At 39.3% G+C, this 72,089-nt stretch overlaps 2 non-coding genes across 2 annotated transcripts; one reads left to right on the top strand and one right to left on the bottom strand.

Annotated features, from left to right (window-relative positions):
• Positions 1-47,610: 47,610 nt before the first annotated feature.
• On the bottom strand, positions 47,611-47,682 carry TRNAS-GCU. Its single transcript has one exon. It is a non-coding gene; the product is annotated as a tRNA-Ser (tRNA).
• Positions 47,683-62,558: 14,876 nt separating this feature from the next.
• On the top strand, positions 62,559-62,630 carry TRNAN-AUU. Its single transcript has one exon. It is a non-coding gene; the product is annotated as a tRNA-Asn (tRNA).
• Positions 62,631-72,089: the final 9,459 nt, after the last annotated feature.

The following is a 72,089-nucleotide window of genomic DNA, read 5'->3' as shown; positions in this document are numbered from 1 at the left end:
ATTAATTTCCTTCCAATATTTTTGTGAGTAAAGCATTTACATTTGATCAAAACATTTCAACAGGAGGTGACGGAAAGAAGGTGATGATATTTTCAGATTCGTGGATGAATGTAATTCAGATCTCAAATTGAGACGTTTTCTTTAAAAATTCGAGCATCATATTTTCCATTTCTAAATTTCGAGCAATTCTTGTGGTAGAATTGCATCCGAGCCATTCAATCAAGCCTTGATCATGTTAGATTGTGGAGTGACTCAATTTAGAACAAGGTTCCAAATCTTGCTTCTAGATATTCGATCGTAAGAGATAATCTAATTCTAGCCTTATCTCTTGGTTGATCCAAATTTCGTATAAGGAGGTGTTAATTACTTTGATTTAAGGGTTCTTGCTAAAACAAAAGCTTGGATCGTTGGGCTGAGGGTTAGAGTTGCCTTATCACTTAGCTTTTAGAGTTGCTTTATTCCTGATTTACTGCCTAGCCCTGAAACTAAGGAATAGCGCTCCACTCTGACTTCTCAATAAGGCCTGCCTAAGCAACCCCATAGATCGACTTAAAGTCAATACATCACTCCGGACGTGTGACACATGCGAATGAGTGAACTCAGACTGTCTTCTTCGGTTTCGGCTTATTCCCTGTTGGAAGACATTATTAGGTAAGTGCCTAATCCACATCTCTATCTCTCCTGAAGCGATACTCAGTCTTACTGCCTTCTGGTGAAGAAAAAGTCGACTATTGAGGGATTGGGAATAGATATTGAAGATAAGGCTTTCAGCCGAAGGTCAACTCCTAGATGTTTTAGATCTTTTAGGTTACAGTTCTTCAAATCATAGATCCTCAGCTACTACTAAATCTCAATAGTTTGAGTTTGCAGCTTCTCCAGCTCACACATTTGATCTTAGCAAACTAAGCGTTAGGCCTTTATGAGAGGTCAGAATGTAGATCATCCAACAGCTACTTACTCATTAATACTAGTAGAAAAAGTGGTTTTATTCACTATATCAGGTCAGACGTCTCACTCAATCTCGAAGAAGAAATCGGGGAGAAAGGTCAATACTTATCCCCGACTTTAAGCCTCTTCTCAATCATCTCAGGTCGGGGGACGTGTAAGAAAAATAGAACTAACTATGAAAAAGGGATCTCTGTCTGCTTCTCCATCACAGTACGGACGTGTAACTAAATCATACTACTAGCTCGCTTTCATAGGACGGGAAGTTCGAGCAAAATTAGACTTCTCCCCTCGTAGTGCTCCTCAATCAAATGCATTAAGGGCTAATGAGCTCAGCGGCCATTAGTACTTCTTTGCTTTCTAAGTGATTTAAGAGGAATCTCTCGTAATTGCGTCAAAGACTGTTATTTCGTCATTAGTATCATCTGAAATTCTGTTTTTGGCCTACTTTTGATGATGAAGGAAGAGAAATTGGATAATATAGACCGCCCGAATTGCATCATCATCAGTGTGAATTAATTTAGTTAAGGACTACAGCTCAATTACAACTTAGTCCGAATGATAAGATTCTGTAGTATCTTCCTTAGGAATCTCTTTAAAACAAATAAGCTAGTCCCAGAAGTCTGACTCATGCCTTCTAATTCTCAGCACGGGCTCTTGTATAAGAAAAACAAGATTCTAACTTATTCCAGTTAGATGCTTAAGAATTCTAGCTTTGTAGCTGCTCGTTAACTGCACCCTAGATGACTTGATAGACCATATACCATAGTGGTTGGTTAGATACATACCTAATGACTACCCTATTGACTTAGCCTCAAGGTCTAACTTAAGCCTATGTCTCCCTTGCTGCTCTTTCTCCTGTCGTGGTGATTTCTGGTTCGCCTTCTCTTATAACTACTTGCTGTATAAGACTTCCTTGGCTCCTTTAACATTTAACCGATGAAGGAATTTGATGAGATAAGAATTTTGATGCTAGCTTAGCTTATAACTCAAAAGTGAGAATCCGCAGCTTTAAACTGATTTGTTGCCATATCAGATTAAGGAGGGGAAGATTAAGTTAATTACAGGCTGATTTTCTTAGATTTGATTATTAGAGCATGGGAAGAGATTCTATGGGATTTAGTCAGAAGTAGCTTGAAGCTAACCCTAGTTCCATTTCCGCCTGGACTGCAACTCATTTAGAAAGGCGTACACACAAAGCCTTTCTATTTCTAAGTTCTAAGTACGAAATGAATGCACCAAAATAGAACTCTTAATTTACTGTTTTCGGAACAGAATACTCCACTTCCGGACAGGGACATTGACGAAGAAAGATTTGTCTTTGATGTATAAGTTTAGGCCATAAATCATACAATCGAAGAAGTAAATACTGCTGAGACAAAGAAAGCCCAGTAACAGAGTCTAAATCTCCTACCCTCAGTCAATAATTTTATCTTTGGTTAAGTCAAGGGGGTAGCGGCTCTAGTGAAAGAAAGACTAGAAGTCACTCCAGGAACATAGTAGTAGAAAAGTCTAAACCAATTAGATTTTCTTATAATTAGAATCTTTTCGCTGAGGCAATCTAAGTAAAGACCGGCAAGAATACAAACAACCAATCAGATTTTCCATTAAATGCAGTCAACATTTTGACTTTCTTCATTTTAATTCAACAATTAATTTGAATAATTAATTTCAAATTAAAGTAACATTAAATGATTAATTAAACTATTTAATTAATATTTAATATTAATTCAAATGCCAATCCCAATCAATTCTGACACATAATTGATTAAGATATTTAAATCTTATTTAAATATCTCAAATTCTCTCTTTTTGTTTCATTCGTAAATAAAACAAAAATGCAGTAAATATATCGTATATATGTAGCGCATATTCCTTAATTTGAATTCGAACACTTCGAACTCACTCGTTACACTATTCTATGGTTTAGTCCGATATGAGCTAGCAGAGGGACCTAATGGACCTATAGATCATGGGCTCCAACGATCCAAGATTAACTGGTTAAACTCATTAACCTTGTTAATCAACATTCGTTAACTACTAGACACTCCACTATAGCCTAGTAGTTGCACTCCCCTCACTATAGATATATTTCTGTCCATTTGATATAACCATGATTAATAAGTCGATCCTTCACACGTTGTTTGTAACTAGAGCTGGGTCAATTAGCTGTTTTACCTCTGAAGTTACTTCTTGTTCCTTATGTCCCACTGATCCTCTTATGAACAATTGGTTTGTGGTCCAACAAGTAAACCAAATCCCTCTCAGGCCATTGAGTGGGTGGGGCCCCTTGTTCAAGACCTAGAGTCAGTACTTAAGGGAACTATCTCTCTTCTATCCCTAAAAGTGGGTAGGAGCGAATTCCATCTTGCACCCCACATCCCCAGCTATTCACCCAGTCTTACCCCTGAAATGGGAGGCCTATTGAGTCGGCGAACTCGAGCCACTCTCACCCATGCAAATCTAAGGATAATTCCGAATGAACAGGAGTTCATGGTTAGCTCAGGATTAAGATCGAGTTACCTAGGTCATCGAATGAAAAGAAAATCAGTCTCAACAGTAAACGACATTATAAAGAGAGAGTGATTTTTTTCATGGTCCGATCTTATGCAATACTCATTGCATAGGACGCCCCCACTCACATGTCTTCACATGTACAATTTAGTGATCGCATTGTTTATATCATATACAAAAGTGGGCCGCATCCATAGTGTCCCCAGAATAAGGTACTCAGCCTTATCCTTATACTATAGATCATTTTGACTATATACATGAACTTGATCCACTTTTATGTCTCTACATATAGTTCAAGTAATCATACTATAGCCAGAGTGTTCTTAGTTTATTGGATTTAGATTAATGATCGTAAAATTCACTTTATTCAATAACAATCTTTACTGAATAAACAATAATAATAACTTTATTGAAAATAGAATATGTTTTTGTTTACAAACTATGAGTTTTAGGACATAAAACCCAACAAGGTGAAGTAGAGAAGCCTATTTACCGAGTTCAATCAGTAGGAGTGGATCTTGAGGGGAATATCGGTTCAGGAGTTCCATCAGGTCAGGGAATATCAGAAAAGGGGAAGGTATAGTTTGAGGATAATGAAGGAAGCAGAGGGGAAGGGGCAGGCAGGTTCATGAACCAATCCTTCTTTCCCGAGTTTATTTACTGTTTAGGGAGAATGAGTAAAAGAGTGAGTTCAATCAAAGAGCTATTGAATATATATGCTTTACCGTGTGTTGGAATAAATAGGTGAAAGAATAAGAAGGAGAGAAGCTAAGCTGCTTTACCTTGCCGAGTTCAATCAGTCAAAGGTTTGAGGTTCAGTCTCATTAATAAGGTAAGGAGTGTTTCCTTCCCGTTCAGGTTAATTATGGAATGTTGAGTCTTGACTGACAGTTTTGTCTAATGAATCTTGAGTCGAGACTTCCAACACTTTCAGGCAGGGGAAGAGAAAGAATTAATCTTTAGTATTTTTTTTTTTTTTTTTCCAGTTCAAGAATAAATAGGAAAAGGAGAATGATGAATAAAAGGATCATGATGAATAAGGAGTTCAGACTTGAAACACTTTCAGGTTCAGATCAAGAGTGAATCTTCCTGTTCTGTCTCATGAATAAAAGGAGTGAAAGCAAGCCAGCCAGTTCTAGTTTTGTCTCATTCTTCTTTCGTTTCGTCTTGACTTTCTTACAGGAAAGTAAAAGAGTGTTTGAAAGGATCAGAGAAAGAATAGTTCAACCCGAGTTCAAGAGTGAAAGAAGGAAGGGACTAATACAAAGCTAGAAGTAAGACCGAAGAAGAGAAGCCGAGGTGATTGAGTGAAGGAGGAGTTCAGTTCATAAACTCTAACTCTAATTCATCTTTCCTTTCTCCTTTTTCTTTTACCTTGTTCAATTTGGTGAAGGAAAGAACAGATGAGAGACTGGCGCCAAATCATATGTCCTATTCAAGAGAGAAGCCGAGGTTCAAGATCAAGATCAGTGAAAGAATAAAGAGGAGCAAAAACGAGGTTCAGGTTTTCGATTGAGTCTTGACTTTCTTTTTCTTCTTCAATCCATTCATTTTGTAAAGGTGAAACATTGAATGAATTTACGATACTGTAAAGTGAAGGTGAAGGAGAGAAGCTGATAGTTTACGAGGTGAGAAAGAAGAAAGAAATAGGTGTTCTGGAGCTTGACCTTTCATCCAGCCTATCCATTTCCCTTGTGAAAGAAATTAGTCTCATTCATCTTGAGTATTCATCTTTGACAGTTCAGGGAGAGGCAATTCAATCCTCAGCCTATTTACCCAGTGTTTAAGTTCAATCTGTCGAATTAATAAGGAGTCTTTGTTTACTCTTCATTCAAGGGAGAGGTTCGATAGTGAAGGAGTTTACTTTACCTCGTGAATGAAAGAAAGGTTCCAGTTAAGGAGCCAAGACGAAGACTAAGTGAAAGAAAGAAAAGGTTTAAGCTTGAGGAGCGAAGCAACTTTACTGTTCAATCCAGTTCAGGTTCAAGAGAAAGAGAAGAAAAAAAATAAATAGGTGAAGTAGAGAAGGTAATATCGGTTCAGCGGAATGAGTAAGTAGGGAGAGGAGTTTACCTCGTGAAAGAAGGTTCAGGATCATTCATCCTTCGTACAGGAGAGAAAGAAAGAAGAGGAGAATGAGACCCATAAGCTCAGAAGGTAAGAGAGTGAGACAAGGGGGTTTTTCTATCTTAGGTTACAGTGAAGGAGAAGATCAAGAAAAGAAAGAAAAGAGACCGTAAAGTGTAAAGTCCAGTGTTTGAAGGGAGAGGAGCGCAGACGAAGACATAGTGTTTGAAGGTAATTAAGCAAAGAGAAGAGACCTCGTTCAAGAATCAATAGGTGATTGAGCTTTACCTTGTGAAAAAATAGTATAGTTTAGGAAGGCGTGAAGCAGAGGTTCTGGTTTCTTCTTCTTTTCTTACTGTTCCTGGTTCAGTAGTTCGGGTTTAAGATCTGGAGCGAAGCAACTTTACAGTGAAAGAAGGTGAATGAGTGAATAGGAAGAGAATACAGAATAAGGAGAAAGATCAGAAATAGGTTCAGGTCAGGTAATAAGGGTTCAGCAGTTTACAGTCTTTGAAGGTGACAGAGCAAAAGAAGCCACTACTTTAACAGTTCCATCTATCTGGTGAGTAAAGCAAAGAGAAAGAGTTCAATCAATCAAACACCTATTCTATATTCTATTTACCGAGTTCAAGAAGTCCAATTCATCCCCCTGATTAATTAACTCAACTGCAAAGAAAGGTTTAGTAGTTTAGGAGAAAGAGAAGAGAAAGAAAGGATTTTCTCTCTAAAAATAGGGAGAAGATAAGATTGATTTCTTTATGGTCTTTACACTAGAAGGAGAATGAGAAAGAATCTTGAGGATTGACTTCTTCATTACCTTGTGTTTGAAAGAAAGAATAGTAGGGGACAACAAGTGATTGAGTTCCATTCGTAAACTCTCTTTCGGCCTTAGTTACTATGTTTGAATAACTTACCTTAACAATAACAGCAGGTAATGTAATAGAGGTTCATGAGTTCAGTTTCTTCTTCCTTTGTTTATTAGCAACAGAATGAATAGGTTAATATCAGTCAGGAGTTTACCAAGTTGTAGAGAAAAAAGAGAATAGGTCTTTCATTTGAGAATTAATAGAAAGAAAAAGAATTGAATATGAATCAGGGGCAGGTTCGTCACTTTACCTTGTTCTCAATCCGTCTCATCCTTACTTTAGTCTGTCGCCCCCTTTATTCAAAGACTGTAAACAAAGAAAGATAGTCAGGCAAGGAATGAATCTTCACCTTATTCTTTATCATACAGCCAAACAGCCAATTTACTTAGTTCAAGAGTTCAATACGGGACAAGTTAGTGAGTTAAGAAGTTGCCCGAGTCTTTGGTTAAAGAATCCTATCAATAGGAAAAAGAAAAGAGAACACAAGTCAAAGAGTTAAATCAAGTTACGGGGGAGAAAGAATATATATATATGCTTTACCTTCCTTACCTTGTGAAAGAATAACTCACGACACAATCACTTCCTTCTAACTAACTATCTAACTAAGAAAGAATAACAAGAATTAAGGGGAAAGAAAGATCAATTAAAGACAATCAGGGAAAGAACAGAGAATATACCGTAAAAAAGTATTGGTATTGGTTCAGGGGTAGGAGCAAAGATTAGTAAAAGAATAAATAGGGAAAGGAGTGAAACAGCTCGACCGGTAGAGAGAGGAGTGAAGGATCAACAATAGGTTACGGCGAAGTGTGAAGAAGAATGCTTGTTTCGGCTTTTTCTTAGTGCTTGCTTTACCTTGTGTTTGAAAGAATAAAGAGGTGTAGGAGTTCATTCAGGATTAGAGAAAGAAGCCGAGGTTGTTCTAGTTCCGGCAGAGAAAGAAAGTTCAACCCCCAGTAAGTAAAGGAAGCAAACAAACTTACAGAGCTCTACCTCCTTCTTTAATAAATAGGTAAGGAATTAAGGTAAGGAGAATGAATCTATCTTTCGTTAAGTCTCATGAATCTTCTATTGCTTTCTCTTCCTTTACTTTGAATAACAAGGTTCAGTAGCTAGCTTTCTCTTTAGTCTTGACTTGTTTACGAGGAGGTGGAATAAATGGGTTCTGGGTTGAGGTTCAGTCGCTTCTCTTTTCTTGACTCTCCAATAAAGGCAGATATTCTTCTTCTTTCTCTTAAGTCTTTCAAAGCTAAAGCTGCTAACTCCTTGATTCTAGAATGAACATCGTAAACTCTCATTCATCAATAGTCTTTCCTCTACTGCTAATTAATATCCCCCTTGATAGGTTCAATCGGGTTCAGGTTCGGCTTCTTCTAGCTCTACCTACTTCAATCTGGTCAGGGAATAGAATAATCAAAATAAATATAAGGGCTAAAGGTTAGTTAAGGTTGAGTCTTTCTTATTAGTTTACTTACTGTGTAAATAGAGGAATCGTCCTGTTTTCCTCGTTCAATCCAATAATCTTTCTTGAGTCTTTCTTTGTTGTTCAATATACTATCAGGTAATAAAGAAATAGAATAGACAGAGTATTTAAGGTTATTACGGCAAGTTAAGGTTATTACGGCAAGTATTAAAGTTATTACGGCAAATAATGGAATAAAGCTTATTTTGGATTGAATTAAGTAGTAGCGAAGGTAATTTAGGTGAGGGAGTTCAACCCTTGCTGTAGAGGGGCATGTAGGAGAATATCAAGAATAAGTAGGTAGTCTTTCTTTACTTACCTTTTCAATCAGGTTCGAGAGGGAGTAAGTAGCTCGACTGGAAAGAAAGATTAATCAAACTTTCCCTTTAGTGTCTCCACTGTAAAGGAATAAGAATAAGCAAAAGATAGATTACGGAGTGAACTAACTAAGGAGAAAGCAGAGAAGCGAAGACACACACTTCTAGTGGTTCCAGGTCAGGTTCAGTAGTTCAGTCGAATGAATAGGAGTTAGTAGTGAAAGGAGAAAGAGAAGTGAAGGAAAGATAAGGGGAAGGTAAGGTACAGTTATGGAGGTAGCTAAGCCACTTTAAAGAATAGGAACAAACAAGAGAAGAAATCTTTAGTCTCCCTCTTCAAACCTTAAAGAACAGGAACATGAGAATTCATCCTTGGTCATTCATCTCCCTTCAATCAAACAAAGACAGTAAAGGTTCGGTTCAGCTTCATTCATTCATTCATTTACTTACCCCGAGTAACATCAACAAGTAATAGAGGGCTCAGTAGCGAAAAGGTGACGCTTTCTTCTTTACAATGACAGTAAACTCTCTTTAGTCTTGACTTTCAGTATCAGTAGTTTACCTACTTCCCGCCGTAACCTAATCAGTAGTTTAGTTTACGTAATTCCCGCCGTACCTATTCTATCTATACTAATTACCTAGCGAGCAAAGGAGTTCTATTCCGTATTACCTAGCGAGTAAAGGAGAATGAAATTAATGGTTTGTCCACCTGCCCCTCTTTCTTCTTCTCTTGCTTTATGGAATGAATAAGTAGTTGGTTCTTTCTTTCTTTCTTCTCCCTATTATACTAGCTAGAACTGAAGGGATAATGCATCTTGTCTTGTGTCTTTACTACTTGTTCAATAAGGGAAAGGAATAGGGTTTACGGATAAAGAGTTCAATCAGTTCATCTTTCTTTAATCTACCTTCTTGACTTTTAGTCTCTACTGCAAAGAAAGCATAGGGGAAAAGGATTGAATATGCAAGTAGTTAAGGAGACTGGAAGAAAGGATAACTGCTTCTAACCCGCTTTCCTTTTTCAAAGTCAGTAAACTCTCGATAGTCTTTACTTGTTGGTCAATATACTTTCATCAGGTAATACCAACCAACAGAGAATAGACATAGGGTTATTACGGCAAGCAATAGAATAAAGATTTCATTCACAGATTGAATGAGAAGTGAGAAGTAGCTCAGGTAGTTCAAGGTGAGGGAGTTACATTTGGTTGTTCAGTAGTTAAGTAAGGATCAAGAATAAGTAGTCGTTACTTACCTTTTCAATTCGAATTAATTTTTCTACCCTGTAAAGGAATAAGAAGAAGATAAAGGATATGTTATACAAAGTTCAGTAACTAACTAAGAAGAATGCAGAGAAACAAAGACACTCGTTCTAGAGGTTGTTCCGTACGAGACAGGTTCAGAAGAAGTAGCTAAAAGGAGAAAGCAGAAATAGGAGTTTAGTCTTTACTTGTTTACGAGGAGGTGGAATAAATGGGTTATGGGTTTTGGTTCAGTCTTTCAAAGCTAAGCTGATAATCTAACTAATTAATTTAATATCCCTTCTAAACTAACACTGCAAATGATAGGTTCAGGCTTTCTTTCCTCTCCTTATTATACTTATAGAACAACTGTAAGAAGGGATATTGCATCTTGTGTCTTTACTGTTCAGGGACCGGGAATAGGGTTTACGGATAAAGAGTGAAATCAGTTTATTGATAGTCTATCTTCTTTACTTTAAGTCTCCACTGGAAAGAAAGCATAGCAGAAAAGGATTGAATATGCGACAAGGTAAGGTGAATGGAAGAGAAAGGATAGCCACTTCTAACCTGCTTTCTTCTTTCAAAGACTATAAACTCTCTTTATAGTTAGTGTTCATTCATTTCTATACCTATCTTTTGCTTATTCTTATTCCTAGTAGAGACTAAAAGGTAAAGGTCAAGGTCAAGATTAATCATACTTGAAAGGAAAGCTACTTACTCTCTCTCCTGATTGAAAAAGAGAAGGTAAAGAAAAGAAAGACTACTTGATCTGCTGCTCCTCCTTACCCTTTCCTCTGTAGCTTTTCTTCTCCACTCTCTAACTACTAACTAAAGGGTGTAACTACAACAAACAAATAGGGATTGAACTAACTCCTTCATGGGGATTGATTACCCCCGCTACTTCACTCATTCAAGCCGAGAAGAAAGCATTTACTTTACCTAATCTACTTCACTCATTCAAGCCAAAGGTTCTATATTCCATTGTTGTATCCTTAAATTCTATTCCATTGCAGTAATCTTATACTGACTTTGTCTATTCTATTGTATCTACCCGAGAGTATATTGTGAGTTACCTCCTTTCTATTAACCTATTGAGAGTATATTGTATTGTTGTTACCTTTATAGTATGTTGTTACCTTTCTAGTGTTGTTACCTTTCTAGTATATTGAACAAGAAAGCAAAGGCTGACTAAATAAAGCTTTTACCTTTTAAACCTGTAAAGACTAACTAACAAATTAGAGAGTGAGTTTCTAGTCTTTGTTTGAATAAAATAAAATTGGTTAGAAGCTATCCTTTCTTCTCTGCATCATTAATTAACTCGCATATTTAATAATACTTGCTATACTTTCTTTACAGTCTTTGTAAAGTAGACTAAGAATGAAAGAGATTGAACTCTGTAAATGTAATAGATGTTTCTTTCCTAACTTAACTACTACTAAACCACAACAAGTAAAGACTAAAGCAAGAGAAGAAGAAGGAAAGAGGCAGGCAGGGTAAAGACTTATCAAGCAACTACTTATTCATTCATTCCGTAAAGCTGCAAGAGAAGAAGAGGGAGGCAGAGTAAAGACCTATTAATTCATTCCCCGAGTTCTTTCCTCGTCGTTAGGGAATATTGAATATTCAAGAATAGTTTACGGACGTAGGGAATAGGTAAACTACTGATACTGATACTGAAAAGGCAAGACTAAAGAAAACGAAAGCTAGCCAGAGAGTGTTTACGTACGGTCTTTGAATAACTAGTCTAGTCAAAGTAAGTAACTGCCTTTCTGCATTAAGAGTAACCGATACTATAGTGTTTCAAGACTAAAGAGAAAGGCTTAACCAAGACAAGATGCGTGAACTCACTCTTTCCCCTGTCTCCTTTCTGATTGACTTTATACTCTCTTTGTCACTGTTAAAGTCTTATGGGCGTGTTCAAGTATTCTTTTTCACTATGTAAAGGTATTTTGAAGCATTCAATCAAGTTCACTCCTATACCTGTGTTCTTTTCATTCTCCTTAACTAACTAACTACTCTCTTTTTGGTACTCTCTCTGACTGACCTCCTTGTTGGTAAAAGGTAAGTTAAAGGTTGTATATCGAATGCAACGACTTCTTGACTTTGCTTCTGCTTGAAAGACTGATGAAGAGTTTACGAACTTCACGAACTTGAACTTAACTCGTTCTATCTTTCCCTTCTTTAGCACTCTTTCTTTCACAAGTAAGGACTTTCATATTCACTCACATTATCCTTCAAGCCTTCTTTCATCTATTCTATTGGTAGTAAAGATGCAACTAATGAATATGCTCTCCCTGTAAAGACTGAAACTCAAGAAGATATTAGGAAGTCAATACTCAACCTCTATTAGCTTTACCTCGCCAACAAGGATTTAGCTATTCGAAAACAAGAGAAAATGGTTTTTAGGTCTCTTGTACCATATTTCTGTTCTTCTTCAATTCGTCATGTCTACAGCAGGGTCTCGTTGGTTCTTTCACTTTAGTAGGAAGTCAAGGTAAGCTGATTCTGCTATCCTTTCACAAGTCAAGACTCTAGTCCTATTTCTGCTCTTAACGACTTCTTTACCAGGCCCTGTACGGAACCTCCTCTCGAACAAGTGTCTTCGCTCCTCTACTTGTTGCTTAGTTACTTACTTCACTCTGTATAACCTATACTTTGTCTGATTCTTATTCCTTTACTATAGTATAAAAAGATTAATCATAATTGAAAAGGTAAGTAACGACTACTTATTCTTTATCCTTTCCTACTGAACCAGATGTAACTCTCTCACACCTTCCTTAATAATTACCTGGTGCGCTACTTCTTATTCAATCTGCGCTTTATTAGATTGCTTGTTGTAATAACCCTATACTCTGTCTATTCTCTATGGTATTACCTGAATGAGTGAGAGTATATTGACCAAGAAGTAAAGACACAAGAAGAAGGATTAATTCAATTACGACTCTTAACCCTTTAACTATGAAGATTGAACAAGACTCGAAACAAAGACACTCCTTCTAGTGGTTCCAAGTCAAGTAAAAGAGTGAAGAAAAATTCCGCAATCAAGGAGTAGAGAGTCTTTACACTTGTTCAAGGATAGTAGAATGAATCAAATCAGCTTAGCTTTACTTCCTCTCTTCAGTATCCTAGCCCTTGAAAGAACCAATGAGAGCTCACTGTAGAGCCTCCAGATTGAATAAGAACACAAATACAGGTAAACCAAAAGATAGCTTTCTTCTTGTTGTTCTAGAATAGCTAAAGCCTCGGTGGAGAGGTTCCACTAATAGAGAGTAGTAGCTTGACCCCCTTCTTCACTTACAGTTCAATCAGGGACAAAGGAAAGAGGTGGTGAGTCTAATGATTCAGTCTTAGTTTACGCGCTTACTCTTCAATCAAGAAAGCAGAAGCAAAGAAAGAAGCCCCATATCCATCCTTTTCTTTACCCTTTACCTACAAGGAGTTCAGTCAGAGAAAGTACTTCAGTCTAGAAAAAGTAGTTAGTTAGTTAGTTAAGGAGAATGATTGAATGAATGAAGAACATAGGTTACGAAGTGAACAACTTGAATTGAATGCTTGATCTTACAATGAGTAGAAGAAAAAAGCTAAGGTAAGGCGTGAAGCAAACAGACAAGAAAAGAAGAGTCAAATAACAGCAGAATACTTTAACAGTGAAAAGAAGACTTTGACAGTGACAAACAAAGAGTATAAAGTCAATCATCAAAGGCAGGGGAAAGAAAGAGTGAACGCTCAGTCAATCAATCAGTAGGAGAGGAGCTTGAAGGAGAGTCTTGAATGAAACACTATAGCTTATTAATGCAGGCAGTTAGATTAGTTATTCAAAGACAATAAACTAACTCTCTTTAGTCTTGACTTTTAGAAAGTCTCAGTATCTGTAGTTTACACCTCCTTCTTCCCTACGTCCGAAAACCATTCTTTCTATTAGATATATTACCTAACAAGTAAAGAAATGAGGGAATGAAATGAATTAATGGTTCTTTAGTACGCCCGCCTCCTTCTCAATTTTCTTCTTCTCTTGCTTGAGGATTGAATGAATGAATAAGTAGTTGGTTGGTTCACAGTCTTTACTCTACTTCCTAAAACTATTCTTTAACTGGAAAGAACATACAGGAGAATGAATCTTCTCTTGCTGCAGTCTTTAGCTTGTTGGTTCAGTAGTTCAGTTCGTAAACAAACACCTATTACAGAGTTCAATCCGTTTCTTAGTCTCCCTTCAAACAAAGACTGTAAAGAAAGAAGTGCATAGGGCAAGTATTGAATATGCGAGTTAATTAATAAAGAGAATGTAAAGAAGACAAGAGAAGAATGGATAGCTTCTAACCCCCTTTTCTTTTAAAGACTAGAGGCCAATAAACGAACTCTCTTCTGGCTTTATTACTTGTTCTTTAGGTTTAAGGTGAAGCTTTAGTCAGTCTTTCTTTGCTTTGTTGTTGTTCAATATACTAACTAAAAAGGTAACATCAATATACTAAAAAGGTAACCAAACTCTATACTAACAAAGAAAGGTAACTAACAATATACTCTAAAGGAAGGTAATATTGGATAGACAGAGTATTAAGGTTACAACAATGGAATGGAATAGAATAGAACTTTCGGATTGAACGAGTGAAGTGAAGTAGGTTAGGTAAGAAAGAGCTTTCCTCCGGATTGAATGAAGTAACTTAGCTCGGGTAATACCAGTGAGGGAGCTAGTTCAACCCCTATTGTAGTTACCCTTCTTGTAATTGGAGAGGAGAAGGCAGGAAGAGATTGGAGAGGAGAGGGCAGGAAGAGCAGTAGATCAAGTGTAGTCTTCACCCCTTCTTCAATCAGGAGAGAGAGTAAGTAGCTTCTTGGCAAGCAAGTCTGATTAGATTAATCTTTGCTTACCTTTTAGTCTCCATTGGAAAGGAATTCAGAATAAGCAAAAAATAGGTTACGGACGGAGTGAACGAACGAACGAACTAGCTAGGAATCAATCGATCGGAGCGAAGACACTTCTTCCTTCTTCTAGTGGTTATAGGGCAGCATGTGAAAGAAAAGTTAATAGTTTTCCAGGTCACAAGTGAAAGAGTTTCTAGTTTTCCATCCAGGTCAAGTGAAAGAGAGTTAAAGAGAATTAAAAGAGTTTAGGATAATTACAAAGAGAGTTAAGGAGTAGATTACTTGTTCCAAGGATAGCGGAATCAGTGTAAGTAGAAATACCCGATGAGAGCTCGCTATGGAGCCTTACTTAGGATTGCAGAAGAACACAAATACGGGGTAAGTTAAGTTAAGTTAGTCTGAAGACTGCTTTCTCTTGTTCTAGAATAGCTAAAGCCCCGTTCACGAGGTTCCACTAATGGAGACTAGTTCATGAGCTTGACCCTCATCTTCATCTTACACTATTCAAGAAGGGACAGACAAAGGAAAGAGGCGTTGAGTCTATAATGAGTCAGTCAGATACCAATAAGTAGGGAGAGTAGTTAGTTACGTTAAGCGAAGAGAGTAGTTATTTACGTTAAGTTCTACGAAGAAAGAGGTTACGGCTAGAGAGAGAGGAAAGACGGTGAAGCAAAGAGTTAAGGAGACAAAAGCTAAGCTAAAGTGCAAAGCTGCCAGACAGAATAACAAATACCAAGCTTTCCTTAAAGAATACTTTATGTAACAGTTAAAGCAAACAAAGAATACAAATTCTCTATCTGGTTACGGGACAGGGGAAAGAAAGAGTGAATGCATCTTGCTTAAGCCTTTGCTCTTGAGTCTTGAAACAAAAACTATTCCTTCCTCTTATGCAGTTACTTTGACTAGTTATTCAAACACTGTAAACTCTTTGGCTTTAGTCTGACAGTTCACTCTAACGAATCAATCAATATTTAGTCCTTTTTCAATCACAAAGAAATCTCGAATCACAAAGAAATATCGTAAGTGGTCAAGGGGGGAGAGATATATCTATATTCTTTATTATATTTATATTTGTAATAGAGTTTAGCTTTACCAGGCTTGCTTGTAATTCATCATGTTGTTTGTTTTCTTGTTCCTTTCTCTTGCTCATGAATAGAGTTTAACTTGAACTTTCTGTAGTATGTAATGAATGTAGTTGTTCTAGACTAGCTAGAGCTTTACCTTTCTTACGGTAAATCTTGTTATTGGTCTTCTCTTCATCAAGGTAGTAACTTTACTTGACTTTCCTGTAATGTTGTTGTTGTCGTCTTCTTTTCTAAAGGTTAGTAACTTAACTTGACATTCTTCTTTCTAAAGGTTATAACTTGACACTTCCTTCTTTTCTTTTAAAGGTTATAACTTGACCCTTCCTTTCTTCTTTCGAAAGGTTAGTAACTTTACCCTTCACTTCTTCTTTTAAAGGTTATAACTTGACCTTCTTTTAAAGGTTAGTAACTTTCACTTCTTTTTTCTAATGGAAATGTTGTTCCTCATGACAAGCTAGAGCTTTACCCTTCAGTAATGTAAATTGTTGTTGTTCGTCACGTTAAAAGACTTGACCTTCTTGCCCGTAATGTATCCATAGTTCTTCTTGATCAGAGGTAAGCTTTACCCCTCTTTAATGTATACAAACGTTGTTGTTCTTTCATGACAAGAGCTAGAGCCCAGCCGTAATGTAAATCTTGTTCTTCCTTCTAGACAAACTAGAGCTTTACCCGACTGTAATGAAAATGTAGCTCTTCCTTCATGACTAGAGGAAACTTGACCTGGTCGTAATCTAAATGTAGCTCTTCTTGACCAGAGGGAAACGTTACCCTTCCGTAATCTATATGTAGCTCCTCTTGAGACTAGAGGTAAGCTTTACCCTTCCCTAGTAATTCGTGTATCCACAGCTCCTCTTGACTAGAGATTAGCGTTACCCTTCTTTTGCTTGTAGTAATGATGATGATGCTGTTCTTCTCCTCGACAGGTTACTTTTCCTTCCTGTAATTAATATTCTTGTTGATGTTATAGACATAAGGTTAGCTTGACCCTTCTGTAGTAATTTATGTATTAGTAGTTCTTCTTGACGTCAGATTAGTAGAGATTAGCTTTACCCTTCTGGAGTAATTAGAATGTTGTTTTTTGTCTGTCTTGGTTGCTTGCTCTATATGTCAGTGAGCAGATGCTTCTCTTTTCGTATGTTATGAATCTTGTCTTGTTGTTTGGCTTGTTAGTGACGTTAGATTACTTTACCTTTCTGTAAATGTAAATGTTTGTCTTACTCATGACTAGCTAGAACTTGAGAACTTTCCTGTAAATGTTCTTCTTCTTCTTGTTCTAGAATAGCTAAAGCTTGAACCTTCCCTAATGGAAATGTTGTTCTTGGCAGGTTAGTAGCTTGACCTTGACCTTCTTGATCTTGCTCTTGACCTTGACCTTCTTGCTTTTGTAATGTAGTAAATGTTGTTGTTGTTGTTGTTGTTCTAGCTGTTAGATTAGCCCGCCTTGACCTTTCTGTAATGTAAAATGCTTCCATAATAGCTAGAGCTTTACCCCTTTCTGTAATGTAAATCTTGTTCTTCTGAAATAGTTGTAACTTGACCCCCTTCTGTAATCTAAATGGAGCTCTTCCGTAATAGTTGTAGCTTTACCTTTCTGTAATGGAAAGGGTGTTCTTTCAGAATAGTTGGAGCTTGACTGACCTTTTTGTAATGTCTAACGCTCTTCTTCTTGTCAGGTAAGATTGAATGAACCTTCCGTAGTAATGTATCCGTAGTTCTTCTTGACGTTAGATTAGCTTTACTACCTTTCCGTATGTAATTCATCTTCTTGTCTGTCTTGCTTGGTTGCTTGCTTGCTCTATAGCAGCTATAGGTGAGTGAGTGAGCAGCTACTCTTTATGTTATGTATGTAATGAATATCTTCTCTTGTTCTTTGTCGTCAAGTCAGGTCAGCTTTACCCTTCCGTAATCTTGTTGTGTTTGTCACGTCAGATTGAGCTTTCCGTATGTAGTAATCATATATCTTGTAGTTAGTTCTTGTTTGAGACTAGCTAGAGCTTGCCTACCTTTTTAATGTAGTAGTTGTCTTTCTCGTCAGGTTAGGTTAACTTGACTCCTTCCCGTGTAATAAATTGAATATGTTGTTGTTGCTTGCTTTCTTTCTCGTCAGGTTGGGTTAGCTTAACATCTTTAGTATTTAATGAATGTTGTTGGCTGGCTTGCTTCTTGCTTGCTCTCGAGGTAACTTCTAAGAGAGTATTTGAGCTTCCTGTATGAATGTCAATTAAGTTCTTCTCTTCGTCAGGTGAATTACCTCTTCTTGCATGTAATTCAGTTGTTCTTCCTTCATTAGGTCTTACTTGAGCTTCCTTCTCATGCTCTTGCTTCTTGTTCTAGACCAGAGAGAGGTTAGCTTGAACTTCCTTCCTATAATAAATCTTGTTGTTTCTGTTGTCTCGTCAAGTTAGTAGCATGACCTTCCGCCGAGATGTAATAAATCTCTTTCTTCTTCTCTTGCAGCTTTCTCGGCAAGTTAATGAGTGAGCTTGACTGTGACCTTGTAGTAACTCATATCTACCTCTCTTGCAATACCTACTTCTCTTGCAATATCTACTTCTCTTGCTTTCTATAGAGGTTATGTTGTAAGGGTTATAGGTTAGGTTATTAAGTAAGAGTGTTATAATAGCATCATTACCTTCCCGGATGTAATAAATTTTCTTGTCTTGCTTTCTCGACAAGTTAATGAGAGAGCTTGACTGACCTTCTTGTATGTAGTAATTCCTATCTGCTTCTCTTGCTTTACGGAATGAATAAGTTGTGTTGTTGGTTCAGTCTTTCTTTACTCATCACGTTAGGTTAGTTAGCATTACCCACTTGTAATAAATCTTCTTCTCTTGCTTTCTCCTCAGTTAGAGGATTGAAAAGGTTTAACATAATAGGTTATCCTCATCAAGGAATAGAGTAGAGCAGCTTATAGGCAGTAGAGCTTAATTAATGAGTAGGAGAGCTAGCTCCTTAATGAGTAAGTAGTTCTAAGTTCAAGTAGAGAGTAGGTCTAATCAAAAGTAGATAGGGAGTATCGAGTTCTAAGTGTAATGTAAGTAGTAGGGAGTAGGATAATAAGTATAGAGTTCTAAGTGAAAGAAGTAGAGGGTAAGTCTTAAGTGTCAGTATAGAATAGGGAATGGTTTCAGGTTCCGGTGTAATAGTCTTGTTCTATTCAGTCTTGAATTTCTCTTTCTCTTTCAGTTGCTGCTGAGTCTTGACTTGATCAAAGACTTGCTAAGGTAAATCAGGGAAGTATAGTATAGTGATTTCGTTTAGTAGAATGAATCTTTAGGGTTGACTTTCAACACTTCAATCAAACACTAGAAAAGGTAAAGTAAGGTAAAGTAAAGAAAGAAAGAAAGAAGAGCATAGGGTAAGGAGAATCTATAAATCAATATCTTACCGACAGTTAAAGGAGAGAGAAAGTAATAGTTACGAGGCATGGTGGAGCAGACGAAAAGATGAGAAGATTAGAGGTCCGGGGCTGGCAATTCCATTATGAGATAGATAGATAGATAGGTGAATGGGCACACTCACTTCTAGTGGTTACGGTTTGACTTTTAGTTTCAAGGGAATGAATGAGTTCCATCAAGGAATAAAACAAAGAAAGCTATTAAAGACTAAGACAGAGAGAGAGAGGAGTGAAGCTGCTTTACCGACAGGGGCAGGAGCGAAGCTGTGAAACCGATAGGTGTTTGAGCGAAGCTGCTTTACCCAATAAAAGAAAAGAAATAGGTTCCGGAATAAGGAGTTGAGTCTTGACTTACTAATTACCTTGGTCAAGAGTGAAATTAGTCTCATTAATATTTTAGCTTTATAGTTCAGGGAGAGGTTTAGAGTCTTTGAAGGCCAATGCGGGGGGAGTAAAGAGAACAACAGACCGAATTCAATCAGGTTACGGTTCAGGTTCTTCAAACAAATAGCTTTACCCTCTGAAAGAAGAATCGGCCAGGGATTCCCTTTCGTCTTGACTTAATTAAACCTGACTCATAAAGAATCAGAATAAATAGGTAGAGGTTACGGATTGAATCACTAACCAGCTAAATAGGAGAAGGGGAAGGAGAACGAATAAGGGGATTTCTCTTTCATTTCATTCCTTTACTTACTACTCCACCTAGTGAAGGGAAGGGAATACAACCCGATTATGGAGCTCAGCTGCTTTAGAGTGAAAGAAGGTTCGTTCAGAGTAGTTCTGTCTTATTAATCAATTTAGAGTATGGATCTTTTACAGTTCATGGAGAATGAGTAAAGGAATTAGTTTAGTTCATGCAATGAATTTCGTATGCTTTCCCTTGTGTTTGAGTTCAATGGAAAGAATAAATAGGGAATATCGTCAAAGGCTCAGTCGAATTAAAAGGGAAGAGAATCCTCAGTCTTTCCTTCCGGTTCAGGGTTGAATGAATTTATTCTTTCATTGTCAAAGGCTATTAGTAGGGTCGGTTCACTCTTTCGCTCTCTTCTTCTTTCTTTCCACTGTAAAGGATATTAGTAGGATCGGTTCACTCTCTTTCGGCTTGACTTTTGCTGCATTACCTTCTTTCTTCAATCAAAGAGTTACTTCAACTACATATGCTTTACTTACCTTACCTCCTGAAAGCATAGTGAAACCCGAGGGAAATCAGGTCAGTCAGGTACTATCGGAAAAGCTGAATGAGTCAGTTAAGTAGTCAAAGTAGTTCAGGATAATTCATAAGGATCAAGAATATGCTTTTTGTGGCTTTCCCTTGTTCAAGACAGAGTGAAATCAGTCAAAGAATCAATAGGTAGGTTCCCCGGAGGTTCTTGAGTCTCTCTTTACAGTTAAAGAATCTAAAGTTATTGAGTAGAATGAATCTTTCTTCAATCAGTCCAGGGATGAAAACATCTATTCCATATTATCGAGGGAAATCCGTCAAAGAAAGGTGAATGAGTCAGTAAAGAGGGAGAGGACAAAGATAAGAGACCGAAGGGAAAAAGGAGCTGTTATCGAAGAAGCTGTAGAAGAGCACCACCACAATTCAGGTTCAGGTTTTACTCTTTGATAGAACGAACTAATCTGTAGCTAATCAATTAACTCTTTCTTGAACTGTAAAGAAAGGAGCTTTAATTGATTTACTCAACTCTAAAGGTAAAGTAGGATCAGGAGAATTATTCCTGAATTTGCTTCTCCCTAAATTTATTCAAACACTACTGGAGAATTCATCTTTAGTTTCGTCTTTCAAAGCTGCTAATTCATTTCTTCTTCATTCATTTAATCGATTGGAAAGTTAGGGTCATATCGGGGTGTAGATCAGGTAAAATAATAGATAGAAGCTAAGGTTACGAAACGAAGCAAGCTGCTCGACCAATAGAAAGACATAGGGACAGGAGAGAAGCAGATAGTTGTAGAGGTTTCGTATTCAAGATCATTAATCTTGAGAGTGTTTACTGGTCAATCAGGGAATAAAACAAACAATGCTAAAGCTAGAAAGGCAAGGTAAGGTCAGTCATATATATTAGAAAAGGTTACATACTGAGTGTTTAAAGGGACAAGTCATTGAGTTCAGAAGTAATAGTCTTGTTCCGCTAAATGAATCTTGTCTTGCTTTCTATTACAGGATTGAATGAATAAGCTAAATAGGGGAAGTAGCTAATGAATTGACTCTATAGGAATATATCTGATTCTATGTCTTCTTCTTCCATTCTCTTCGTTTACCAGAGCAGCAAATCCTTCTTCAGGGTCAGGTAATACAATATCTATTGGTTTAGGTTAGGAAGTAGCTTAGTCAGGTCATATCGCGGGGAAGGAAGTAAAGAAGAGAAGAGACCTATAGAAAACAGAAAGAAGAGAACATAGTCTCAGGGAAAGTAATATCAAAGAAGCTAAGGTGATTGAGCTTCTCTTTCATTTTCTTCGTCGATTACAGTCTTTGAAGAAAATCTTATTCTTCTTCTTTGCTGCTTTACTGAGTGAAAGAATCGACCAGTTTACCCTTCAGGTTCAGGCAATGAAATTGTTTAACCGAGGTGTAGAGGGGCAGGCAATTCAATTGTTCAACCTTGTTTACGAGGTTCAGGGGAAGTAGTTAAGTCGAATTCATCCTTTTTCTTACAGTTCAATTTGGTTCGTTCAGTAGTTCATGAGTTTACCTTGTCTTTGAATAAAGAAAGAGGAGCGCAACAACGAGATCCATAGGTTCAGTAGCTCTTTTTTGGTTTCTTCTTCTTTTACAGTTTCGGTAGAGTCAAAAAAAGAGTTAAATCAGGGAAAACATCCCTAAAAATAGGGAGAGGATAGAATTTCTTTATTCTTGGTCTTTACAAGAGTTCAATCAATAGAAGCTTGATCTTTAGTCTCCCTGTTGAGTCTTGACTTAAAACACTTCCTCCCTTCTTTCTTTGTTCCTGTTCCGGAGTGCAAGGAGAATTCTTGTTGAGTCTTGACTGACTGTTCCAGATCTAGAATGTTTCGTTTCGTCTTTCCTTCTATATTACCTAAAAAATGAAACCAGTTGTCTAGTATTAACTAAATAAGAAATGGTCTTTACATGATCATTCATGTTTCATTTCATTCTTCCTATAACTGTCAAGTTTCATTCTTCTTTCTTGTCGGTCTTGCTTTCGTCTCCCTTTTTCATAAATTGACTCTCCTCTCCTGTAAAGGGTCTAGAGCTTCTCATCCAGCTTACCCAATTATAACCGAGGGAAAGAAGTCGAATGAGTTCAATTAGTAGGAGAAGGAGGATCAGGAGTCTTTGTCTTTGATTTACTCTCCCGACTGTAAAGGAATAGAGTATAAGAAGCGAGTGAGACCGAGAGGTGATTGAGCGAAACAGCTTTACCTTTTCTTTTTTGACTAAATGGGTGAAGGAGCTCTTTACTTACCTTGCTCCATTTGGGAGTTCTCGTTCAGGGGCAGGATCAAGAAGCCAGCCGAGGGAAAGGTTTTCATTCAGTAGCTCAGGTTCAGGCGTAAAGGAGTTTACCGAGTGGGACAGGTTATAGAGTGAAAGAAGTAGCTCAGGGCATATATATCATATAAGGAGGGAAGCGAATCATTCGCTTCTCTTTCTTCTCTTCATTTACAGTTCCGAAAGGGAATGCAAAGGAAATGGAATTACGAGACTCGAAGAGGATCGGGGAAGGGTTTCTCTTGCTTTCGGCTTGACTGACTTCCCATTCTTGGTTGAACTGTAAGGGATAGGTTCCAGAGAAAGAAATAAATAGGTAGGTTATGAAGAAAGAAAAAATAGGAGATAAATTCGTTCATTCGCTTCTCTTTCTTGACTTCAGGTTACAGTTCATCAGCTAATCAAATCTTTTTCTTGCACTCTGTCTTCGTCTTCTGACTTTTACTCTCTATTCACCCATTATATTTGTTAAACAATTCCATTTCCTTCAAACACTTACAACTCTGTCTTCGTCTTTGTTTACAGTTCAATCAGGTTCAGGGGATGGGGCGAAGGGTTGAGGTTGAGTCTGAAAAAGATGTTAAGGAGTTACATTCGTAGGATAAGGATAAAGAATAAAGGGTGGTTCGCGTTCATTCGCTTCTCTTTCTTTCATTCTAGGGAAGGTTTTCTCTTTTGGATTTCATTCCTGTTCTGGAGCTCGACTGTAAACTAATCTTTCGTCTTTCATGTACCTGAATTGATTCAAACACTGTAGTAAAGGGTCCAGTTCAGGATTTCATTCATTGTTTGAATAGGTTCCCGGGATTGAATGAATTGAAAGAATAGGGTCAGGTTCAGTAGCTCTTGGTTAAGGAAATTGAATTGGAAGACTGTAGTAAAAGATTTGAAATGGAATTATGGGTAATAGAGTAGAGTATAAGGTATAAGGTTCTGGTTCTGGTGAAGTAGCTCGACGAGACTGTAAAGGAGAGGATCGGGGAAGGGTTTCTCTTGCTTGAGTCTTGACTTCCGGTTCACTATACTCTCATTGATAAGGAGTAGAGTCAAAGGGGAAGGAGTAAGTAGCTCGACAGTAAAGCGACTAATGAATAAGGAGTTGATTGAGTGTTTACTGTTCCGGAATAAATAGGTGTAGAATTAAAGATGCTTGACCAATAGTTTACGAGGTTCAGGAGCCGGAGTTCAGCCTAGTTCAATCAGTGAGTGGGTTCAGTCTAATGAAGAAAGAGTCTTTGACTTGACTCCCTTCTTTCTATCTCTTATCTTTGATTTACTCCCCAGCAGCTAATTCATTGATTTTGTTTTTGTAAAGGTGATTTGATTGAGCTTAGGGCGGGCATATCGGTCCAGATCTCAGGGAATGGAATTGTGTGAAGCTTTGATTCGTTTACAGTCTTTGAAGGTTTAGGAGCGAAGCTGTTCAATTGACAGGTGAAGGGGAAGTAGTTCAACCCTTGTTTATTGTTCGGGAAAGAAAAGCAAAGAGACTGGCGATATGCCCCGTTCTGGAGAGAAGCCAAGGAATCGGATCAAGAAGCAAACAAACGCCTATTCATTCTATTTACCTTGTTCAATAAGGGAAGGAAAAGAAAAGAGACCGTAACGGATAGGAAAAGGTTAGGAGTGAACTCGAATGACTCTTTCGTCTCGTCTTGAAAAGCAGCTAAGGAGCAAAGCGAACATCCTTTCATTGATCCTCAAACTGTAATCATTCATCTAGCTTGAGTATTTCTCTTTTACAGTTCAACCACCCGAGTTCAGGGACAAGTGATTTAGTTCTGGAGGCGGAGTGAAAGCAAGAAGGTTCAAGAGCGAAGATGCAAGACCATAAGGATAAAGTAAAGGACAGAAGCAGATGCAAACATACCGAGTTCAAAAGTGAAAGAAGGCAGAGGCAATGGAATTGCGAGACCGTAAAGTAAAAGACAGAACATTCACCTATTTACCTACCGAGTCTTTGAAGGAAAAGCTTCAGTAGTTCAGGAGAATGCAGAGAGAGTCAAGTTAATGAATTAGTTTACCAAGTGTTTGAGTGAAAGAAGGTGTAGGAGAAAGAATCTTGTCTCTCGATTTTTGGTTTCGCCTTTCAAAGCAGCTAACTCCTTCAATAAGGCAAGGGCACATAGGTTCCCACAGAGAATGAATCTTGTCTTTCTTTTATGATTTCGAATTGTAAAGGAATATCTTTCTTCTTCTTCTACTAGCTTGACCTTGTGAAAGAGTGAAAGAAAATAGAGTGCTTTACCTCCTGAAATAAGGAGTAGGAATAGAGGTTCATGAGCTCTCGTGTCAACCACTTCCTCTTTGACTAACTTCATAGGGTGTAGAGGGGAAGGTGAATGGGTGAAGCCATGAGACTGAGTTGTAGAGGGGTAGGGGCGAACACCTGAGACCCGTAGGGCGAAGAGGCAAAGACACGAGAAGAGTTTACGAGGTTCAGAATTTCATAGGAACAGAATAAGGGGAAAGAGACCGTAAAATAGCTTTACCGAGTTCTTGAATAGTTAAACCCTTATTGGAGACGTTCATAAGTCAAATCAGGTTCAGGTTCATGAGCTTGCTTCTTTTCTTACTATTCAATTAGCAGGGAGAGAGAGTCAATTCATTTCATATGCTTTCTCGAGGTTACGGTGAATAACATGGGAAGAGGAAAGATTAGAGACCGTAAAATAGCTTTACCTGATTCTTCTCATCCAGCCTATGTAAAAGAGTTAAATGACCTAAAAAATTGGAAATATCGGTTCCCCGGGGAATGAATCTTGTCTGAGTCTTCTTCCTTCTTTCTATGTGCCTGTTCCTAAGTAGGGTAAATCGCTCTCCTGTCAAGCAGCTAACTCCTGAAATAAGGCAATGGAAGCCACTTTACCTCCTTCTGGTCATATCGGGCGGGGCCAGAAGTTTCTCAGGGCTAGAAAGGCAAGGTCAGGGAAGAAATAAAGTATAAGTAGCTCTCCTGTCCTGTTCCGGATTGAAAAAGGATAATTTCTCTTGTCTCCTTGATAGTTGGTTGAGTCTTGAAAAGTAGCTAAGGAGCGAAGGAGCTCTTCTCAAAGAGGGGAGTTGTTTATTGTTCAATCAGTAGGAGTAGAGTCTTTCCAGTCCCTAAATTTATTCAAAAACTATAAAGTAAAGGTCCGGTGAAGGATTGAATGAATTGAAAGAATAGGTGTAGGATTGAATGAATTGAAAGAATAGTAGGGTACGGTGAAGTAGCTCTCGGTTCAGGAAATGGAATTGCACCCCTCGAAGAGGATCGGAGTCCCAGTTCAAGAAGTACAATGCAGGGTTACTCTCACTCTCTTTATCTCACTCTCTCCCTTCTTTCTTTGTGTTGATGAAGAGACTATCGTCAAGAAAAGGGGAAGTCGCTAATCTTTCTCTTTGTTTACAGTCGAGTAAAAGAGTGAAAGCAAGAAAGGAGCTTCTCATCTAGGTTACCTAGTTTAACCTGAGTGTTTGAATAACTCACAATCACTGACGGGAATATCGTCAATTACCGAGTGAATGAGCGTATCAACCATTGACCTTGTTCAAGAATAAATAGGTGTAGGAGCTTTTCCTTATTCTCATCCTTCCAGCCTTCCGAACTCATTACCTCGTGAAAGAGTGAAATTAAGTTTAGGTTGTTCAATCAAATAGCTTTGCCATCTTTGTTCGTTCAAGAGTGAAATCAGTCTCATTCATCTTGAAGTTGAGTCTTTCAAAGCAGCACTAATTCATTTCCTTCTAGAACTATAAAGAAGAATAATTCATCTTGTCTTGCTTGAGTCTTTCCCCTTCCTATTCTGTCTCATTAAGCTTTCCTTAACCCTGACTTGAAGAAAGAAAGAAAGACCCACACCTATTTAGTCTTTCAATCAAAGAGATAGTGAAACCCGAGTGAAAGAATCAATAGGGACAAGAAGGGAGAGGAGAAAGAGCTGGTCAAGAATAGGTGATTGAGCGCAGCAAGGGGACAAGAATAGTTCAGAATAGCTTTCCCTTGTTGGAGAGGTTCATGGGAAGGAGCGAAGCTGTGAGACCGAGGTTACCAGGCGAATGAGCTTGGCCTAGTTCAATCACTCGAATTAATCTCTTTCCTTTGATTCTAGAACTGTAAAGGAGTTAAGCTAATTCATTCACTCTCTCTTGTTTCGGTTCTAGTTTAGTAGTTCAGGAGAGAAGTTGATAGTTTAGTGGTTCAGGTTCAGTAGTTCAGTCTCATTGAGTTGAGTCTGTGTTTATTGTTCAAGAAGGATTTCATATGCTTTTACCGATTGTAAAGGTTCAAGAGTGAAATCAAGGATCAGATCAAGAAGCTGGCCGAGGGGAAGGTTCAAGAGCAGGAGAAAGAAGCAAGCAGTGAGACCGATAGGTGAAGGTGAAGTAGCTCAGGGTTTCGGTTTCGACTTTCAAAGCAGCTAACTCCTAAACTTCTTCTTTTTCTGTAAACTCGGATAGTCGTTTTCACTTTCTTCTTTCCTGTCTGATTATTCTTTTCTTTGAGAAAGGTAAACTCTAACTCTCTCATTAAGCTTTCTTTCCTCTTTCCTCTCCTGTAATGGTTCAGTAGTTCACTCTCATTCATAAGGAGTGGAGTTTTTATGGTTCGTTCAAGAATCATCCTCCTTGAATATGCTTTACCTACTATAAAGGTTCAAGAGTGAAATCAAGGATCAGATCAAGAAGCCGACCGAGGAAAAGATTTAAGGAATCGGATCATGAATCGGAAAGGTGCGAAGCTGCTCTCCGAGGATCGGAGTTTACTGTTCAAGCTGTTCAATCCGGGAAGGGAATAGAGTCTTTGGTTCCGGAGCTGTTAAGAAGGAATCAGAAAGAATATGCTTTACCTTGTTCAAGAAGTAGGAGCTTGATCTTTAGTCTCCCTCCTTTCTTTGTTCCGGAGTGAAGTTCGTTAAGTAGCTCAGGGCATATTGGTTCCGAGTCAGGGGTTTACAATTCCTTCATAAATAGGTTCCTTCATTCATCAGGTAAATAGGTGTTTGCATCTTTTGTCCTTCCACCTTCTTTCACTATAAAGGATAATTAATTCATAAGGAGTTCCCAGATTGAATTCATTGTTTGAATAGGTTCCGGAGCTCTCCTGTCTTGTTTCGGATTGACTGAATTTCCTCTCATGTAAAGGAAAGGAGCAAAGCGACCTTGTTTACTGTGTTTGAAGGATTGAATGAATAAGGGAATAGAGGTGAATGAGCTCTCGTGTCAACCACTGACCTTTTTCAAGAATAACAAACCATAACTGAGGGGAATAGAGAGAGGCTCTGGTTCAGTCTCATTAATCTTTCCTTCCTGGGGTTCCGTCTCAGTCATTGAAAGAATAGATTCCAGTCGGAGCTCAAGAAGGGACAAGTTCAGTAGTTAAGTCTCATGAGTCTTTCTTCTTCTTTTCTTTACTCGACTGTAAAGCTATTTTGTTGCTAACTCCTGAATTTCTTCCTTCCGTCCTATTCTGTCGAATTCCTCTTTCCTCTCCTGTAAAGTGAAGTAGCTCTTTGTTTACTCTCCCAGATTGAATGAATAAGGGAAATAGGGGAAGGTCAGGTAATATCGTAGAGGTTCTGGTTCCGGATTGAATTAATGGACTCTCCTGTCAGCTAATTCATCTTCAGTAGAGTGTTTACTGTGAAAGAAAGGATTAGATCCATAATATATAGGAAAAGACAATGGAAGGTTCTTGTCTTGCCTGATTCTCATCCTTAATAATTAATTACCTCTAGCCAAAAATATCCCTCAAAATAGACAGAAGATAGAATTTTCTAATTCATGGTCTTTACAGTCTCATTCAGAAAGAAATAGGAGAAGGAGCTTGGCCTTGTTCACTATTCGTTCAGTAGCTCTTGAATCAGAATAAGGTCATATCGGGGCCGGAAGTAGCGAAGGGAAGGGGCAGGGTTCAATAGCTAATTAATTCATTTAACTCTCCTTTCAAGGATCATGATTCGTTTCGTCTTCACTCTCCCTGAATTTCTTCTTTCACAGTAAAGTCAAATGAATGAATAAGGAGTCTTGCCTTCCTGGTCCGGAGAATGAATCTTGAATTGGATTCGGAAAGAAAAGAGATAGTTCAACCAGCCCTTGTTTACGAGGTTCAGGAGAAGGAATCTTTCGTAGAGACTCTACCTTCTTTCTCTATCGGTTACGGTTCAGGATAATTCATGTTTGTTTCTTCCTCTTTCCCTTCTGACATTCTCGTCAGGTTCAGTAGCTCAGCAATGAGACTGATAATGAATAGGTTCAAGTTCATGAGCTTCTCTTTCTTTTGAAGTTCAATCTGGTTCAGGAGTTTAGAATCATTAATAGGAGTCAGTATGGAGAGGAGTGAAAGAAGGTTCCGCCGGTTCAGGTTCTTCAAATAGCGCTTTACGGTTCAATCAGGTTTAGGTTTGAGGTTTTGTCTTGACTTCCTTAATGAAAGAACGAAAGAAGGTGAACGATCATTCTAGTCTAGTTTCTTACAAGAGAGGAGAGTCAAAGAGTGGAAAGAGAAAGAGAAGTTCAAGAATAAATAGGTGAAGGAAAGAACATCAGGTTCTGGTTCAGGAGTTAGTAGGGAGAGGTGAATGAGTTTACAGTGAATAAATAGAGAATATCGTCAAAGGTTCAGGAGTGAAAGAAGGTTCCGGCAATGAAATGGAAGTTTATCGAGTGTAGGAATAGTTCAAGAGTGAAAGAGGGTGAAGGTTCAGTAGTTAAGTCGAATATAAATAGTCTTTACTTACAGGCAAATGAAGAAATAGAGTAGTTAAGACAATGGGAATTATGAGACATAGAATAGAGGAGTGAACAATCATGAATCTTGAGTCTTGCATTTTAGTTCTGTCTCATTCATCTTTCATGTTTACAGTCGAGTAAAAGAGTGAAAGAATAGTTCAATCCAAGCGCAATTTGTCTCATGAATAATGAGTTAAGTCTTTCTTCGTTTACTGTGTTTGAATAAAGAAAGAGAAGTTCAATCCAATCCGGTCAGTCAGGTAATATCGGTTCAGGAGTTTACAGAGTGAAATTAGGTTCAGGAAATCTTTTTTCTTCTTCTCATCCTTAATACTGACTGAATTACCTCTAGGTCAAAATAGCCCAAAAAATAGACAGAGGCATGAACTCTGATTAATTGAATATGCTTTACCGAGTTCAAAAGGGAAAAGGAAAGAACAGATTCTCGACAGTAAAATCGGGAGAGGCGAAGTTCAATGAAAGAAATAGGATCAGAAGGAGAAGATCAAAGATCAGCCGGTGTTCAGTCTTGACTTGCTTGCTTTCACTGTAAAGTCTCATTCATCTCTTTTACCCACTCGTCAGGTTCAGTAGCGAAGGAAATATCGTATAAGGAGTGAAATAAGTCAAAGGAGAATGAGTAATTAGGCAGAGGGAAAGATCAGTTAAAGAATAAGAAGAAAGATTAGTTCATTCATAAATAGGTGAAGGAGAAAGAATATATATATATGTTTTACCGAGTTAAAGAAGGCAAGGGAATAGAGTCAAGACAAGAAGAGGAGTTCAAGCAAGTTCCTTCCAACCCAGCCGCAAGAAAGCCAGTTCCTTCCTGCCTGCCAGTTCTCTCTCATTCATCTTGAGTTGAGTCTTAACTTTCTTAATGAAAGAAAAGAGAAGAAAGACTCCTTATTCGTTATCCTTCACCTTGAAACACAGTAAATAAGGTCGCTTCGCTCAAACATCAGGTAAATAGATTCGGTAGCTCTTGAACTCGGGAAAGGCAAAACTCAAGATTCATTCTCTTTGTCTTTCTTTTACCTTCTTTCATTCTGTAAAGCATACATATTTTGTTTGAGTAGCTCTTTTCTTTCTAGGATTTGCAGTGAATCCCTCAGTTAAGTATTCATGCATTACGATAGGAACTCCCAATTCTCGTCTCGAGCAAGTATAGCCCTTTTCATCATGTCTTCGCATCTATAGTAGCATTGTAGACATTCATAAACTGTAGCTCTTACTATCATAATTCATTCTTAGCGGATAAAATCCCAATTTAGGTTTATATAGTACATCCTAATAGAGAGAGGGCGACCATACATACTTGTTCAACTTATCTCTTTCAACCCGTGGATACCATGAGGGAGGCGTGGGGCCTTGGAAAGTGTATATAAGCAGTAGGGGTAGGGATTCGGCAAATACTCAAGTCGTAGAGCATGCGGAGCCTTGGAATCGAATTAACCACAATGGAAGTCAGTCAATAACAGAACCTTTTGCAAAAGGGTCTAGTAGGGGATAAGCAGCTAGATAAGTAAGGAATATATTGATTTTCAGCGGGAACATCCATAGCATCGTCCTTTGTAACGTAAGGATCAAGACTGGTAAGCCCATCGGTCCACACAGTTAGTTGTCCATGTACCAGTATAAGATTCAGCATCAGCAGCTACAGTGTCCCTACTTCCTCGGGTGGAACTAACTACTCCCGGTTGAGGAGTTACTCGTAATGCTGCCAACATCCCAGTATCTTTGGTTTCATATGAAGGAAGAGTCTAATAAGTCAATTTAGTTAGAATCTTTAACACCTACTTTGAATCCAACCACTACTTGCTAAAGAGACTAAACTCCGCAACTCAAGATGAATTAGAGATTACTCCGGAACCTCTCCAACAAATGAAAGGATGTTCGCTGCGCTACTGAACAGAAAGAAGAATCATTAATGAGGCTGACCCTTCTAAACTATCAGCTTCTATTCTATAAAGAAACCGGAACCAGATTTCACTCTTTCATCACAAGAAAGGTAATTCATAAGTTAATCCTACTTTCCTTAATCATTAGACTGAACCGACACCCTTTTCTTTCACTCACTCGACTTTAATGTAAGAAACAAGCAAGAATGATCCGGAACTTTCTTTTACTCTGTCTGCGTCTTCTTCCTTTGCTTTTCCTCTTTATTCATTCTTGTTAACTCCTTTTACTATCTATTCTTTAGAGTCAGAGTCGTTAAAAGAAAAGAGATTCATTCCACTTAACTACTTCCCCTTCACCTGATTGAACTCATGAGACAGATTTCCCTCGATCAATCTATTTGAAGAACCTTTCTTTTCGGGAGAGGAAAGAGTAAATTCATTAACAATCCAGAACAGGAGAACTTTCTATTCATTCAATGTCTACACCTTTGACTCTACTTCCTCTTTTGCTTAGTGAGAATCTAAGGGTGACTCGAGAAGGAATAAATTAGGAGAGAAACAGCTGGAAGTAAAAGAGAAGAATTATTATCATTGAGTTTAGTTGTTAGGGATGAGACTTCGTTTTTCTTTCACTCACTGTAAACAAACAAGGTGGCTTCGCTCCTCGCTTTATTCCATTTCTTCTTATTCTTTTTCGTCAGGTTTCTTTAAGGAAGGAAAGATTGAATGAAAGAGTATAGTAGGATTTAAGGAAGGAAAGAGAAGAGAAGAGGGGTTTGGTTCTTTCTCCTTCACCATAGAAGTTTAGCCAGCATATTCTACAATGTCTCAAGATGTTAGCTATTTTGGGTATTCTTTATTGGCATTTTGAATCAATAGGGAAAGCTGCGGGGATTGATTGATTGATTGCTGCGGGGATTGATTGATTGATTACCTACTTCACCTCGGTCTCTTTTCTTTCCTATTCTATTGGTCACGCTTGAAACGGTTGGTTTTTCTCTTTCATTTGTTTCGTCTTTCTCTTTTTATTCCTTTTGGATTCTCGGCATAAAGGAAGAATCAGTCTCGTAATCAAATCATCATGAATGAAAGTAAGAAGTAATAAGGCCAGGTTAATAAGTAGCTGTTTTTTTGTTTGCTTCCTCCGTTCTATCTTTACAAACGACTTTCACTATTCTTTCCTCTCGCTAGAGGATTTCCCTTCAAAGACTGTAAACTCGGTAAACTCATTTACCTTTACAGAATAAGAAGAAGATAATATGAAATCAAAACGAACAAACAAATACAATTGAGTCAATTAAATCCTCTGTCTATATCTATTGGTCGAGTAGCTTCACTCCGGAACCCTTTATTTAACCTGACCGGAACCTTATACTTTAATTCCCTCTTTATTCAAAGACAAGGTAACATAGGCTCCACTACTTCTCTTTTTCTTCTCCTTCTCATTCACCTGTTGGTTTTCCAATTCCATTACCTTATTCTGTTTCGGATGGTTTAAGGAAAGATTAATTTGACTTTACTCGTTCATCTCTCTTTGCTTTTTAACTAGGCTTTTTAAACAAATAGAATTTACAGGCAGGAGAGTAAAATAGATAGCTTGAGCTCGGCTCGATTCCTAAGAATTAATTCTTCCCTCCCCTTATACTGTATTACCACATTGAACTGAAAAAGTAGATGAGAGTCAATCAGACAAAGAAAAATTTTCGGTCGAGCAGGGGATTCATCCAACTTACCTTCTCCTTGACTTGTCGGTAAAGCAATTCTACTATATGCCAGAACCTGAACAACCTTTACACGGTCTCTTTTCTTTCCTCTCGCTATAGGTTGGTCATCTCGAATCTCTTTTCTGTCTCTTTATTCTAGAGTGAGTTTTTCTTTCCTTTACATTTGACTGTATTACCTTCCTCTTTTGCTTTCATTTTCTTCTCTGACAGATTAAACTTCTATCTGAAATACCTTTTTTTAACCTGTAGAGATTGGGTTGGCGTGAAGTGAGCGACTTCCCCTGTATTCTCTTCCCTTAACCTATTTACTACCTTATTCATTTGAACTACTGAACCTATTGCTATTTCTTCTTTCTCCTATGGATTCTTGCACAATAAACTTGGGGTAAAGAGTAGGGTGATTGAACAAACTCTTTTCCTCTCCTGTAAAAAGGATGAATTCGACTCAAGCTTAACCCTTTTGATTGAACGAGGTAAACAACTGGAGGAAAAGAAGAAGAAGAAACCAACACTCTGAACCTGCCTGATGTCCCTTCCCTATTTATTCCTTCCAAAGGCAAGGTAAGGTCAAGCTGCTAACTCATTCATTTATTCAGACAAAGACAGTAAACTCTCTTTAATCTTTCATCTACCTTCTTTCTCTATCGGTTACGGTTCAGGATAATAAATATTTCTTTCTACCTCTTTCCCTTCTGGCATTCTCCGACAAAAGGTGAAGTATCGAAGTAATGAGACTAACAATGAATAGGTTCTGGTTCATGAGCTAATCCTTCTTTTTAAGTTCAATATGGTTCAGGAGCAGGAGTTCATTTATTAATTAGGTTCCCCACCCGGGACGAGAATAGAGGTTCTGGTTCAGGAGCTGATCATTAACCTTGTCGGGCTTCACAACAATCTCCCTAATTTCATTCTCTTATCTTTTCTTCTCTGGTAAACAAGGGTTGGTTAAACTACTTCTCTTTCATTTTCTTCTGATTCTTGCATGAATTTACTCGACTCTCAAGTGAGGGGAATAGGGGTTCAAGAGTAAGTAGAGAAGCAGATAGTTTACAAGGGTCGAAGACACGAGAAAAGGAGAGGAGCGAAGCAACTCGACTCAGAGAGGAGAGGAGAGGAGCGATGAGACACGAATAGTTAGGCGAATGAGCGAAGCGGCTCAACCAATAAATAAATAGAGGAGCGAAGACATGAAACAAACAGTTCAAGAAGGGGGAGCCGGAAGAGTAGAGGTTCAGCAGAATGAATAGGAAAGGTGCGAAGCAGCTCCAGAAGAAGACGAGAGGAGTAAAGTAAGTAGGCAGAGAAGTTCAATCGAATTAAAGGTTCAGGTAATATCAGGGAAGGAAGAAGCCACGAGAACGAGTTACATCATCTAAAAAATAGGGAGAGGTTAGGTAGTTTAGTCGAATAACGAACACAGAAAGAAATAGAGGTTAATGAGTTTACTGTTCCAGAAGCGAAGGGAGTAATAATCTAATATAGAAGGGGCTGGCTCAGCATCTTCTCTTTCTTTTTCAGTTCAATCTGGTACTGGATTTCATGAATTGACTCTCCTGTAATCTTCAATCAATTTCTTCTCTAAGGGAAGGAATAGAGGTGAAGAAGAATAGTTCGTCATGAATTAACTCTCCTGTAATCTTCAATCAATTCCTTCTCTAAGGGAAGGAATAGAGGTGAAGAAGAATAGTTCGTCCAGTTTACCCTGTTCATTCTCTTTCAGTAGCTAATTCATTATAAGGTTAAGGTTCCCATACTCTCCCTCTTGGCAAGTCAAATTAATCTTTCATTTCTCCCCTCCCTTCAATCAATTCTCTTGTAAAGCAACTAATTCATTGGCTCAACAGTAAAGAAAGGAATATCTTCTTCTTTCATTCTGGTCAGGTTTAGGTCAGAGAATAGATAGAGGTGAACGAGAGAATAGGAACAGACAGGAGTGAACTCTCACGAATAGTGAATTGAGTCTTAGTTTAGAGAGAAGTCGAGGTGAAGTAGCGAATGTCATATAGGTTCAGTTAGGGGCAGGAGTGAAAGCAAGCAAGAAAGAAAGAGTTGTTCAGTCTCTCTCTGGACTTCCAATGTAATTACCTCATACATGGCCCTAAACATAGGGAGAGGTGATTAAGCTGATCATCCTGTTGCTTTACCGAATGAAAGAATAGTGTTTGAATAACTAACCATAACTGCACAAGGAGTTAAGGATCATGCGGCTTGAGTGAAGTCTCTTTCCTTCCGACAATGAATAGGTGAAAGAATAAGCTTTACCCTGAGAGTTCAATGACAGAAAAAATAGGGAAGGAATAGAATTAAAGGGTCAGGCAGGTAAATTAGTAATAGTCCTATTCTGGCTGACGAATCTTTCTTTAGTCTTGACTCGACTGTCACAGTAGCTCTTGTCTTGCTTGATGAGTCTCACCTCACTGTAAACTCTCATTCATACATAAGGAGTCTTTGTTTACAACTCAATAAATGGATAATAAAAGATCTCTCTCTTCTTTAATGATTATTTCCTTGTTATTAACTCTTAGTTGTCCTTACTCTCATCTGATTTAAGGAAGAAAAAGAGAAAGGGGGAGAGGAAGCAGTAAGAACGAGTTTACTACTGTTCAATAGGAAAGGAAAATAAGCAGCTTTACAGGGGAAAGAGCAGTTCAAGAATCAAAATAGTTGGGTGCCTGGCTGATGAAATACTCAGAATGACTAGAGTGCCTAACCCTTGAGGTGAGGTCAAGGGCATTGATAGGGAAATGTATGTGCACGCACTTGGAGTCGTTTCAGATGTGATTAAAAAGCCTTCCTTTTACAGCAGAGAGACTACTACATATACTAAGATGCGAATAGATATGCAGAAGGTCTTCTTCAGTTAGAGGTTAAGTAGTTTACCAAGAGGAAGATGCCAAAAGAGATAAGGTCGGAAGTTAGAAGGGAAGAAGCGAAGACGAAGAGTAAGGAGAGAGAGAGAATTGACTCGCCAGTAATGTAATGCCTTTTGAGAGAAGCCAAGACAAGGTGATTCAGTTCAGGCAGGAGAAAGACTACTACTATCTATTTATCTCATTCAAGAAGGCAAGGGAATAGTAGAGGGTCAGGTTTCTTCCTCTTTTCTTACAGTTCCAGAAGAGAAGGGACAGGGGTAAGACATGAGTTTACCCCCTTCAATCTAGGAAGGGAATAGGAATAGAGGTGAATGGGCAGTAGTTCTGTCTCATTAATCTCTCATTCATAACATAAAGAGTTTCGACTTTCAAACACTGTCAAACTACTAACTCCTTCATTGATTCAAAGACTGTAAACTCTCTTTAATCGTTCATCTACTTTCTCTTTCACTCTTTTTACTGTAAAGACCATGAATAAATTTTGTCTATCTTTCCCTTATTTTGAGGGCTATAGGTAATGTTGTATTAAGTCAAGAAGAAAGGAAAGAAAGATTAGCTCATTAACCTCTCAAACTCGGTTTCACTATTCCATTGCCCTCACTGAAACCTATTTTTTCCAGTTCTAGAATCAATATAGCTGCTTTGAAAGACGAAAGAAAGCAAGACAAGACAAGATTCATTCTCCGGGGAACCCCTATTACCAAACAAACACCTATAATTACCGAGTGAAAGAAAAGAGCTACTGAATATGCTTTACCGCCGATCGAGTTCAATCAATCCATAGGACAAAGAGAGTCAATGCTGAATTTAATCCCATACCATAGAGATGAGAAATCTTGATCTGATCCTTTCGTTCTCTTCTTCTATTCCTTCTCCATTCCGATTCTTTAGTTTCCTCTTCTCCTATAAGAAAGATTCGTTAGACTGACCAAACTTCACTCCTTCCCCTTTGCCTTTGACTCTATATACCTTTACCTCTAAACTATCATCAGGTCAAGCTCCTTCTCCTAAGTTCTTTCTTTTGTTCGCTACTAACCAACTGGAACTAGATTTAACTATTCTTGATCCCTTGAACTTGGGTTTCTTTCACTCTCTCTGTAACATAGGTAGGCTGGCTGGCTTCTCTCTGATTCCTGAATTAAACTAAGCGAAATAGTTCTTATTCTTTCTCCTTCCCCTTTATTATTTTATTACTTGAGCTCTTGAATGAAACCCTTCTTTCTAGTTTTCACTCTTGAACTGCTTATGAGCCTACCCCCAAACCTATATGACCTGTGAGCTACTGAAATTTTCCCTTCTCTTTCACTATGGAACTCGACTGTAAACAATGACTCCTCTCCATTTAGAGCTATTTTTTAGTAGAGGTAATTACATTGGAAGGAAAGAAGGGAATGGAATTGTTTGTGTTGTGATCCGTAACCTGATTTCACTGTCAACTCCTGTGCTGGCTGGCTATGACTTCTTTGCCTGGGGTCAAAATAGAATAATAGGTTACTTGCTTCTGTCATTCCTGTCCTTTCCAGTCTCGTTCGTCTCGCTACTTAACTTACTCCATGAGTTACCCTATTCAGTGAAAGAGGAAAAGAGAGTGAGAGTACGTAACCCTGCCTGCATTGAACTGAATTCGACTTAACTATTGAACCTGACCCGGAACAAAGCCGAAACGAATCATTAGACTTTAAGTAAGGACCATTGATTAGGAATTGTCTACTTTCCCGTTAAATAAAAAGGCCTGATTGAACTATTCAAAGATTGATCCTATTGATTCCTTATTGAAGCAGGAGGTAAACAAAGAAGACTGAACCTCAAACCTGACCCTAACTTACCGTATTACCTGACCTTTAGTCAAGACTGGAAAAAGATGAATTCATTCTCCTTTATGGGGAGAGTCACTCTGCATTGGACTTCATTCTACGGTTCCTTCACTCGCATATTCAATCTTTACTTGCTTTCACTCTTGAACAAGGGAACTAGGCAAGCTGGATGAGAAGAAGGTCAAGCTCCGGAGCCTATATTATTCTTTAACTTCTCTTGCTTGATCTTTTCCTTTCTTTTACTCTGCTGCCTGTAAGAAAGATGAATTTCGGGTTCACCCAATCACTTGTCCCTTTTGAACAAAGTAAGTAAAGCGTCCAGATAGAAGGTCAAGCTCCTACACCTTTTGGAACAGTAAACTCCTGGACTACTACTACTACTATTACTGATTAACCTTCTGGCTTCTCTCTCTCCCCCTCACCTCGGCTCGCTGATTGTGATCTTTTTACGAGGGTTGGGTAAAGCGTCTTGTCTTTTTCCTTCTTTCTTTAACTTATTCATTCTATGAGTCTCTTTTCTTGAACAAGGTAAGTCAATACGAAAGCAAAATTATCCTCTACAGTTCTAAAATCAATGAATTAGTAGCTTTATAGTGGAGCTACTTACTCCGGAAATGAATGAAATCCTCTTCTCTTGGTTCAATCGAGTCTTATTAGTTCTTTCTCCCCCCTCAAACATAGTCAAATTAGCGTTTTATATAGTATAGCTTATAGCTGCTGTTATAGGAATATGTAATAGTAAGAAAACCAGGCTATTGGCTGCATGCATCTTCCGTCGTCCTATTCTTCTTGAACTAGGGTTTCACTTTAAACAAGGGGTAAAGCGTCTTCTTCCTTCACCTTCTTTCACAGTAAGAAGAAACCAAAAAACTCTCCTCCCTATATTACTTTCCCTAAGCGCACCTCGCTCCTTCCCCTCGAGCTTATTACTATGACTTCTTTATTCCAAGGTAAAGCTCTGTCAGTTTGTTTGCTTCTATCAGAAGGTATACATTCAGTAGCTCTTCGGGAAAGGCGAAACTCAAGGTGAAAGTTCCCCAACTTTGGATCCTCTGCCTTCTTGTCCCTATTTCTTCATTTCACGGTAAACTCATTTAGTGATTGATTGTTTACCTCATTCCCTTCTTTCTTCACTCAGTACAAGGTAAACTAATTCATTGACTCACTCTCCCGGAACCTATATGAGAGAGAGTTTACAGGGTAGGCCGGCCGATTCTTCTTTGCAGGAGGTAAATCTCTTTTCTTTCTTTTCCTATTTCTTATTCTTCTTCTCTTTCTCCTGAACCAGAACCTATATGAGAGAGTTTACAAGGGGGGTAGGCCGATTCTTCTTTGCAGGAGGTAAAGACCTCTCTTTTCTTTCTTTGCTTTTCCTATTTCTTATTCTTCTTTCTTCTTCTCTTTCTTTAGCTTTTCTTTACTGTAAGGGTTCTGCTAGAGCAAGTTTGCTTCGTTCGGTAGTGATAGTAGCTTCAAGGGAATTGGTAAGGTAATACTTGGTCTTGGTCTTTGCATCTTTTTTTGGTAGGGCGGGTCACTTGAGTGAACCCAGCGGTGGTTATTTTTCCTTCCTTGTCTTATTGAACCAGTGTATGCCCATTCCTCCTTTCCTTGATGACTCCCCTAGTGGATAAAGAATTTGTTGCCGATGTGGATTGAAGGGGATAGATATAGATCCTTCCGCCTATCCGAAGTGTTGAAAAGAGTAAATGACTGAAAGAAAAGAAAGAAAAGCGACTAAATCGTAACCTCTCTGTCCCTCTCCTATCCTATACAGTGAATGAAAGATATTAAATGAATTAGCAGCTTTTCCAGACTCAAGCGAAAAAGAGCTAGCTACTACACCTTTGCCTTCTTTAACTTCTCTTTCTCCTCACTTACTCCGGAACAGGAATGAAATCCGGGAGACAAGACAAAGACTCCTTCTCCTCCTCCAGCTCCTTCCTATTTATTCCGTAACTATAAACCCCTTACCTTTTGACTCTACGATCTTACCTGACCTTTCTTCTTACTTCCTTCATAGGGTTTGTTTAGGTTGAGTAAGTAGCTGGCCGAGGAGAGGATTTAATTGACTCAATCAACTGTAAAGAAAGAATCAGAATTAGAATCATTTATTTAGTAGGTAGCTGAAGAAGGAAGAATCAAAGAATCCGTCAAAAGACAATTCACCGGACCCTACTACTATTTACCATATGTTATTGAAGGAGGTAAACAAGGGAAAGCTGAAACGAATCATTAGACTGATCCTATTTCTTTCACTAATTCGACTGACTACCCCTTAAACCTTTTACTGATCTCGGTCTCTTCTCTTTGACTGTAAGAAAGATGAATGTGAGACTTCCCCTAGCTAGACTTCGTTCAATGATCTCCTTGATTGATGAACTAACTCGCTCTAATCCTTGATTTCACTCTTTGTTTTACTACTCTTCTGCCCGCTGTAAAGACTTGAGATTCATTTCCCTATTCCTTATGCTCATTAATCTATTCTAATTGAATAGACTTTCTTGTAAACTTATGACCTTGCTGACCCTGCCTCTTCACCAGTATTAAAATTACCTGAAGTTCGTGTTCTTTCCTATCTGTAAACTAAGACTCTTTTTCTGTATGAGTTATTATAAGGAAGTGATTGTTCACCTCTACCTTCTTTCATTCTTGCCCAAGCAATGGAAATAGGTTGGGTTGGATGATCCGCTCCTTCCCCTCGGCTTCTTGATCTTCTCCTTCACTCGTTGCTTGCTTTCACTCTTTACTTTAGAACCATGAATTAAAAAAAGCTATCTTTCCATTATTTTTTTTGATAAAATGTTATCCTCTCCCTATTTTTTTTTTTTTTGGCTAAAATGTAGCGGAGGTAATTAATTAACTATTAAGTCAATCCTCCTAATTCATTCTTTGATCCTTGAACTGTAAAAGAGAAATACTTCTTCCTTACTTAGTCATTCTCTTCTTAATAACTACTTATCCTTCCCCTATTCATTCTTTTTTTCACTTCTTTTATTCTTTCTCCTGAACTACTCAATAACTTAACTTGTCTTGTGCCTATTTCTTTCTTTCTTCTTTAACAGGAAACTTGGTAAACTCTTTAAACTTTCCAGAGTCGGTAAAGGATATTCTTTCTCCGGGCGCAACCTGAACCTGATTTGACTCATTCACCTTGTAACCAAGGCAAGGGTTTAACTATTAACTATTTTAGAAGGAGGTAAAGCTATTTTACGGTCTCTTTCTTTCCCCTTATTCTCTTTTAGAACTATTAACTATTTTAGAAGGGTTTAACTATTGACTGTCCCTTCTTTCTTTGACGTCTCTACAATAAGGTCTCATGGCTGAGCCCATTCACCTGAACCTCGTAACCCTATTCAGTCAGTCAAAGAGAAAATGTTTGACACGAGAGCTCATTCACCTCTATTCCTTGATCTTATTGAAGGAGAGAAAGCACTCTCTTTTCTTGAACAAGGTAAAGCTAGAGAAGAAGATATTCCTTTACCAATTCTAAATCATCAGAGAAAGACAAGATGCATTCTCCAAGGAACCTATAATGACGTTGTTGCCTTATTGAAGGAGTTAGCTGCTTTTCAAGACTCAACCAACAGGGGACAAGATTCTTTCTCTTATACCTTCTTCAAACACGAGGTAAACTAATGAATTGACTTTACTCTCTCCTCTCTCTGATTTCATTGTCAAAGAAGACTCTCAATTCCTTCTTTGTAACCTTTTTCTCTATTACTGGATTGGAAGGGTAAGCTGGCCAGACTGATTCATTCTACTTCTCTTTCTCAGTTCTTTATCTGGACTATTACTGATGAACCTCGGTAAATGGATAGGCTGGCTGAGAAGAGGGTCTTGATCCTGAACCGTAACCTGACTGATTGAACTTGAACAATTAGCTGATAAACTTAAATCTATTCCGTATGGTCTCATTTCATTGCTTCGCTCCTTCACCTGACGAGAATGAAAGGAAAGAAGGTAAAGGAAAGAGGAATAGAATCAACAAACACATATTATCCTGTACTTTAGAGAATGAAAGAAAGAAGAAGAAACCAAAAAGAGAAAGTCGAACCAACCCCCTTTTAACCCTTTTCCTTCCTCTGCCTGAACTGTCAAAGAGAAGGAACTACTCTACATTCTCCTTTTCTTTCTATTTATTCAATCAATCAAACAAGGACTCTTTCTTTCACACTTACTGTGTAACCTCAATCAATCACTACTGACCCTCCAGCCAGCTTCTGTTCTGATTCATGATCTTTAACTACGGATACTGAACCTGCCTATCCTGCCCCTCTCTCTCCTCTCCTCTCTACAGTCTCGCCGTTTTGCTTCGAGTCGAGCTGCTTGCTTTGTTTGCTTGGCCCCTTTCACTTTCTTTTACTCTTCTTACCTGTAAGAAAAATGTATTCTCTGCTACCTGCCTTCTTTGACTGTTCGTTCTCCCTATGTATTCTTTCTAATGGACTTGACTTGACTCTCCTCTCTCTCTTGTAAACACATTAACCTTTTCTTTCAAAGAAAGACTCTTTGCTTGCCTTGCCTTGTTCTCGCATATTCTATTTATTCTCCTAAACTAACTCCGTAATCTTTCTTTAGAAAAGAGAGAGAGAGCAGCATTCTCCTTGCACTCTGTACGTAACCTAACCTATCCTAATAACCCCTTTTACTTACTGTTGGAAAGCCTAAAGCCAAATGTGAAACTGAACGAACTTCACTCCTGCTCCTGACCTAATCTACTCCTTTATCTTTCTTCTCTTTTACTATTCTAGAAGGTAAAGGAAAGCCGAAACTCAGAATTCCTGAACTAATGAATGATTGACTATCCTATCTGAGTTTACAATCTTTGTTTGTTTGAGGGGAGACTCTCTCTCAAGCTCCTACTAATTGAACTCCGTAAACTCAATCACCTATTTATTCTTTCTCCTTTTGCTACTTACTTACTTTGACTCATTGAATGAGGTAAAACAATTCAATTGCCTTTTCTTTTCCTCTATGCTATGACCTTCCCTTATTGAGAACTGGGTAAATGGGGTTCTTCCGTCCTGTCCTGGCCTGTTCCGTATGTCTCATTGTTGTGCTCCTCTTTCTTTATTCCTGAATGAGACTGAACTACTGAACGTATTGATTCTATTGCCTGCTGAACCTTAACTTAACCTCTATGCTATTATTTATTTATTACTTGATTACTTGACCTTGCCGAGCTAGCTTTGTTTTTCTTTGTTTTATTCCCTGATTGACCTGTAAAAGATCAATACTCTCGATTCATTCTCTTCCCTGTCAAAGATCACTACTCAAGATATATTCGAGTTCACTTAAAGTAAATCTGAAACATGAATGAGAGTAAATTGAAGTAAATCCTCAAGAAGAATCAATTCGAGTTCACTATCAGTCAATCTGAAAGATGAATGAGACTTAACTTAAAGTAAATCCTCACTATTCTTTCATTCTTTCTTTCTTTTTCTCTTCTCCTTCTTTAACTCTTGAACAAGGTAATTTGTAAGTTAATCCTCAACTGCTTATTCATTCGACTGAATCTCTCCAACTGGGCTTGGCTGATCTTACCTCCGGAACTTATTGATTCAAAGACTATGTAGTAAAGCATATTCAATTAATTCGTTCTCTTCTCGAGTTCGTTATTCAATCCAGAACTGTAAACAAAGCAAAGACTGAAGATTGATTCTCCTTCTTTCCCAAGGTAAAAGCCAAAGAGAAAGCCGAAAACCTGAAACCCTTATTCCTTCTTGCACTCGGTAGTAAAGCAATTCAATTGCCTTTTCCTTCTTTAACTCTCTTTGACTCTCTTCCTCAGTACTTACTCATTCAGCTTTTCCGATCGATATTACCTTCCTTTTACCTATTTATTCACTGTAACCAAAGACTAACGATGAATGATAGTTTGTTTACGAACTGAACTCCTCTTCTTGAACGGTAACTAAGCCGAAAGATTAATGATCTTGATTGTGAACTCGGTAAAGCTATTCCATTGCCTTCACTGAACTTCTCCCGGATTGAACTGTAAAAAAAGAAGAAGAAAGATTAGAACAAGACATATGGCCAGTCGGTCTCTCTCTCATCTCTTCTTTCCTGATTTTTCTTTAACTCCTCCCCCTTCAAAGACTCTTTCAGAAGGTCAAGCGCTATTTGATGAGAACCTTTTCTGATATTCCCTTTCAAATACTGTAAACAAAGCCGAACCTCAATCGTCATTAATATATAAATCAAGATACGAATTAGTAGTGATTGAATTCATTCTATGGTTCCACATGAGAAACCAGTACGAATATAACCTACATGTTCAATTCAACTATGAGCTAGAGGTCTTTTGACTTTTGTTTGGGCCATGGCGGCCAGTGCTCCTAAGATCATAGAAGCAATGCTGCAGAAAAAGAAGATTTGTTGCAATGTAGCTCCATAGGAACCATAAATAGAAAGATGTGAAATATTAGCAAAATTAGAGATTCTAGGCGCAATAGAAATGAATGTTGTAACCGGGGTGGATGAACCCTCATAGATATCAGGTACCCACATATATAGAGTCAAACGAGATATGGAGTCCGAAGGGTAGGGGGTTTTTCTTTGGGGCATGAGAGATGGAATAGATAGGGCCCCACAAGTTGAGAATTCACCTCTGTGGAATTCACACAAAAGGGAACGAGGAATGATCAACGAAAAAAGTGCTCTCTAAACCGAACGTGAAAGTTGTTTTCCATCAGATGGCTCTTTTCGTAACTCCACTCTCGACTTGGATTATATATTCAAAAAGGTTCGCTCTCGGCTATTCCACACGCTGCCGCCTAGCAGAGGCATGGTTATCTAAAGTGGATTCTCTCTTTTCTAGTGGATGCTGAACCTGCTGCCCCATTGATTAAGAAGGGGGCGGGCGTAGTAGTTAAATGGACCCCTTCCTTTTGTTGCCAGCGCTTTCTCGGGCCAAGCCAAAATTCTCGATGAGAAAGGGCAGGCAAAGCCCGAAGACTACTATCCTACCTAATAGGCCAGCGGGCATAATGAGGAGAGGGCTCGACAATCATAACACCGCTTTCAAAAAAGTGTGTTCCCTTCAGATAAGACGCACTGTAGACCATTCTTGGCCTTCTTCGTTTTTTATGAAAAAGGAATCCAATCACGATCTTCGAAAGCGTTTTCCTTCCGCTCCTTTCGTCGAGCCTTTAATGGTTGGGGGAAGCATTTCCTTATCTGAACTTGGTAGGCATTCTTTACTAGCCTGATTCAAAGAAAGAGGGGTATGAACTTAGGCGATGATTTTTAGGTCCTAGGCCATGCGTTCAATACAAAAGAAAGCTGCAGAGATGACCAAATGAGGTTTCCTGTCTTGCACTGAAAAAGAAACAAAGAGGAATAGAATAGACATCCCTTTTTTTGTCTATGTATTCTTTATCATCTCCCTATTTCTTTGTTTTGATATCGTTATATCTCTCTCTCTAAATCAAATTGAGAAAGAATGGATCCTATCCCCTATATCCAACACTAAATCCTATCTATTGATCGAAAGATCTTCATCAAATACCGGACTTTGCCTTTTCTTTTTTTAGGAATTCCTCATATCCAAAGCGGCTTACCACAAGCACCCCACCTCATACGACTAGTTGGGGGGGCTGGCTGTTCGCCTTTTGAATCAAACAAAGTCAAAAGTCAGTAGTAGGGGCTGAATAGCTACTTTCTTTCATTCTCAAGGAAAGCGAAGAATCCAACTTTAGTCAATAGGAAGGAGCCCTACTTTATGAGTTGTCGGGCGTAGCGCACCTAGGTTAATCTCTCGTTTTTTTAGCTTGACTTTACTAAACTAATAAGGGCTCGCTGCTTGATAGTGACTTCTTTAGTTTGGTAGGATGACGAAAGACTTCTTCAATGATGTAAACTGCCAGAAACTCGAGAGGGTCGCCTTTGGAAGCGTTCGCCGGTAACCCGTCACAACATAATAAAAAGGAATGAGTTTAGCTGACTGAATCCAATCCATAAACCCGAAAACGAAAATTTGTTCCCTTTCGTCAAGTAGGTCAAAAAAGAGGTATACAAAGCTCAGAAAGAAGGGGAGGCGGAATGGAAAAAGGAAAGGGACAAGGGCGGTCTTGCTTGGCGTGAAGGTGGTTTAGGGGTAGGGTACTAAAGGTCCTCAAACTTCCAGGTGGTTTTTCTTTTGGGCAGCTGTTTACTGTTGGATCTTGCCAATACAACCCCCCATAGTTTTCGTTACCGAGATATCTTTTTTTTCATTGTTCCCAGGGTTTTTTTTGGGTAATCTGCTCCCATCTGCAAACAGTCAAATCTGAACTCAACCCTGTCGCTCTTCTTTCTTTCCTCGCGGGCAGGAAGCACACCAGCTTGGTGCCTTGTGTGATTCTACTGTGTTTTTTGCACTTGACTGGGTGGACAGTTGACCAAAAGAGAACTTAGATTCGCCCGGCCATCAAACGGACTAGTTCTTATCTTATGTGACAACACTACAGAGCGAGTGGCTCTTCTAGGCGAGCTGCTGTGTGACAAGACTACAGAGAAAGAGGCGCTTTCGTGTAACATGTTATGGTCTCAACGCCCTTACGAGGTAGTGATAAGTTTCACGCGCTCTAAGCTCGGCCCGCGCGCGGTTAGGAAGATTGGCCACAATCTGAGCGGTACCACCCACCCTACCCTACCCCTATAGGCGGTCGTCTGTCCTACAGCTGCCCGAAAAGGAACTGCAGTGATCTTGAATAGGAATCCTATAGCAATAGATAGAATCCCCATAAAAATACTACTAGATCGAGCACCAGTGATTTCGTATCCGGTCAAAATCTTGGCTAATTGATCGAAGTGGGTAGCTCCAATAGACCCATAGATCATGGAACAAATAAGGTAGGTAGGTCCAAACACCACACTACACATATAGACGCGAACCCCCCTCGTTACCATACGTGCGACTCTCACCGCATACGGCTCGCATAAAGACTCATAAATCCATATCGATTTCTTCCACCTCTGCAATCCTCGATCAAACTTGCGTTCCCCAAGCGCTATGAAATGGGGGTCTTGACTTCAGTTATCGTATGTATTGGCTTGGCTTCGTGCAGAACCAAGGAGCCATTCTGGCGAGCGCGTGCATGTAGGAAGGGAAGGCCGACCACTACATAAACTAAAGACAATGACTACAAGAAAAACCGGAAGCCACTCGCTTCTATTCTGGTTGGGATTGTCTATCGATGGGAATCTATAGATCGTAGTAATTTGCCAACCTCTCTAAACTGAAATACGAGATAATTTCACTTCACGCCACGAAAAAAAAGAAAAAGCGAAGCTCGCTGGACCTTCCTACGATGAAGAATGCCGCTTTTCTCTTCTCTTCAGTCTATAACAACCAAGTGGGAGAGGCAGGATTCGAACCTACGTAGAAAAACTTCAACAGATTTACAGTCTGTCGCTTTTGACTGCTCAGCCACTCTCCCCTTCCCAGGCTGAGGCCCCCCTCAATGGGTTCTAATAAGGAAGACCGCGCCTTGAATCAATCAATAAGCTTTTTGATTTGAGGGACTAATTACTATTTATTAGCTTAGCTAGTGTTCCAGAGAATTGAGTCATTTAGTCACTTCATAACAATCTCTGTAAAGCAAGGGGCAAAACTTCGACACTTCCCCCTTCCTCGCTTCTGGCTAAGCTGCGAGTGAATGAGCAAGTAAATGAACAAGCCATGTTCCTAAAAGGAGTGACTCTCTTTGTTTTATTCCCTTCCCCTATCCTTTCAAAGCCCATAGGTTGGGCGCTCCCGCTTGACTAAGAGTTATTTCGAAAGTCAGGCTCTTCCGCTGAGCTGCGAGTCTACCCTTCTCGAGAGCCTACTTAAATAGCTTACATTTACCAAGCCTAGTATACAAAAAGAGGGCTACAACAAGCAAGCTTTCCCCCTTTCTTTGTTCTGGGTCGCGCCTCACCGCAGGCACTGAATGAATGAAATGAGTGGAGATCTTCCTTCCCCCCTTATTATCAAGAACTTCGTTGCCACTAGTTAGAAGCTAATTTAGACCATCCCACACCCAAAAAAAAAAATCAGAGCCTAAACTAAAGAGAAGAGAGTTCAGTCTACAAGAAGCTGGCAGAGCTTTAGCCATTGCCCTACATCTATCGAGACTACCTAAATCGTCACCCTGTTTTTTCCTTCTTTGAATTCCACTTCCTTCTTTGAATGACACTAGTGGAATTGTCTTCCCATTCATTCCCAGTGGATCCTCTTCTTCTCCCTAAGAATGATCCTTCTTCTCCCTAAGAGAATGAACCCAATTTTTCTATACGAGAGTGAGGAATCAAAACGAACAACTTCCCACTTTTGATGTCCCACGATTCTTCCCGTTTAGAAACTCAGGAGAAGGACAGGGGTCTCTAGGTCAAAAAAGCAAGAACTCTAAATTCTCCTCAAGTAGGATTTGAACCGACAACCAATCAATTAGCAGTCGACCGCTCTACCACTAAGTTACTGAGGAACAACCAACTTAAGGAAGCCCACTCTCATTGTTTGGACCAACTTCTAACCGAATAAAAAAGGGAAAGGGGTGAGTCACTCTTTTTCACATACATTGGGAGAAAAGGTTACAATAGCAAGCCCCGGCTGGAGAGCCTCCAAGACAAGGGGGCGGCGGTCAACCATCCACTCTCATGATTCATATGGATCAATCGTCCTACCAGTTCGCTAAGTAGACTCACTCTACCGAGTGGCAACAAAGGTTGAAACTATTCCTTCCAAAAACAAAGGACCTACTTCTCATCCTAGGAGTTAGCAGGTATGAAAGAGTCTCCTCTCTCTCTCTCTCTGAGTTTTGACTACTAAGTAGCACTTCTACTATTCTATAATGGAATTGATTCTGGTCAAACTGAAAAAGTCCACTATTATTAGTAAGCTAGCGCGCCCCCCTTTCCTTCTTTATCAAAGTCGACGTTTCTCGCTTGTTAGTCCGACCTTTTTGGATATTTGAAGAAGGCAGGTTTGGAACCCTATCCAAGGGAAAGGTGCTGGTCTCGATCTCGCTTGGTGGTGCCCTTCTTGATGATTGTTGACTCAACATGGATTTCGTGCTTGAGTTGGGGGGCCCTCCCTCCATCTATAGAGTCAAGTAATTCGCTATCGACAATTTTTCCGTCCTCATGCCATGCTTCTTCTTTCTCCAAATCGGTTCCTAATGTTAGTCAATCAAGATTCGCCATCAAAAAAGGGTTAGGTTAAACCAAGCCATCCGGTCTCGTCATTCACCTCCCCCGTCCATCGATAACAGGAGTACGCATCAGCACATATCGAACGAAAAAAGCGTGAATCCTGGATTCTCTTCCTTAATCAAAATGTCAAGCAATTTCTCCCTATTAATTTGGTCAAAGTCTCCACGGGGCCCTCTACGTGGAGGTGCACCATGTTGATAGGAGAAAAGACAAGATTGTACATGTCCTCGAAGGCTGCATTCATGACAATCATCACTAGTTTCTCCCTCATTTCTTCTTTTTTCTCTTAAATAAGGGCTATCCATTGAGTAAAGGGAGGTTTTGCTACAGTGATTCAAGCGGTTGGTATCCTCTTCCTCTTCGAGAGTTGCGGGTCTTTCTGCATGAGTGGTAGCTCATGCTCAAAACTCCTCATACACGAGTCCTAGTCATTGTGCAGCGGTCTATTTTTCGGCTTCGCTTGCGCGATGATGATTGGTTTCATTCATCCTCGACCTTAATGAAATTGAGTATTCCAGTCAGTCAAGCGGTTAGGGTTCTCGGCAAGTTCCTGTTCGCCTGCCCGCTCCCTAAGAGTCCATTAGTGGGTAGGGTGGTAAACTGATAAGGCGCCCGCCTCCTCTTCAGACGTGTCCTTGACAACTTGGCGGTTGTTCGGTCTCCACTTTTGGGGCCAGAATCACTTGGTTGCTGGGGTTTCTTCCTTTTCCTCAACCAAAACGAAAAAGGTTATTTGTGTCAGCCTGGTCTAAGATTTGGTTATGAGCTGGCTAGACAAAGAAAGATGGATTGAAGGTCAGATAAATTGAAGTGAAAGTGGCACCGGACCTTCGATCGGCCATGGGGCGTATTCTACCCTTACCGAATTCATTCTATGGAAGCGTTACGTAGAAAGCTCCTTCTCATGTATCTTCCATTTCTTTTGTTTTTAGAAGTTCTAGAATGTTGTCTTTTTATTTCCTTTGTTGGGAAGCCCCCTTTGATTAATGATCGCTCCGTGCAGCCTGCTACTCCCCGAGGCCAAGGACGGGGTCGAACCGTCATTCAAGGATTTGCAGTCCGATACATTTCCATTATGTTACCTAGCCAAACCCCACCAGCTCATGTGCCAAAGTCAAACGGTTGTTCTTCCTTCCCCGCTCCCTCTTTTTCTAGATATGCAGTGGCGGGCGGAGCACTCCAGATGACCGGCGGCGGGTTACCATAGAAGAGGGGACAACTTCTTTCTCCCTTGCTCTATTTTCCTTTGATGATTGAAAGTAGCAAGCCACTCCATTACTAGTTAGTACAGAGGCAAGATAGATAGAAGGTAGCTCATCCAGCCCAGCGAGCGGATCCATTGTTTATGCAGCAGTGCAATGCAGCTGAAAAAGGTAAGCTCCTTTTTATTTATTAGTAAGGGTATAGGTTGGGGAAAACTCCAAAACTAGGGTTCCAAAAAGCTGACCTTAGAAAGAATATCTATTTTCGAAAAGGGCACCCCTACGAGACCGCTAAACTACAAGCTAGCGCGCAACAGCTTTTCCACCGTTGTTGCTTGCAACTTGCAGGCTCGAAAATCTCTCTTTTGCCTCTTCTCCATGTCTCCATTTGATTTGCTTCTTCTTTCGCACAAGCGCTTGGTTTGCCCCTTGTTGTCTTGCATTTTGTGATCCGGAGCTTTAGTCTACCTTTTGCGTCTCGTCGTGATCCGATGTGGATTTCCGATTGAAATGTTAGCTCCAGGTTTTGGGCGACCCATCTGGTGGGGGCAGCTATCACTGTTGGAAGACCCTGTGTTCGGTTGCGTACTCCCCATCAGCGTATCTCACACTCCCCGGATTTTGGCTTTCATCTATCATTTTCTTTTCCTGCATTTTTCTTTCGAGATATAGGTCGGCTTCATGCATCTCGATGTTTGTCGGGGGTGCTCCTGAGGTATGCCCTTCCAGTGGGTTGTTCTCTTCTCTGTCTTTTCCATCCAGTGCCCACATAGCGTCAGAAAATCTGCGTCTTCGATCTCTCTTCGCAACGCAATATATCAGTCTCTTTCTCTCGGCATTTTTCTTTGAAATCATTGATTTCATATCGAGAAGCGATGTTCACTATTAAGCCTATGCCCATTCTTTTCAAGCTTGATTCTTCCCTTAACCTCGTTACACTGTTCGACTGAACTCGTTGGCTCTGCGATCTATTCGGTCGGAACCCGATTTGATAACCCTCTCTCATAGATTCCCTTAACCAAGTCATCGTCAGCAATCTATTCTTATCCCTTTGGCAAGTTCCTTTCTTGTCTTGCCCAAAAACTTTCTGTATTCTCATTGGCGAAAGACTCTCCTGCGGCAAGGTTTTACACATAGGGGCACTTTCTCTCGCTTGTTGTTAGTTCGTCTAGTGCCTTTCGGTTGTGTCCCGCCCCGTGGGTTAGCTTGGGTTAGATTTTGAAGTCTGGAAGGCATCCTTGTATTCTTTCAAAAGGTCCGTCATTCTTCTTCCATTAGACTTGATAATCCTTTTCTATGATCTTTGTTCCTTCTCTCTTCCAGTTCTCTCCCTAGACTAGATTTGACAGGGGCGGGGAATACCATTCTATTCTATCAATAACAAGAAGAAAGTAGCAATTCCGTTTCCAATGGTTTGAGCTTGGAAGCAACCTACTATCATCGATAGGCGAGAACAGACAGCTATTTATTGGCAGCTTCGCCTATCTATTCTATTATGGCCGGCTTAGAGACAGAAGAGGAAGACCATCATCCCTAGGTACGATCATAGCTTGATTCATTCATTGAACCTTAGGGATAACCATTAGCATTGAGGTCAATCACCACACCACCTATATAAGAAATACAACATTCCATTTCTTCTGCGAGAGTGCATGGTCAACACACACCTAACCTAATGCGCCTACGTTTCGCTTCCAGCCAATCCAACCACAACCTAACTAAACTAGCACGAGATTCTACAACCGAAACTACTGGTAGTCTTGAGGGGACTCCTTCTAAATAGTTAGCAGTACTGTGAAGGTGTTAATATAACACATGCAGAAGCAATTTGGATCTTAGGCACTTTTAGAACATCAATTATAGTAATAACTAGCATTTTCATAAGTATTAAAACTTAATGAGTTTGAATACTAATCTTTTGTAGTTCAAATTCCTTTTTCCTCACGAACCGGTTTTGAACCACCACTAGTGTCTTCTCCACTATCCTCCAGCCTTAGAACGGGATTGTGGAATCTAGTGAGTGACTAAACTTGGGAGGGAGTTTGTATATATGAAGAGAGTGTTTGTGAGAGATTTTTCTCAAGGTTTTTCAACAACAAGCACCCTTTCATGTATTATGATCAATTTGAGATCACCAAATTTTGACACTCAAAATTCAACTCAAATGTTTGGGATTATGTGGCAAGCATGCATGCTTGAGTTAACCAAATTTTGAAACTCAAAATTCCACTCAAGTTTGGAGGTTTATTTGGCAAGCATCAAGTTTGTTAAACCAAATTTTGACACCTCAAAATTCAACTAACATGGATTTTTTCATTAAATGAAGTCAACATTTTAACTTTCTTCATTTTGATTCAACAATCAATTTGAATTATTAATTTCAAATTAAAGTAATATTAAATGATTAATTAAACTATTTAATTAATATTTAATATTAATTCAAATGTCAATCCCAATTAATTCCAATGCATATTTGATTAAGATATTTAAATCTTATTTAAATATCTCAAATTCTCTCTTTTTGTTTAATTCGTAAATAAAACAAAAATGTTGTTAAATATATAGTATATATGTAGCGCATTCTCCCTAATTTGAATTCGACCACTTCGAACTCACTCACCACACTGTTATATGGTTTAGTCCGATATGAGCTAGCAGAGGAACCTAATGGACATATAGATCATGGGCTCCAACGATCCAAGATTAACCGGTTAAACTCATTAACCTTGTCAACCAACATTCGTTAACTACTAAGACATTCCACTATAGCCTAGTAGTTGCACTCCCCTCACTATAGATATATTTCTGTCCATTTGATATAACCATGATTAGTAAGTCGATCCTTCACAGGTTGTTCGTAACTAGAGCAGGTCAATTTACTGTTTTACCCCTGAAGTAACTTCTTGTTTCTTATGTCTCACTGATCCTCTAATGAACAATTGGTTTGTGGTCCAACCAGTAAACCGAATCCCTCTCAGGCCAATGAGAGGGTGTGGCCCCTTGTTCAAGACCTGGAGTCAGTACTTAAGGAACTACCTCTCTTCTATCCCTAAAAGTGGGTAGGAGTGAATTCCATCTTGCACCCCACGTCCCCAGCCATTTACCCAGTCTTACCCCTGAAACGGGAGGCCTATTGAGTCGGCGAACTTGAGCCAAGCTCACCCATGCAAATTTAAGGATAATTCCGAATAAACAGGAGTTCATGGTTAGCTCAGGATTAAGATCGAGTTACCTAGGTCATCGAATGAAAAGAAAATCAGTCTCAATAGTAAACGACATTATAAAGTGAATGATTTTCTTTATGGTCCGATCTTATGCAATACTCATTGCATAGGATGCCCCCACTCACATGTACAATTTTAGTGATCGCATTGTTTATATCATATACAAAAGTGGGCCGCATCCATAGTGTTCCCAGAATAAGGTACTCAACCTTATCCTTATACTATAGATCATTTTGACTATATACTTGAACTTGATCAACTCTTATGTCTCTACATATAGTTCAAGTAATCATACTATAGCCATAGTGTTCTTAGTTTATTGGATTTAGATTAATGATCGTAAAGTTCACTTTATTCAATAACAATCTTTATTGAATAAACAACAATAATAACTTTATTGAAAATAGAATATGTTTTTGTTTACAAACTATGAGTTTTAGGACATAAAACCCAACATATTGAACAAGCGAGTCATCGGTTCGGAGAAAGAAAAGGAACTCGCTTAACTCGCTAGGCCTTCGGAACAAAGAAAGGTGATTTTGTTCATGCTTTAGACGATCTGGCTAATTATATATACCACTCTAATATTCAAAACGAGACTAAAGGCGAACCTATAAAGAGGCCTGTTTTAGTGCGTTTACAAAGGTAACCGGTTGGTTGGTTAGGTGGACTTTGACTTTTGAAACGGTTGGACCGGGAATGAAAAACGTCTGCTAACGCCTTTTGGCTAAGATCTTTTTTAGATCAGTAGCAATGAATGTCTTGTATCTATCTTGTATCTATGAAGAAAGATTTCTCCCCGCGTTCATACCCTGAATGCTATACCTTTCTGAAGGCGATTCTCTCGCGAATCGCGCATAGTTCCGTTTGCTAGAGAAATGTCTGTGATCCACTTTGTATAGTGAAAGATTTCATGGCTGACGTCTAACTGGCACGAATATGCCGACATGAAAAGAGTTCCCCGCGAAGCATTTTTCATTCATCCTCGGACGTTCTGTTCGATTCCAACGCTTGCGTTCTCATGTCCGGAACCCTCGCAATTTATTGGGAAAAAGAGCGAAAGCGAGAAAGATGGATTGTTATCCGAAATCGAAAGGAATTCCTCGGGGATTGCCTGCCTTCTAATAGATGTTCTATCTTTCAAACATCCAATCCATTGATAATAAGAAAAACGAGTGATTGCTAGTCAGCTTTCATTTTTGGAAATAGATAGAAAGGGATAGGGGCTGAGGCTCTTCAGGCTTTACAACTTGCTTCAATTAGGGAATGGCATGGATCAATGCGGTTCTGCAGCGTCCTCCAACTTGTTGTCTGCTCCTTTCTTTTCTGGACAGGAAGATGCGAATTGCAATGGCCTTCCCACCACGCGAAGTTCAAACCTCACCAGAGAGAGAGAAGCGAATTGAAACCCGGTCTCAAATCCCTTCGCAATCAAAGGTGAAAGCGGGAAAAAGATGACTTAACCCTTTTTTTCTTGTCAGCTTGGAAGGAGTAGGGGCTTTCTCGCCATACGCACCCATACATACATTACACCAATTGTGGCTGGCCCAATAGTTTCTAGAATGCTGTTGTCAGTTGATCTAGCGAGGCATCCGCCTACTAATACGCGCATTGGAGCTCTTCGCTTGATCGGGTCGCTTGTAAATCGTTGTTTTAGTGGCTTATTTCTAACACCCCCTTACTAGATCAAACAAATAAAGCTCCATTGAATGAATAAACTTCTCCCTCCCGAACAAGGGTCAATCAATGGTTCGTTGCTAAGCCTATCTCAGTGATGTTCAAAACCGTGAAAATCGTGCTAATTTCATTCATTCAAATATGGTAGGGGCGGAAGGCATTTCCTTCTTGATTTTGCTTTGTTAAAGACCTATCTATCATTGAACTAACTGATATCTAATCCGAGAATTAGGGGATTAGTGAGTTTGGGCCTGTGTTCTGGTTGTGCAAGATGGTGGAGATGCAGTTGTGCTTTGTCGTAGTCTTTCTATTTGATTGTTGTGGTTGTGTGTTTCGAGATTGCCGCGAGGTTACCTCATTATTCAGGAATCCCTAGTTTTCCTCTTTGAGGTTGATTGAATCTCTCCTTATTCGATTGTAGGTCTACTTCACATGGATCCCCCGCCTCATTTGAGTGCTGCTTTTTTCTGATCTTGATCCGGGTTCCTAAATTTCTCATTAGAATATCTTTCATTATCTTGAACTTGATAGTGAAGGTTTCGAAATGGACTTTTTCTTCTTTTCTTTTTCGGTATGCTGCTCCGCGATTAAGGAGCGAAAGAACCAACAAGTGGGATGTGATGATGTCAGAATTTGCACCTATTTGTATCTATTTAGTGATCAGTCTGCTAGTTTCTTTGATCCCACTCAGTCTTCCTTTTCCATTTGCTTCCAATAGTTCAACCTATCAAGAGAAATTGTCGGCCTATGAATGTGGTTTCGATCCTTCCGGTGATGCCAAAAGTTGTTGCAATATACAATTTTATCTTGTTTTCATTTTATTTATTATCCTTGATTCGGAAGTCACCTTTTCTTTTCCTTGGGCAGTACCTCTCAACAAGATTGATCTGTTTGGATCTTGGTCCATGATGGCCTTTTTATTTATTTTGACGATTGGATTTCTCTATGAATGGAAAAGGGGTGCTTTGGATCGGGAGTAATCACTAGTGAGAGGGAAAAAAGAAAGAGGGGGGAAGGACAAAGGAAAGAGCGATGCCTACATTAAATCAATTGATTCGTCGTCATGGTAGAGAAGAAAAACGGCGCACGGACCATACTCGAGCTTCAGATCAATGTCCCTAGAAGCAAGGAGTATGCCCCCATCTTTCAACGAGAACACTGAAAAAACCTAATTCAGCTCCACGTAAGATAGCCAAAGTACGGTTGAGCAATCGACATGATATATTTGCTCACATTCTGGGCGAAGGTCATAATTTGTAGGAACATTCTATGTCTTAATAAAAGGAGGTAGAGTGAAAGATTCGCCAGGTGTGAAATCCCATTGTATTTGAGGAGTCAAGGATTTGCTGGGAATTCCGGATCGAAGAAGAGGAAGAACTAAATATGGTGCAGAAAAACCTAAATCCAAATGAATGGAAGATGCTTCCTTCACTTCTTTTTCTCGGTCAGTAGAGGGAAGGGGAACAACCAACCACAATGTTACCTGCTTTAATTAGTAGCTTACCGGGGTAGTAATAGATTAGGCAGACAGAAAGTAAGAGATTCAATGGGTGCTGGCATTTCATCCCTTGGTGGCCCTAAGCATACCAAATCCCATTCTTCTAAAGACCTCATGTCTAACTATTCATACTCCCTTCTCAAGCTTTCCTGAATGGCTTATCGCTGCTCGGGTTTCTGACTATGAAAGAATAAATAAAGAGGTGTAGGAGTTCAAGGGTCAGAGAAAGAAGTTAAGGGTCAGGTTACGGCAGAGAAAGAGAAGAAATAGTGAAACCAAACCGAGTAAGCAAACAAACAGACAGAGCTTTACCGAATAAAAGAATAAAGAGGTGTATAGGAGTTAAGGTAGGTAATAAATAAGGAGAATCAATCTATCTTGCGTTCAGTCTCACGAATCTTGTCTTGCAGTCTTTACTTGTTCAAGAAGGTAAGGGAATAATCAAAAAGAGTATAAGGTTCGGGATTGAATGAATTTACTCCACACCCAGTAAAGGGATATCCGAGTCTGATTCTTTCTACGGAGCCCTTCTGAATGACCTTTCATTGAGTCTGCTACACTAGCCAAGAAAGAGTGTATTAGACTCTATTCACCCGTGGAGGAAGAATTAAAAAAGAGAAAGGTATTGCTACTAAGAAATAGTTGCTCGTTCATAAATGAAGTTGACCACTTCTTCTTAGTCTTGCTACACTACACGACACGAAGTTGAAGCAGACACGGTCTTCAGTCGACTGAACAAGTGATTCACCATATGGAAATAAGAAAAAAAGGAGATAAGAGTCTCGCTCAGGTGGCTCCCGCAAGGTAAGGTAATGACTTCAAACTCAAACAAAGAACGTTCTTCTCCAAGGCGCATGAGTCAAAGAAAATGTTGTATCTATCTAATGCAAGACCCGTCGATAAGCTAAGGCTACGAGCGGATCATTAGGTCCGCCTGGTTGGGCTCAACCTCAGAGAATTGAGTGAACAGGAAAGGGAGGACGTCGGCTAATCTCTTCCAAGGAGTATCGGGGGGTGGAACGGCAAATGAACCTTTTTGAGGCTCGGGCCGAAGAGCTAAAGCAAAAGGCCGCCGAGCTCGTTCATCCTCGTTCCATTCCAGTGGATGAAGAGTCAGATGTGGGGCTGGCAATCAATCTTCTCTTGGAGAAGAAGAGAGAGAGGCGACCTCAGATTCCTCCCCAGGGCGATGAAGGCGATTGAGAATGGCAAAAGCCGCTTTTAGAAAGCCTTCCTTTCTCCTTGAACTCAAAGGATTAAACCCGAACACTACCTGCGGACGATTCCACAATGTAGAGCTTCAATCAATAGGCCATTTTCATCGGATTTTCTCCTCAGCAATGCCCACTCCCATGCCTTTCTTGGTTGGACCAACCCAACCGGCTATTTCAGACAAGTTTTTCTTCATTTTTAGAGCAAGAAGCGGAACTACAGGGATGAAATGAAAAGTGTTTCTTACGATTACACCCAACAACCCACTTGAGCAATTTGCCATTCTCCCATTGTTTCCTATGAATATAACCTAAATGTCTAATAGAGGCCACAATTATGGTCCAAGTAATAAATGCCCAAGTTTCTTTTGGATCCCAATTCCAATACGATCCCCATGTCTCATTAGCCCATACGGCCCTTGAAAGAATACCTATGCTTAAAAAGATAAACCCTAGACTAAGTTCTCTTCCTTCATGTATTGGAATCAAAGGAAAATAACGCATTTAATAAATGATGATTGTTTGTTTTTACCAAGAATTCTTATAGATTGAGTTTGGAAATGGAATCACTCTGACTTGCATCATTAACCAATGAGATTGGAGAGCGGGAACTCATAATGGGAATTGATGCATTTCAGTTAAAAAACCTGAAGTAGCAAAACCTTGGGGAAAAATAGTACTTGGTGCAGTTATTGAGCTTAAATAGTTTAATAATGGAGAAACCCCATGAAAGAAATAGTAATGATTCATATAAATCACTTAATGGTAAATGCTTCAAATAAATCCAACGAGTAACTAATAATCCTGTTATACAGAAAAAAGTAGCTATCATGCCCTTCCTTTTCTGACGAAGCATAGAGTCCTACGGTTTCATCGACTAATAAGGTTATCAAATTCATTGTTTAATGATTCGTAATGAATTTAATACAAATCAGTCTGATTTTACTGGATCCACTTGTAGACTGGCTTTTATGATTGATACCAAAATGAAATAGTGTTTTTCGTCTAATTATTCATTCCTTCTTGCTCTTTAGCAGGAAATTTGTGTAAGGCATACTATCTAATAATAATAAAGAAAACTAGCAGTTTCTATATTGGATATTCTAATTTGTTAGTAACTGATTCTTTTGAAAAGAGATAAGAGCGGGTGAATCAGACAAATGAATTAGGAATTCAATATACTTGTTTTATGGAATATATGTTATCAATATTCATGAATCATACCTTTCATCTCACTTTCAATTCCTATCTTAATAGGAGTGGGACTTCTACTTTCTTTTTCCGACCGAACCAAAACCCTCGACGTATGTACTCTTTTCCGAGTATTTGATTGTCTAGTATAGTTATGATTTTTTTCAGTTTATCCATCGATCTATTGATCAAATAAATAGTAGTTATATCTATCCATATGTATGGTCTTGGACTATCAATAATGCTTTTTCTTTAGAGTTGGGTTACTTTACTTGAACGATCCACTTACTTGTATTATGTCAATATTAATCACGATGGAATTATGGTTCTTATTTAAAGTAACAATTATATGTCTCACGATCAAGGATATTTGAGAGCGGATATGAGTTTGTTCAATAAGTCAATGTTGGGATTAGTTACTGAATTTGATCCAAAATTCTCTTTTTTGAGAATTGGTTGGAATGTGGTCTTATCTATTAATAGGGTTTTGGTTCACTCCCCCTACTGCTGCATCAAATGCTTGTCAAAAGGTATTTGTAACTAATTGCGTGGTGGATTTGGGTTTATTTCTTATTAGGGATTTTAGGTCTTTATTGGACAACAGGAAGTTATGCATTTGGGGATTGATTTCTAATAATGAGGTGAATTTCTTATTTGTTACTTTGTGCGCCGTCCTTCCTATTATTTGCAGGTGCAGTTGCTAAATCCGCTCAATTTCATCTTCATGTATGGTTACCTGATGCTATGGAGGGTCCTACCCCGATTTCGGCTCTTGTACATGCTGCTACGATGGTAGGGGAAGTTTTCTTATCGCTCGGCTTCTTCCGCTTTTTATTGTAATACCTTACATCATGAATCTAATAGCTAGGGATAATAACAGTACTATATTGGAGCTACTTTAGCTCTTGCTCAAAAAGAGATTAAGAGAAGTTTAGCCAGCCTATTCTACAATGTCTCAATTGGGTTATATGTATGAAGTTACCTGCTTTGGGTATAGGGTCTTATCGAGCTGCTCTTTACTTCATTGGATTACTCATGCTTATTCTAAAGCTTTGTTGTTTTTAGGATCTGGGTCCATTCATTATTCACTTAATGGAATCTTTTGTTAGATATTCTCCCGATAAAAGTCAGAATATGGTCATTATCATTATGGGGGGTTTAACCATGAGCCAATTTCAAAAAATGTTTTTTGATTAGGTACCCTTTCTCTCTCTTTGTTGTATTCCACCCCTTGCCTGCTTTTGGTCCAAAGATGAAATTCTTAATGATAGTTGGTTGTATTCACTGATTTTCACAATAATAGCCTGTTCCACACTCCAGGATTAACAACATTTTATATGTTTCCTATCTACTTACTGACTTTTGAGGGACATTTAAACATTTTCAAATAGTGGAAAAACAAATAATTCTCTCTATTCAATATCATTATGGGGTAAAAAAGGATAAAAAAGAATAAACAAACACTTTCCCTTCTTATTACTATTAACTAATAATAATCAAAGGTCTTCTTCTTTGGAAAAAAACAGCATATCAAATTGAGAGTAAGTAATCTAACAAAAATGATGCATCCTTTTGTGAGTATTCCATATTTTTGTACTAAGACTAGTTTTTCGTATCCTTATGAATCAGATAATACGATGCTATTTTCGATCTTTGTCTTATCCCTATTTACTTTCTTTGTTGGAGTCATAGGAATTCCATTCACTCAATTCAATCACGAAGCTATTGAGTTGAATATATTAGACAAATGGTTAACTCCGTCTATAAACTTGTTGCATGAAAGTTCAACAGATTCTTCAAATTGGTATTGGCATGAGTGAAAAATGCAACCTTTTCTGTCAGTATAGCTTATTTCGGAATATTTATAGGGTCTTTCTTCTATAAGATCTTTACTAAATTGGGTTAGGGTCATATAATCGTGGTTACATAGATACTTTTTATAGAATATACTTAATTGGGGGCATAAGAGTATTAGCTGAATTCACTTCTTTTTTTTATGGGGAATTGATGGAATTACCATTGCGGGGTATTATGAATTTGTTTGTCGCAGAAAGTATGAAAATAGTCACATAGAGGGGTTTCAAACCAGAAGATATCTTTTTCGTCGGTATCTAAATCTAACAGCATTTTGTCATTTTCTTTATTTACATCCGGGCAGAGGTTAAGAAGTTTCATAAATAGGTCTTTTTCTCTTTTGTTTGATAGCGTGTCCTTTTAAAGTAGAATTCATCCTTTGTTTTTTCCTTTCCAGTCAATCTGTCTCATTCATCTTACGTTTCATCGATTTTATCTGGATTCTCCTTTTCTTCCGAAACAAAGGGAAGGAGAAGTATCTTCTTCGGTAGATCCCTCTTGTTCCTGTTTAGTCCCCTTCGTTTCTTTTAGTTTCTTATTCATAATAGGTGAAGGTATTCCGCCTAAATAGTAGACACAGGTAATAAGAGAATACTAAAGATTCGAGCCATAGAATTTCTCAATTCTGACCGAAGGTACTTATTAGATCTACATAGAATTCTTTTTCTATAGCAAGGCTAATATCAATCCAACCCATTGAATGAAGAAAATGTGACCAATTAACCAACCAACAAAATGACTTCTTACAAAGAACATCTTGTTGTTGCATCGAAAATAGAAATCTTGACTAATCTGACTAACATTGAACTTGGTAAAATGAAATGGTTGAATAATAAATGATGATGATATGGAAAATCAACCCAAGGGAAAGTATGGAACGGATTACCTTGATGATCAAGATCAAGAGTAAAGAAAACTCGTTTCTAAACTCGTGATTCGAATCACTCCATAAGAGGTTTGATCAATACCACTTGAATGACTCTACATGCAAGTTCTAAACTCAAGAATTTGCAAAGAAAGTTTAGCTCTCAACAAAGCTAAAATAGAAATTCTATTCTTAATTCCAAAATCTATGTCTATTCAAAGAAAAGAAGAGCCCTTACAACCTTAACCTATGTGATATATAGCTCCCAAATTAAATGGACTAGTAAATGAAAAATACCCATAACCTCCATATTAAAATGACTAGTTAATGGTGGAATATAGTAACTTATGTGGGTTACAACATAACCTTAACTTCTATATTTAAAACTAGCTTAAATATGACAAACAAATATTTAAACTATAATTAAATAATGCAATTAATAAAATGTGCTTATTGACTCATCCTTGGACTAGTTTCAGAAATTCAGCGGAGTTCATTAAATGCAACTTAAAGTGCATTTAATTCATCTCTTTCTTGAAGCTCAACTTTGCACAACATATAAGGGAGGTCTCCAGCGTCTTCTAGAATTTCCTTTGATGAGCTTACCATAGCTTGAATATAACTGTATAAGGTTTGTTGTAGCTTCTTAGCTCTCGTCCTTGTAATTGGACCTTGAGGTATGGAAATTCCTTGGTCGTGGTTCATATCAGATGAGATTATGAGGGAATACACATTGAATGCTAAGATTATGCTCTGGTAGTAGATCCATAATAAAAAAAGTGTTCGTGAGATTGTTACAGAAGAAATGAAACAAAAGATACGGTAGAGCAAGGACAGTTATGGTATGAGGTCTACCCAATGCTAGATGCAGATAGAGGCGCATAATAGATCGATATGAACTGAGCTGTCCCATAATCAAACCTAACCTGTTGTTGCTGATACTTTCTTCTCGGTTCCTTCTTCCATAACCCGAGCTCGGAGAAGGAAGAAATAAGAGGGCCCTATGGAGAATGTGGTCAGAAATCCATAATAGAGTCTGACCACAACCGACCGAATTGATTATCTTCATGCATAAGGATACTTAATAGATTACCTAGTAGAAAAGATTTGCAAATCATCACAAACCTCCTTATTTTCTATTTCAATTTCTGTGGATATATATATATTGCACTTTCCATATAGAAAGTGATAGACTAGAAACGACATCTCTTATCTTAATGACACCACAGGGATATTAAATGAATGGAATTAATTGGGATATGAATGGAATATAATGAAATAGAGCCACTTTGAGGTTCTTTATGAAATGAGGCATGGAACTAAGCCACTACGAAGAAGTTTAGGGAGTGACAAAGGAAACCTCAAGCTCATATTGGTCATAGGTTGAGAATGGGAATGAAATTCTCTAAAACCTAGTTTATTGTTGTTCCTCAGTAGCTCAGTGGTAGAGCGGTCGGCTATTAACGGATTGGTTGTAGGTTCGAATCCTACTTGAGTAGGTAACTCGTTCCGTTCCCTCTCCCTCTGTCTTTGTTTCTATTACATTCTATCTCATCGTATCAAATTCTGTTTTGCAATATTTGAGAATCACTGGCAATACCTCGGTGTAGGTTCGGGATAATCCTTTGTTACACAGTCTGGGTCTATTTACAACTAGCCAATTAAGAATTCCCATACTCATCTTTTCTCCCATCATAATTACCGCGAGCAAAGAGATTAATGACACGAACACATGGAACACATTTTTGCTATTCTAGTACTTGCTCCGCTATTCTACAGAGGCCTGGCTCAGGAAGAATTACGAGGCGTAAAACAAAATAAAAATGCTGATTCGGAGAGGGTATACTATATTGAATTTATAACAAAACCCCCTTAGCCCATTAACGAAAAAGAAAAAGATAAGGCCATTCCATTTCGACAAAAGACCCACACCCAAGTTCCATAGCTTTGGGTCCGCTATCCCGATCATGATTTTCCTACCCCCAGAGGGAAAAGTCCTTCCCTTTTTGGCCAGTTGTGGGCGAGGAGGGATTCAAACCCCCGACACCCTGGTTGTGCTCTAATCCTCTGAGCTACAGGCCCCACCCCGTCTCCACTGGATCTGTTCCTGGGGGTACCCTAAAAAAAGGAATCTTTCCTCTCCCCAGCCATTTGCTATTTCGAGTTAAGAATATAGATGTGAAAGCGCCTCTATAAGAACGGTGTGTTCCAAGGTGTGAAGTGAGAGAGAAGGGGTTTTGAATAAGATGACCTTTTCATTGTTAGTGTTTTTCCATATTGTTGAATATTGAAAAGTAATAAGAATTAGAGGGGTTAAGCTTTTTATCATCCTGACTTCGAGCTCTTGCAGGACCTCCCTACAGTATCGTCACCGCAGTAGAGTTTAACCACCAAGTTCGGGATAGATTGGTGTGGTTCCTCTACGTCTAGGACACCAGAATATCGAACCAGAAGAAAGGCATGAGAGAAAAGCATATTGGCTAGTGATTGTGAGGCCCCAATTCTTGACTGGAGAGGATACCAAAGGCCTCTGCCCTTCCATCCCTTGGATAGATAGAGAGGGAGAGCTTTTTTTGTTTCATCTAGTCAAAGAGTTGAACAATGAAAATAGATGGTGAGTGCCTAATCGAATTGATCGGGTCATGTAGGAACAAGATTCAAGTCTATTGGTCTGTTAAGATGCCTCAGTTGCATACATCAATGCACTTCCACATCCTTTACAGTCGTAAATGAATGAAAGAAGGAACCTGAACCAAGAGCTACTAAACCTTAACCTAAAAAAGAAAGAAAAGCCGAAACTCCTTATTAATGAGACTTTACAGTGAAAGAAGAAATGAATGGAGAAGAAAATGAAACAAGAATTCTCCTGTAAACACTCTCGATGAATGAGACGGAACAGGAAGGAAAGAAAGAGAGATAAGTTCCTTCCCCCCTATATGCCATTTATTCCCTAACCTGAAAGACGAAACTCAAGATGAATGAGAGTTCACTGTAAGTCAAGACTCAAGATGAATGAGACTTTACAGTCAAGGAGAGTCAAATGAGATTAAGCGAAGCGACTAACTGAACCTTTGATTTCACCTATTGATTCTCAAATGAAAAATGAATTCGATTGTAAGGACCATTTCTTCTTATTTAATTGATGTCTCTCCCTATGTTTATGTCCATTTATGAGGTAATTCAATTGGAAGGAAAGAGACTGAAATCAATCACTACTTCACCTCTCCAACTGGGGTTTCACTATCTATGCCTTCTCTCATTTTTCTATTTCTTCTTTCACTCGGTCAAGCATATTCAATCCTTCTTGAACCTATTTCTTCTTTCTCCTGTCTTCACCTTTTCCTTCTTTCACTATTCTTTAACTATAAACACTTCTCATTCATTCTTTCTCTTCTCTTTCATTTTCAAAACATCTGTCGCTCCATCCCCGCAGAGAACCCATCGCTGTCTCGGCTGTGCTACCAGAGGCTCTGGGAAGTCAGAATAGGAGAGCACTCATCTTGGGGTGGGCGTACTACTTAGATGCTTTCAGTAGTTATCCGCTTCGCACTTGGCTACCAAGCGTTTACCGTGGGCACGATAATCCTCTTGTACTAGGGAAAGGTCCTCTCAATGCTCTAAGGCCCACACAGGATATGGACTGAACTGTCTCATGACGTTTTGAACCCAGCTCACGTACCGCTTTAATGAACAGCCCAACCCTTGGAACATACTCCAGCCCTAGGTGGCTAAGAGCCAACATCGAGGTGCCAAACCTTCCCATGTGAGCTCTTGGGGAAGATCAGCCTGTTATCCCCTTAGTCACTTTTATCCGCTGAGCGAGGGCCCTTCCACTCGGCACCGTCGGATCACTAAGGCCGACTTTTGTCCCTGCTGAGTGGGTTTTGCAGTCAAGCTCCCTTCTGCCTTTGCACTCGAGGGCCAATCTCCGTCTGGCCCGAGGAAACCTTTACACGCCTCCGTTACATAAGGCCTACGCCCTATAGAAACTGTCTACCTGAGACTGTCCACCCGTAGGTCCTGACACAAGGTTAGAATTATAGCTCTTCCAGAGTGGTATCTCACTGATGGCTCGGGCACCCCCGGAAGGGGGCCTTCTTCGCCCTCCACCTAAGCTGCGCAGTAAAGGCCAAAAGCCAATCCCAGGGAAGAGTGAAGCTTCATAGGGTCTTTCTGTCCAGGTGCAGGTAGTCCGCATCTTCATAGACATGTCTATTTCACCGAGCCTCTCTTCGAGACAATGCCCAGATCGTTATGCCTTTCGTGTGGGTACTTACCCGACAAGGAATTTCGCTACCTTAGGACCGTTATAGTTACGACTGCCGTTCAGTGGGGCTTTCGATCGCCCCCTGTCATTAGGTCACCAACTTCCTTGACCTTCCGGCTCTGGGCAGGCGTCAGCCCCCATACATGGTCTTACGACTTTGCAGAGACCTGTGTTTTTGGTAAACAGTCGCCCGGGCCTAGTCACTGTGACACCCTTTGTGAGGAGGCACTCCTTCTCCCGAAGTTACGGGGCTATTAGTTCCTTAGAGAGAGTTGTCTCATGCCCCTAGGTATTCTCTACCTATCCACCAGTGTTGGTTTTGAGTACAGGTACCCTTTTGTTGAAGGTCGTTCGAGCTTTTCCTGGGAGTATGGCATGGGTTACTTCAGCGTCGATCGCCTGGTACTCGAACATTGGCTCGAGGTATTTTCTCTACCCCTTCTTCTTACCCTGAAAAAACACACCTTGCGTCCTTGAACCGATAACCATCTTTCAGCTAACCTAGCCTCCTCTGTCCCTCGGGACCAACAAGGGGTAGTACTGGATGGATCACTGTCCACTACGCCTTTCGGCCTAATCTTAGACCCTGACTGACCCTCCGTGGACGAACCTTGCATAGGAACCCTTAGGTTTTCGTGGCATTGAATTCTCACCAATGTTTGCGTTACTTAAGCTGATATTCTCGCTTCTGCTTCGTCCACCACTGCTCGGGCGGGTGCTTCCCTCTAAGGCAGAACGCTCCCCTACCGATGCATTTTGACATCCCACAGCTTCAGCAGATCGCTTAGCCTCGTTCATCTTTGGCGCAAGAGCGCTCGATCAGTGAGTTATTACGCACTCTTTCAAGGGTGGCTGCTTCTAGGTAAACCTCCTGGCTGTCTCTGCACCCCTACCTCCTTTATCACTGAGTGGTCATTTAAGGGCCTTAGCTGGTGATCCGAGCTATTTCCCTCTCGACGATGAAGCTTATCCCCCTCTCACTAGCCAACCTTGACCCCTGTGATTTTGAGATCATATCTAGTATTCAGAGTTTGCCTCGATTTGCTACCGCTCTCGCGGCCCGCATCGAAAGAGTGCTTTACCCCTAGATGTCTAGTCAACTGCTGTGCCTCAACGCATTTCAGGGATTACCAGCTAGCTCTGGGTTCGAGTGGCATTTCACTTCTAACTAAAGCTCATCCGCGGATTCTTCAACATCAGTTGGTTCAGACCTCCACTTAGTTTCACCCAAGCTTCATCCTGGTCATGGATAGATCACCCAGGTTAGGGTCTATAAGCAGTGACAAATGCCCCATTCAGACTCACTTTTACGGCTCCAGCCATTAACCAAGCCACTGCCTATGAGTCGCCGGCTCATTTTTCAACAGGCACGCGGTCAGAGTCCTAGTCTCCTCCCACTGCTTGGAAGCTTACGGTTTCATCTTCTATTTCACTCCCCTAGGGGTTCTTTTCACCCTTCCCTCACGGTACTACTTCACTATCGGTCACCCAGGAGTATTTAGCCTTGCAAGGTGGTCTGATTCACACGGGATTCCACTTCTCCTAGCAGCACGACGCTTGTATTGCTCTCCCACAACCTCGTTTTCACTGTTTAGGCTGCTCCCACTCGCCTCTACTACGGGAATCGCTTTTGCTTTCTTTTCCTCTGGCTACTAAGATGTTTCAGTTTGCCAGGTTCTCTCTTGCCTGCCCATGGATTCAGCAGCAGTTTGAAAGATTGACCTATTCGGGAATCTCCTGATCTACGCTGATTTTCAACTCCTGAGCCGCCTCCATGAGATTCAAAGTTGCACTACTTATAGCTTCCTTGTTTGTAGACAAAGCAAATTCAGAATTGTCTTCATTCCAAGGCATAACTTGTATCCATGCGCTTCATATTCACCTGGAGTTCACTCCCAGAAATATAACCCCATCCCCTCACGTCAATCCCACGAGCCTCTTATCCATTCTCATTCGATCATGGCGTGGGAGCAAGTCAAAATAGATAGAAAAACTCACATTGGGTTTAGGGATAATCAGGCTCGAACCGATGAGCCACGTCAAGGCGAGACTCTACCACTGACTTATATCCCTTCCCTTGCCCCCAGAAATAGAACTGACTAATCCTAAGGAAAAGGGGCGAGAAACTCAACGCCACTATTCTTGAACAACTTGGAATTGGGCCTTCTTTTCGCACTATTACGGATATGTGCAAATAATTGGCAAAATTGGATTCAATTGTCAACTGCTCCTTCCTATCGTAAATAGGATTGACTACGGATTCGAGCCATAGGGTTTCATAAAATCGTACGATTTTCTCGATCTAAATAAAGCTTGTTTTACATGAAGAAGATTTGGCTCAGCATGTTCTATTCGATACGGGTAGGAAAAGAACTCAACCAACGAGGTATTACGAGGTATTATGAAAAAAAGAGAGAGAAAAAGAAGAACCTAGTCAAGATGATACGGATCAACCCCTTCTTCTTGTGCCAAAGATCTTACCCTTAAACCTTGACTGATCTCGGTCTCTTCTCTTTGACTGTAAGAAAGATGAATGTGAGACTTCCCCTAGCTAGGCTTCATTCTCTGATCTCCTTCATTGATGAACTAACTCGCTCTGATCCTTGATTTCACTCTTTGTTTTACTACTTCCCTTCCAGCTGTAAAGACTTAGGATTCATTCCCCTATTCCTTCTGCTCATTAACCTATTCTAACTGAATAGACTTTCTTGTAAACTTATGACCCTGCTAACCCTGCCTCTTCACCAGTATTAGCATTACCTGAAGTTCATGTTCTTTCCTATCTGTAAACTAAGACTCTTTTTCTGTATGAGTTATTATAAGGAAGTGATTGTTCACCTCTGCCTTCTTTCACTCTTGCCCAAGCAATAGAAATAAGCTGGGTTGGATGATCCGCTCCTTCCCCTTGGCTTCTTGATCTTCTCCTTCACTCCTTGCTTGTTTTCACTCTTTACTTTAGGACCATGAATTAAAAAAAAAAAAAAACTATCTTTCCCTTATTTTTTTTGGATAAAATGTTATCCTCTCCCTATTTATTATTTTTTTTTTTTGCTAAAATGTAGTGGAGGTAACTACTTAACTATTAAGTCAATCCTCCCGATTCTCTGATCCTTGAACTGTAAAAGAGAAATACTCCATCCTTACTTATTCATTATCTTCTCAATAACTACTTAACCTTCCCTTATTCATTCTTTCTTTCACTCTTTTTATTCTTTCTCCTGAACTACTCAATAACTTAACTTGTCTTGTGCCTATTTCTTTCTTTCTTTTTTAATTGGAAACTTGGTAAACTCTTTAACCTTTCTAGAGTCGGTAAAGGATATTCTTTCTCCGGGCTGAACCTGAACCTGATTTGACTCATTCATCTCGTAACCAAGGCAAGGGTTTAACTATTAACTATTCTAGAAGGAGGTAAAGCTATTTTACGGTCTCTTTCTTTCCCCTTATTCTCTTCCTATGAAATTCATCACCTCTATTCCTTCCCTTCGCTACTTCCCCTTCCTCGTAACCTTCCTTCTTTCAGGGTAAGCTAAGAAACTGAAAGAGAAGTTCAATCACTTCTACTTCTATTTATTCTTGAACAGTAAACTGGGGCGAGAGTTTACGACCAGACTGTCCCTTCTTTCTTTGACGTCTCTACAATAAGGTCTCATGGCTGAGCCCATTCACCTGAACCTAGTAACCCTATTCAGTCAGTCAAAGAGGAAATGTTTGACACGAGAGCTCATTCACCTTTATTCCTTGATCTTATTGAAGGAGGGAAAGCACTCTCTTTTCTTGAACAAGGTAAAGCTAGAGAAGAAGATATTCCTTTACCAATTCTAAATCATCAGACAAGATGCATTCTCCAAGGAACCTATAATGACGTTGTTGCCTTATTGAAGGAGTTAGCTGCTTTTCAAGACTCAACCAACAGGGGACAAGATTCTTTCTCCTATACCTTCTTCAAACACGAGGTAAACTAATGAATTGACTTTACTCTCTCCTCTCTCTGATTTCATTGTCAAAGAAGACTCTCGATTTCTTCTCTGTAACCTTTTCCTCTATTACTGGATTGGTAGGGTAAGCTAGCTAGGCCGATTCATTCTACTACTCTTTCTCTGTTCTTTATCTGGACTATTACTGATGAACCTCGATAAATGGATAGGCTGGCTGAGAAGAGGGTCTTGATCCTTAACTGTAACCTGACTGATTGAACTTGAACAATTAGCTGATGAACCTGATTCTATTCCGTATGGTCTCATTTCATTGCTTCGCTCCTTCACCTATTGGTTTCATTGCTTCGCTCCTTCACCTGATGAGAATGAAAGGAAGGAAGGTAAAGGAAAGAGGAATAGAATCAACAAACACAAATTATCCTGTACTTTAGAGAATGAAAAAAGAAGAAGAAACCAAAAAGAGAAAGTTGAACCAACCCCCTTTTAACCCTTTTCCATCCTCTGCCTGAGCTGTCAAAGAGAAGAAACTACCCTACATTCTCCTTTTTTTTCTATTTATTCAATCAATCAAACAAGTACTCTTTCTTTCACACTCACTGTGTAACCTCAATCAATCACTACTGACCCTTCAGCCAGCTTCTGTTCTAATTCATGATCTTTAACTACGGATACTGAACCTGCCTGCCCTGCTCTTCTCTCTCCTCTCCCCTTTACAGTCCCGCCGCTTCGCTTCGAGTCGAGCTGCTTGCTTTGTTTGCTTGGCCCCTTTCCCTTTTTTTTACTCTTCTTGTCTATAAGAAAGATGTATTCTCTGCTGCCTGCCTTCTTTGACTGTTCGTTCTCCCTATGTATTCTTTCTAATGGACTTGACTGGACTCTCCTCTCTCTCTTGTAAACTCATTAACCTTTTCCTTCAAAGCAAGACTCTTTGCTTGCCTTGCCTTGTTCTCGCATATTCTATTCATTCTCCTGAACTAACTTTGTAACCTTTCTTTAGAAAAGAGAGAGAGAGCAGCATTCTCCTTGCACTCCGTACGTAACTAACCTATCCTAATAGCCACTTTTACTTACTATTGGAAAGCCTAAAGCCAGATGTGAAACTGAACGAACTTCACTCCTGCTTCTGACCTACTCTACTCCTTTATCTTTCTTCTCTTTTACTGTTCTAGAAGGTATAGGAAAGCCGAAACTCAGGATTCCTAAACTACTGAACGATTGACTATCCTATCCGAGTTTACAGCCTTTGTTTGTTTGAGGGGAGACTCTCTCTCAAGCTCCTACTGATTGAACTTCGTAAACTCAATCACCTATTTATTATTTCTCCTTTCGCTACTTACTTACTTTGACTGATTGAATGAGGTAAAGCAATTCAATTGCCTTTTCTTTTCCTCTATGCTATGACCTTCCCCTATTGATAACTAGGTAAATGGGGTTCTTTCCGTCCGTTCTATCCTGGCCTATTCCGTATGTCTCATTGCTGCGCTCCTCTTTCTTTATTCCTGAATGAGACTGAACTACTGAACGTATTGATTCTATTTCCTGCTGAACCTTAACTTAACCTCTATGCTATTATTTATTTATTACTTGATTACCTGACCTTGCCGAACTAGCTTTGTTTATCTTTGTTTTATTCTCTGATTGACCTGTAAAAGATCAATACTCTCGATTCATTCTCTTCCCTGTCAAAGATCACTACTCAAGATGGATTCGAGTTCATTTAAAGTAAATCTGAAATATGAATGAGAGTGAACTTGAAGTAAATCCTCAAGAAGAATCAATTCGAGTTCACTGTCAGTCAATCCGAAAGATGAATGAGACTTAACTTAAAGTAAATCCTCACTATTCTTTCATTCTTTCTTTCTCTTTCTCTTTTCTTTCTTTAACTCTTGAACAATGTAATTTGTAAGTTAATTCTCAATTGCTTATTCATTCGACTGAACCTCTTCAACTGGGCTTGGTTGATCTTACCTCCGGAACTTATTGATTCAAAGACTAGGTAGTAAAGCATATTCAATTAATTTGTTCTCTTCTCGAGTTCGTTATTCAATTCGGAACTGTAAACAAAACAAAGACTGAAGAATGATTCTCCTTCTTTCCTAAGGTAAAAGCCAAAGAGAAAGCCAAAAATCTGAAACCCTTATTCCTTCTTTCACTCGGTAGTAAAGCAATTCAATTGCCTTTTCCTTCTTTAACTCTCTTTGACTCTCTTCCTCAATACTTACTCATTCAGCTTTTCCGATCGATATTACCTTCCCTTTACCTATTTATTCACTGTAACCAAAGACTGTCGATGAATGATAGTTTGTTTACGAACTGAACTCCTCTTCTTGAACGGTAACTAAGCCGAAAGATTAATGATCTTGATTGTGAACTCAGTAAAGCTATTCCATTGCCTTCACTGAACTTCTCCCGGATTGAACTGTAAAAAAAGAAGAAGAATAATTAGAACAAGACATATGGCCGGTCGGTCTCCCTCTCATCTCTTCTTTCCTAAGCTTTCTTTAACTCCTTCCCCTACAAAGACTCTTTCAGAAGGTCAAGCGCTATTTGATGAGAATCTTTTCTGATATTCCCTTTCAAAGACTATAAACAAAGCTGAACCTCAACAAGATTAATTATCCTTCACTTTCTGATTCATTCGACTGAAGTAAGTCAATCCTCAACCTCAACTCTGGACGATTCTTATTGAAGGAGGTAAAACAGCTAGGTGATAGGAACCTTCCCTTTTGACTCTATTCCGGAAGCTATTAACT

This window comes from Cucurbita maxima, unplaced genomic scaffold (genome assembly GCF_002738345.1).
Source record: "Cucurbita maxima cultivar Rimu unplaced genomic scaffold, Cmax_1.0 Cma_Scf00019, whole genome shotgun sequence".
Taxonomy (NCBI): Eukaryota; Viridiplantae; Streptophyta; class Magnoliopsida; order Cucurbitales; family Cucurbitaceae; genus Cucurbita; species Cucurbita maxima.
Note: the sequence above shows the minus strand (reverse complement) of the source record. Positions and strands in the feature narration are given on the sequence as shown.